Source organism: Colossoma macropomum, unplaced genomic scaffold (genome assembly GCF_904425465.1).
Source record: "Colossoma macropomum unplaced genomic scaffold, Colossoma_macropomum, whole genome shotgun sequence".
NCBI classification, from domain to species: Eukaryota; Metazoa; Chordata; class Actinopteri; order Characiformes; family Serrasalmidae; genus Colossoma; species Colossoma macropomum.
Window position 1 is genome coordinate 541,595 of NW_023494821.1, and position 61,464 is coordinate 603,058.

Sequence of the window (61,464 nt, forward strand, 5' to 3'; positions counted from 1 at the left end):
GCTCATGGAAAAGTGGGATAAGATGGACAGGAACTATTTGAAGAGACTGATGTAGTCCTTTCCTGACAGGACTGATGCATGACAAGGTTGTCATTAAACCAAAGGGACATATAACCAAGTATCAGAATAGAACTGAGGCATGCAATTAAGTTCATGACTAACATTGCGATGCTACAGTGACTCAACTGTCTGGGGCATACTACTGGCTGTAATTACGTCTACAGTGATATAATATTCATATTTGCTTTATTTATTATTACTAAAATTTATACATAAACACGCATGTGTGTGTGAAGAGTTCAATTACAAAATGCTGTATATCCATCTGTAAGGTTGTACTAATCATAATGTAGCATTTATGTAAAGCCCCCTCACAGCAATGTATATAATGGAAAAAAATAGAAAATTAATGAAAGTGGCATTTATTACATCTTGGAACTAAACAACAGTAGTATGACCAAGAATGGTCGCTTCACTAATGATGAATAAAAGCAAAGAGTTACCATTTAGCATTACACAAATGAATACTACATTAATCGGTGGCTACTGGCTCCTGTTACTGAAATGCGTGGGGCTCAACCCTTATTTTGATGATGTGTAGGTGATGTAATAAATTTATGTACAGCAGTATTTTGATCACTTATGCTAAATTTACCAATGATGAATAAATAGCTACTAGTTAGCAATATGAAAATGACAACATGCTAATCGTTGGTTATTGAAGTCCATTAACTCCTGGCAACGTCAGCATTTTCAGCTGAACTATTTGATTAAAACAGCTCAATAGTACTCTTGTCCAGCAGGTGGTGTTACAGCTGTGGAACAATGAGTCAAGTGTGTTTTTCGAAAGCTCTACTGAAACTGGGGCAAGAGGCCATTTTTTGGCCAATTAGTGCTCTAATGCTTGTTAGTGATGACATTTCGCATAGTAATTATTCTCTCCAGCAACACCAGAATAGCACAGGGCAGCTTTAATGTCTTTAACAGTACTACAGCAAGCACTGTGTTTGTCTGTTTGTTTGTTTTTGCTGTTTGTTTTTTTTGAGAAGTTGCTTGAAATGAGAAGTACAGTGGCTTTCAGACGAGTAACATCATACACTGTGATGTATGTACAGAGCTCTTTGGTTCTGTATGTCAGCATGGTGTGGGCAGGCTGGCAAGAAAGCTTGAGCAGAAATCCCTTACATTAAGTAGGTACTCCACAGCGCGGTTAGGGTCATTGAAACTGGCCCTCAGAGCGGCCACCACTCTCTCCTTCTCATAGCCCATAGACATGATCTGTGTTAACATAGACTGGTACTCCGGATCTGTCAAAGCAACACACGGACAATAAAAATAGGCTTAAAATCACACACAAAATTCCAGTAGTTTTCCTCATACAAAGATGGTCTGGAATCAAACACACTGATATACACTATAGGTCCAAAAGTAGACAGCCCATCTGATTGGTGGTCTATAAGCTTCTTTTACTGGTTAGCTACTTTAAGGTTCACCCATTGTTGAAACAGGTGTTCAACTGCACACACACAGCTTGTATAATCTCCACAGAGAAGCACTGCTAAAAGAATGGGACAAGAATGGGACCACACGTCAGCTAGAGGGGTACAAAGCCCAGCACTGGGCTGTGCAGCAGTGGAACTGTGTTCTCTGGAATGATGGAGCGCCATCTAATACCTTTGGAATGAGCTGCAGTGATCCACAACTAATCATCCATCATCAGTAACTGACCTCACTAAAGCTTTTGCAGCTGAATGCAATCAAATCCTCACAGCAATGCTCCAACATCTAGTGCAAAGCCTTTACAGAAGAGTAGAGGCTGTTACTGCAGCAAAGGAGGGGCTGTGAACTCCTTATATATTATATATATACATATATCCTCGATTTCAGGAGAAACGTTTGATGAGAAGGTGTCTACACACTTTTAGATATAGTGTATATAAAACAGAGTTTCTAATAAGACTAACATGCAACTTGGTTTACCCATGTTTTTCCCCTTTAGCTCTGCCCTTGTAGATCTATTTAGAGAATAAGTGATTACCTAATACTGAAGATGAATCCTCTTCTTCTTCACCAAGACCAGGACTGAGAGAGAGAGAGAGAGAGAGAGAGAGAGAGAGAGAGAGAGAGAGAGAGAGAGAGAGAGAGAGAGAGACTTTAAATATAAAGAACATGCTGTCAGTTGTTATTTTTGTCATTAGTGAAAGTATAATAGCAGTAGTGATGGTGAGGTGCGTACTGTTCCGGGCTGTGTGTCGGTGAGACTGTAGCAGGGGGGTCACATGGTGATGTTTCCTCATCAGAGAAGAAAGGTATAGCTGCTGGACAGGGAACAGGGGGAGTGGAAGAGGAGGACGATGGTGTTGCTGTGGAAACAGACTTTGGCGGCTCAGGTGCTGGTGGAGGCTTTGGCTGGTTGGAGATGAAGATTGTCAATAACATACAAAATGCAATAAAAAAAATGTATTAGAACAAACAAACAAAACAAACAAACAAAAGCAATAGTAATCTGTTTTACTTTTGTTTACGATACAAGTCAACAAGCATTGCTTGCCAGTGTTTCCCGCAAGGTCCACATTTTTCCTTTATCCTTGTGTGTTGGTGAGTTGGGTTAAAGCAAAAATATGCACCACCAGGTGGTCCGCTGGGAACCACTGGCTTAGACATTCTCATAAGTGATCCAATAGTAATGCAATCACAATGCGTCCTGGGGATGTTTACACCTGGCTTTTCATGCTTTCAAGCGAAATCTAAATGTGATCCAATCACCGAAAACCACATGTTGATGAAAGGTATAAACAGGCCTATAGACGTATTTGTGAGATCCTGCCTTTTTGCTCTTTCTAGTGGGGTGGGATGGGAGTTTTCACTTTCTTTAATGGAGAAGAACGTTCTGAGACGGCTCCTCCATCTGTCGTGCCATGACTGTGTGCTGTCAATGTTTACCTGCATGTCTGATTCGCTTAAAGGAGGGAGCACCTCATTTCATCAGGTTGTGAAATCAAAGTGGGATCTAAAACATATCTGGCGAAGTGCGCATCTAAAAAACAGCTGATGAAACTGCAAATTTTTTTCACTAAATTACACCGATGGCATTTTAGAGAGTCTACAGTAACGTTATCATACGTGTTTAATAACCATAGAATACCGGCACATGTCCTTATCTTAAAGCGATTGTTTAAAGAAAAAAAATAACTTAAATCAACTTTCCATAAATCGATCAGCCAGGCCTTTTTTAAGTTTCGCACTGAAGCTATGGGCCTGTTTACACCTTGCATTAACAGGCATTTCTGGTGATCAGATCACGTTCGGATTGCACTTGACAGCATTAAAAGCCAGGGGTAAACGTCCCCAGGATGCGCTGTGATCGGATTCTGAATGGATCACCTCAAGCTTGTCCACTCGTCTTGTAACAGGGATAAGAGTAAACAAAAGTAAAACGGAAATGACGTTTGTGCTGGCGTGTGTTTAACGTGGGAAAAGTCCAATTAGATCTAATCTAGTCACACTGGAAATGCTTTTTAGTGAAAAGTGTAAATGGAATTCCGTTCGAAGTTTATTCAGATATAATCTGGACACGAAACACAAGTTAATGCAAGGTGAAAAGATATTAAGTAATTTAAAATAGAACTTAAGTGGTTGCTGACATTGTAAGGGAAAGGAATAAATTGATTTCACTGAATGATAGCTTTATCAGGAATGTACTGCGATTTCTCCTCACCTCCTTTCACTGTTGAAATCAGCTAAAAATAATGTATAATAATTAAGTGCACAACTTTGTGTCTAGACGCATTGTCCATTTTATGAACTCCACTCACCATACAGGTGCACTTTGTAGTTCTACAGTTACAGACTGTAGTCCATCTGTTTCTCTGCACACTCTGTTAGCCCCCTTTTACCCTGTTCTTCAATGGTCAGGACCCTCATGGACCCTCACAGAGCAGGTACTATTTGGGTGGAGGATTATTCTCAGCACTGCAGTGACACTGACGTGGTGGTGTGTTGTTGGTCGACCTTATAGATGTACAGAAGACAGTACCTCAGAGTCAGTGGCTCATCTGTTGCTGCACAGTTTGTGTTGGTCATCCTCTAGTCCTTCATCAGTGGTCCCAAGACACTGTTGGCAGAAGTTTAAAAAACTCCAGCAGCACTGCTGTGTCTGATCCACTTGTACAAGCACAACACACACTAACACACCACCACCACGTCAGTGTCACACCAGTGCTGAGAATGATCCACCACCCAAATAATACCTGCTCTGTGGTGGTACTGTGGGGTCCTGACCACTGAAGAACAGGGTAAAAGGGGGCTAACAAAGTATGCAGAGAAACAGGTGGACTCCAGTCTGTCATTGTAGAACTACAAGGGCCACCTCTATGGTAAGAGAAGCTGAAGAAATTGGAGAATGAGTGTAGAAACAAGGAGGTGTGCTTAATGAAGTAGCAGATGATATGCATATAGAGTCTGAAAAAAACGTAAGCTCTTACCTTCGATACCATGACAACGACAAAGTTCTTCTCATCGATTTTGTACTCTTTGATCGGCGTATCGTCTTGCAGAATTTTGCCCGCATAGATCAGCTTCTGTCCTGAAACTGGAAAACTGTCCCTGCCTTTCTCTGCCTCTATCTTTTCTTTCAAGGCCTTCACCTGTAAACAGAGACAATACAGACACAACAATATTCACAAAAAGTTCCTTTTAATTTAAGTTTATTCAGCATTAATAAGTTGTGGCAAACTGAATCAAAGTTTAGCAGCACTGTCACTATAATTATCCCAAGTTGAGCCTTAAGTCTAACAGAAACATCATGAAACCAAACAAAAAAGAACTCTTGAAACTGCCTTTGTTGCCTTGTCCCACCCACTACATGTGCTATAAACAACTCTCCACCCTGTTAACACTACAGTTAACAGCTATAGGCTGAGATGGCTATGGTGAGTAGTTTAGTGTGATACAGTGAGACTTCCTTTCAAAAACAACAAAGCATCGATATCTTTTACAAAGATGAGAAGACTTGTTGTAAATACTCTGTTGATCAATGGTCAGGACCCCTACAGGACCCCCATAGAGCAGGTACTATTTGGGTGGTGGATCATTCTCAGCACTGCAGTGACACTGACGTGGTGGTGGTGTGTTAGTGTGTGTTGCGCTGGTCCGAGTGGATCAGACACAGCAGTGCTGCTGGAGTTTTTAAACACCTCAGTGTCACTGCTGGACTGAGAATAGTCCACCAACCACAAATATCCAGCCAACAGCGTCCTGTGGGCAGCTTCCTGTGACCACTGATGAAGGACTAGAGGATGACCAACACAAACTGTGCTGCAGCAGATGAGCTATCGTCTCTGACTTTACATCTACAAGGTGGACTGACAAGGTAGGAGTGTCTAACAGAGTGGACAGTGAGTGGGCACAGTGACTCCAAAGCTGAAAGATTTATTGTTTTTATAACATAATTTTATCAAATCGCATTGGTTGCAAATTTAATTACAGTCTACATTATTAACAACTCTATTTTAACTACTTTTAAATAGAGAAAAATAACGTAACACGGAGCTCATGATCTGCCCTTAAGAGAGTCAGACCAACTGTGACTCATGACAACAGAACCACAACCAGTTCGCTCTATGGTGCACTATGTTCAGTCTTCAAGCATCAAACCAAAATAAGTGGATATATAAGTCTTCTTAAACAAAAAAAAACAGGCCTGGACCTGCTGAGAATGATCCACCAGTGGTAATCCTGCTCTGTGGGGGTCCTGACCACTGATGAACAGGATAAAGGGGGTCTAACCAAGTATGCCGAGAAACAGATGGACTACAGTCTGTAAATGCAGAACTACAAAGGGCACCTATACATTATTTGTGCACATAATGATGTGGCCGGTGAGTATATATGTAAAGGTTTGAAAACCTCAAATCAACACAAGCTTTGTTGAGTTTCTAAGTGAAAAGACCCCCTCTACAGAGAACAAACTTGGCAATTTTCTGCAAAGTGTAGTACACAATTTCTATTTTTTTGCTGAATTTTATTGTACATTTAAAAAAAATAAATTATTAAATTAAATTTTTAAAATGAACCGTAAAATAACCCACAATTGTATTATAAATAAAAAAATAAATCATTATTAAATTCAAATTTAAAAATGAACCATAAAATACAAAATAAGCCATAACTTTTTTGACCTTATGTCAATGTTATACTCAGCAAATAAACAGAAAATCAACAACAGACGTAATTTGACCAGACTTTTGCTTTCAACTGTGTGTAATTAGTGATGAAAAAATCTAAATTTTCATGTGAGAACCAATTCTCAGAATTCATCATCTTATCTATAATTAGATATCCACAGAATCAAGACATTTTAACACAAAATATCGTAAATCGAATCGAGGTTTGACCTCAGAATCGACAACCGTATCGATCCTGAAAACATCGTGTATCGTCACATCCCCAGCAAACAAGCAGTGGGCGGTAACTTCAACGCTGTGAACCGGGTAAACATGTCAGCGCCACAGTAAGCAGATGACTAAGAAAGGCGTGACAGGGAGCCTCCAGAGAGGATAATAAATCACCCAAAAACAGATGAGGCGTTTTCCCAGTCCACCTTAAACGGCACAGCACTAACTGCTTTACTATTTAAGGTGGAACGGGAAGATCTGAACAAGAACCTGGCGAATAAGAAGCTGATTCGAGCTTCGGCCAAGACGGGCAGTTTAAAGCGTAAAAACGATTCTCCGCATCATCTTCCTCTCTCAGAAGCCCGCAGACGAAGCTCGCCGTGCGAGAGAAAGTTAGACTGACCGTCTGGTCGTCGTCGATGTCGATATGAATGGTTTGCTGCTGCAGGGTCTTCAGGGTGATCTGCATGGCTGCGAAGCTCCGAAACGCGCTGTCGACTGCACGTTTGTCCTAAATATGAAATCCTAGTGCCCTTAGAGGAGCGGATGTGCCTCGGAGCGGAGTAAGCAGAGTATAAGCGCTCGGCTGTGCGGTTATTTAGCTAACAAGCTAAACACGCTTCTGTCAAGTACTCTCCTTCATCTTCTCAGCTCTTCTTCTGTCTCTCCTACAGCGCAGTGCGGGGATGGAAAGCGCTCAGGGCGCCCCCTGCTGTTCGCCTTCATGAAGTAGGCTAAAGGGAAAGGGCTTTAAAACAACAACAACAACAACAACAGCGTATTTAAAGGTGCAGTGTGTAAGATTTCGGGGTCTATAAGCAGAAATGGAATATAGTCTACAAAGGTTTTAAATAGTGTAGTATACAACAGTTAGTTCCGGCCGCGCAGGCTGATTGCTTGTGCTGTTATTTCACCATGACATCACCGGTTTTTCACTAATACTGTATCACCAGAGCCGGTTTATGAGGAGCCTGGCAGCTTCCTATTCCCCCCGTTATATCAAGAACAGGACTGCTGAACAGCAGAGGGCGCCCGCGAGTGAGTCCTCAATGAATGGGAGTGAAAGGAGCTCAACGGCTAAAAACGAAAAGTTAAAATAGTTTCTAATCACTTATACAGAACGTTTCTTTAATTTTAGAAGGCAGAAGGATGTATTTCACTAAAAAAGCAAAGAAATCTCACCTACATGTTTCCTTTTTTTCTACAGCAAACGGGTTTTGGGCAGCAGGAGGCGGGCTTTACTGCTAGAGCGCGATGATTGATTGGCGAGCGGAGCAGCTCATTGGCTGTTCGCGCTCACTGACGTCATGAACGTACATAAGGTGCCGTTTTAAACTCCTATAACTCGAGTTTAAAAGCTCTTAAAACATAACAGCGGTGGTAAAATGTTTTATGCTCTTCTGTATTCAGGAAGTGATCGCATTCTTTTACATTGAAAATGTTTAAGCATTTATAAACGATGATTTCGCTCAAATGCGGCGTATCAACCCATTCATTTTGGACTCACTCGGGAGCGCCCTCTAGCGTCTGAGAGAACCGGAAGACATTGCAGAGCGGTAACTCTCCTCTCTACAAGTTCTCTGGTATCACTCCGCTAAGACGCCGTTGCTAAGCAACGACTTTGACAGTTGTAGGAGACGCTCAAGCCGTTTGAACGTTTTTACTTCTTACTTTGCGCAAAAAAACAGAAAATGGATGCTTTTAAGGTCACATTTGACCGACAGCCGATTTGGTCAGACTCTGAAGATGAGACGACACTAAATTCCCAAACTGTCATCACCGCTGAGCAGCTTTTCAGTCGGCAGCTGTGACAGAACAGCTGAACAACCTGGAATCAGCCAGAAATGAACCCAACACCATTCGCCAAACGTGCAGTCTGATCTTCAGAGTCTGACCAAATCCGACTGAGCCATAAAACTGCCGCAATAAAAAACAGAAAAGCTGCTCAGTGGTGATGTTTGGGGATTTAGTGTGAGGAGCTGGAGAACGAACTGCCGCCTGTGCAGCGAGTGAGCGGAGCTCGTCAAGCTGCTCGTTAAGGAACTATAATTTGGCGGAAGGAATTGCCTATTTATTAATTTTTAACTTTATTTATTCAGCGGTTGTATAAAAGCTATAGAACACTCGAGGTCGTGTGTTATCGCTATAACGTCACGGCTGTGATGATATTTCCGTGACACACTCCCTCTCGTGTTCTATTGTTTCATTATCACCTGTGACCACGAATCGTTGTGTTTCCTTTAGCTTAAAACGAGCCCTTCATATCTACATGGGGGTTCCAGAGTCTCATTAAGGAGAGCCTGGCCGCTTCCTATTACACTGTTATATCAAAAGCATGGCTGATAAACGCCAGAGGGCGCCCGCGAGCGAGTCCTGAATGAATGGGGGTGAATGGAGTTAAAAGGCTAAAAACGAGAAGTTGAAAGAGTTTCTAACCTTTTGTTCAGGACCGTCTTTCAAGTGTGGAAAGTAGAAGGATGTATTTCACTAAAATCAAAGAACAATTATCTGGAAATTTCCTTTTCTTTACAGCAAACAGGTTTTGAGTTTTGTAGGACGCTTATATTACTGTTACACGATTGGTTAGCGTTACTGCTACTGCTTACCTTTCTTACATCTCAACGACTGAATTATGCAGAGATTTTTATAAATCTGTGAAATTACCCTTTGACAATCATTTGGATGTGATGCTCATTATAGGTTATACAACATAACATATTCCACATCATCCCCATATTCATTTATAACTCACACAAGGTCAATGATCCAAACGATTAATTGACAGTAAACGACAGAAACTCACTTTTTACAAGCATTTCACCAAACTGGATTACAAAGTCTGTCGTGTTGATGACTCCACTCTTACACATCCAGAGGAAGCGGCGTCAGTACGAAGTTATGGGATTTGTGGTTCAACTACATTCTAGGCTTCACTGTTAAAAGGCTCAGCACAATGATTTGTTGCTATAAAATGTTTTGAACTCAGCAAGCAGATGGAATAGGTTCACAAGGAGAAGATTAAAACCACTAAAACAACATCATAGACCTGGGAAAGTTTAAACTGTCGAGCTTTGCTCAAAAATTCAAACATTAAAATAAAGCTCAAAACACCAGGATTGGCAGGAAAAGGCACAATTGTTTTATTTAAGAGTAAGGCTTTCCAACAAACAAGCGTCAATCTGAGTTGGCCCAGGCAGCAACTGACCAACCCCCAAAAGCCCATAACTTTTAGACTGTTTTCTGGGCAAGGAGGTCTCATCACCCGACTCCTCTTTGCCCCTCCCAAATATTTCAAGCCTTTTGATTTGTACACCATTATCTCATTGCAGATCTTACATTATTTCCAGTCCTTACATTGTGTCTCTGATTATCTTTCATTATTCACATCTTTATTAACATCACATTTTTTTCTTCTGAAGAATTCGTCCATTACTTCAAAACCAAGAAGTAACATTTTTAAAAAAAAATAATTACAGTAAAGGCCACAATCAGGATCAAATCAAACTTTATTACTTTAAGTAAATATGGTTATAATTCAGTCTCTCTGTGTATGTGCTTATCTCCTTCTCCTTCAGCATTTTTCATACATTTTAATGCTTATGTTGGACAACCAGGTTCTTCTCTGCATGTGTGCTTCTCCCAGATGAGGCCTACTTGGCACACACCATTGCAATATGCAACATACTCAGGATCACCCACAGACACACACACACACACACACACACACACACACACACACACACACACACACAGCACACAGACACAGACACAGACACACACACACACACGCACACACACAGACACACACACACACACACACACACACACACACAGAAATGTGCACATGCACAGACAGAGCCATACAGTATTACATATCGCTGTTGTTGGAAGAAAACCTTGTATCTCCATTTTTAACGTTTTTCAGTTTTTGACATAATTTGAAAATTTGAAAAACCCTTTACCCTTTACTTTGTATGTAAATTTCATGATGAATGGACTAAAAGAAACGACCCAAAATGACCAAGAAAAAAGTCTGGTTCCATTGACTTCTATTAAAAGTAAAGAAGGTTTTTTCCTTTTCCTGTAAACTCTGACAACAGCGATAATATGATCAGTCATTATTGAAATAATTTATTACTTTATAATTAACCTAAAGATTCTTCCATATCATCTAAAATTCTCCCTCAAAACACACTAAATAATCTGAGGTTTGAAAAAGTCCTCCCACGCTAAACTAGAGCAAGCTGTTTTAGCTTTTAACCCAAAGCTTCATGATATCAGAAATTTCATTTAGCACTAATGTTACTAGTGCAGCGTCTGGGTGAAGAGAGTGAAACACTGAGTTTTAAATGTTCAACTTATATTAAGCAAAAAGCTCAAAGAGCAGGAAAGACACTTCTTTCAAAGACTCCTTATTTCTTTTTGTTTGTTTGTTTTGTGCATTCTCACACAAATTCACAGACCCAAACAATACTTTGCAGCACACTTGGGCATGCACATCAATTCCAATGTTACACTAGTAGGCCTACTGTTAATTCCTGGTGAATTAGCCCCGCCTGTGAGACAGCATGTAAGACCTCAGCTCTCAGTAGTAAGGATTCATGGCCCTTTTTCAGCTTATTTTAACAGGAGGGACACGTTTTTGCTGGTATGCTAAACTGAGACCAGTTTGCTGTTTTAACACGTACGAATGTTTACGCGCGTTCGGTATGGAAAGCCGATCGTGGACTACATTTCCCACAATGCAGCGGAGACCCTACTTCCGTTCCAGCAGTTTGTAAACACAGCGAAAGGAGAGATGGAGTCGTCAAGAGGTCTCACCTAAAAATATTGCTCCGCTGGATAACCAGGCCACAGCGTCCGTACAGTAGATGGCAGGCATGGGGTTTTAATCTGCAAGGCTTAAAATAACCTCCGAGAGTTTTACCGCAAGGATTGTATCATCGTTTTCGGTCTTTTTTTCCGTGGAAATCCAGACGGGGGTCCGTGTGTTTTTCTCCTAACCAACGTTAACGTTAGCTGGCCAGCTGTAAAGGAAGGCAGCACAGACAGCCTGACCAGAGGCGTTCTGCTCTCCCAGTCGTCGTGGATTTTGATTAATATCGCGCAGGTGTCTCTCTTCTGAACATTTAAATGGGGAACTGCCTCTCCTCCCAAGGTGCCGATGACTTGTCTCTTCTGAACGAGTCCGAAGGGGCGAGTCTTCCAGGGGAGCCTCCGCCACCCTATCAGGTAGCCACACAAGCAGGACTTTTTAGCCTCAAACAAGAAAGATTAATATGGAAAATGTGGCTTCGGCGTAAAAGTGAACCTCCCACCTATCGATGTGTGCACGTAGATCATTTCTCAGACAAACGGTAGATTGTCAGGAGGATGAAGCTCCTCTTTTTCTGCTTCCATGAAGGCCTAACTTCTCTTCCTAACGCACCAGTGTTGAATGTGCTTTGCTACACAGCTCCACATGTTCTCTGCTCACTCGTATGAGCACAAATCAGAAGATCAGATCATATAGGTACAAAACGAGTGGTTTTATATTAATAAATGTTGCCTTACTGATTATTAACAAAACAGTAAATAATACAAATTTGGTTATGAATACAAGTATAAACGTGACATCCAATCTAATACTATTCAAAATTTCATCACTTTAGGCCGATCAGAACAAGTTCTGTGGTCATTTTTTACCTGTCATACTAAATTTAGTTGTTGAACACCAATTGTTTAGTTGACCAATGAAGCAGGTGAATGGCATCCGATTAGCTTGTAAAGTTCATGGTTGACAATTTCATGCAAATTAATTCCAAGGTGTGAAAGTTGAGACGGTTTCTTTGTTCCTCATTCTCTTGAATCTCCTCAGGCCACCTGTAGACCCTCTTGTAACAGTCAAGAGAATGCAAAAAAGCTAATGTGGGAAAGTTCCTACCATCAGCATCAGCCCTAGCAAACACAAACTAACTTTGCTTTGTGCTCTCTGGCTTACTATATGAACCAGTTTCTAGATTGACTTGTTAACAAAACAAATTCTCTATGAAATCAGGGCACAGAACAGGGCTGGCTGATACATTTTTTTTGGCTGATACATAGTTTATCCCACTACACTGCCGTATTGACGTACCGTGATCCTGTGATTCAGTTTTACCAGTAAAGATATATGACACACAACTCATGATCTAATGCCATAAAATTAGGGGTGTTCATTTTGCTTCGTTCAGTTTGTTTTTAGTGTTTTTAATAGTTTTTTGTGCACTTTACTCATGATATCCAACCTGCCATTTATTGGGTGTTTCAGATTGTTTAAAATCCATAAATATAAAAATAAAAACGAGGCTTAATTTCTGGAAATTAACTTTCTGACTGGTTAACATGTACAATACTGTGTAAGTTGCACTTTGGTGCACTTTTCACTTTTACCCTGACTATTAAGACATGTATGCTTTAAAGTAGCGTACATGTCTAATATTATTAAAACAGGATGCATAAATTAAATTGAAAGCTTGTGTTTATTATGCAAAACATGACAAACGGACAAAGTCCCTGTACTCGTAGGTCACCACTGTCACACAGGGATGGTGTCGTGTGGTTGCACTGAATTCAGTCCTACTGAAAATAAGACAATCGAGAAAGTATGTAACGCAATAAAGTGTAACGCTGCAGCTAAAGTTGGAAAAGCTGAACGATATATTTGAGTTAAATTAGATATTTAGCTCACTGTTCTTTGCTCAGTGGACAAGAGAGAGAGCAATTGTTTTATGCCACAACAAAAATGGCAACCTGCTAGCAGAGGGATTTTGTCTATTTTTACAAATAATAAAACATTTTGCTTGGTTTATACACCATATTTGAATAGTATTGGACACGTACACTACATACAGGCTTATGTGCCTCAACAGCTGGGCTTCACTTTGATAGAAGAAAATGGAACAAAACAGTCAAAACAAGCTATGTCAGGTTTATAAGGCATTCTTTTAGCATAGAGTCAGCAGCACTCTGGAAGAATTAATTTTATTAGTTCAGATTTTAATATCACCTGATATCTGATCCATGTCACCGGGCTCTAGTGCAGAGGATGCACCACTTTACCTTTACCTTGATCCGAACTCATACACCTACGAAGGCATGTGGAATTGGTGTAAGTTATTGGAGTTAAAACAGGGTTTATTTTTCTGCCCATGTAAGATGGGTTTTTCAACTCTAACACTCCCAGCCTTTGGTTCTATCCCTCATAGCAGATTAATAATACTTATAAAATCAACAAACAGCCTATTTTAGCCCAAAAGAGGTCATTTCTCTGCACTTGTGTCACTCCTGTTTTTACTAGTCATAGTATTTATAATCCTACTACTGATAATAATAATAATAATAATAATAAAAACAATAACAACAACAATAATAATAACTAATAATTTAGTTTTGTATATCAGATCAGTTGTTGATGACCTTGCTCTACTGTAAACTGTAGTAGGACCAAAATACAAATTGTCTGGAAAGTCCTGGATGTCTAGATTGGGAACCACTGCTTTTCTTATTCATTCTAATATTAATTAATTATAATGAATGTTATGTGTAAGGCACACATTCATGACGACGTCGTCACGTTGTCAAAGCAAGCTGATTTTATTCAGCGAAGTCAACTCGTTTTGTACAGTGTGCTTTAATCCAGCTGTATTTGACCTGGCTCAGATTACAGTACAGGTGTATAAAGCGACTGGGTGTGGTTTTGGCCACTGCACTGCTGTATTTAAATCAGTATCACGTTAGGCAAAGCACAAAGAGCAATATTGTCATAAGCCTTCAGACTTTTTTATGAGATTAACTGATAACCTGTATTTCCTTCAACTTGAACAGACTGCCCTGTTATATCATAAACAGATAAGACAAAAAGAGAGTGAGACTATAACCGTGTGTCCTTGTCAGTGAAGTTAAGTACAAGTTCTAATGTCAGTAAGCTTTTAAAGCTTTCAACTCTGTTTCTTGTGTGTGTATATATATATATATAATAATGCTCAAAAAATAGTAGCATTCTTGTTGTAAAGTGTTTTTTTTTTGTCCAGGACTTCACAATTTACTGTAAAATATATTTTAATCTATAAAAATTAAATAAGTACTAATCTCCTTTTTGGAAATGTACCTTCAGTCTGGTAATCATTTACAGCACTGTGTAAGGTCCCCTATGGTGTCATTTACAGAGAATAAAAACAGAGCAAACAGTCTGTGTTGGGTTTGTAAGACATTATTTTAGCATACATTTTGTGGAACAAACAGTCTCATTAACTTTATTAACGCTAACTTAAATATACTGTAACATTTTGGTATATTTGGAAAATATCATGATATTAAATGTTCTCAGTATTGCTCAGCCCTGCCTGTTTGTGAATATTGTAAGATACTGTAAGCTTTTCTGTTTAATTTTATGTGTTTTAAAAAGACTATAGACTGCATTTAGATCTTCCTTTCATTGACCAAAAGTCCCCCCCGCTCCCTCCCCCCCAAAGTTGGACATCGCAGGCTCAAACTGGTTTGTACTGCAAACTGTGACCTAATTGGTGTGGAATTTTTCTTATGACATAATTTGTTTAGGGTCACATGCTTCACCCAGCTGGCTTCAGCCAGATGTTATCAGACATTACTGTTTCTTTTTTAAAGGTTCATATTTGATTTGAGATATCAGTCATGCTTTGGCTCAGATTTTCCAGACACAGATTAATGCTTTCGTAACCTATTTCCACAGACAGAACAGTTTAAAGCCTCAGTCAGTGTTTTTTACGAACTCAGCTGCCTGTAAACTGATCAGTGTTAACCTACTCAGTAAAACCAGGCCTAATGTAAAAACATTCTGATTTAGGCTTGTCACAGCTGTTACATAATTGTCTAAAAGCAGTTATTTGAGGTGATCAACATTATTTTATCTAACTGCAGTCATTTTCCACAGTCGTTACATTTCACAATTGTTATGCTGCAACAAACAGAATGTGAATTGGGTGTGTTGGGGTGAGGCAGACACATGTAAATAAAAGTAAGCAGTGATTGTATTCATTAAAACATCATGGGGTTTATGAAAACAGAAAAAGTTGCAACTTCTAACTTGGTGCTGTAACATCTTTAGAGAGCAGTGCTGTGTAGCATTTGTTTATTTTTTAGCTTTGTAGCTAATTCTGATGTTTTTAACGTGTACCCAGGCTTATATTTTCACTCTCAAGAAGAACATGTAGACATTTTAATTACTTTAGGCTTACATTTTAATAGATGCGAACATTGGACAAGAAAAGATAAATCATTAATCACAATTATTTAAGTGACAATTAATCTTCAGATACAATTGCATGATCATGACAGCCCTACATAACATTTAGCTGACAATTTCAATAAAGTAATTGTGATTAAAAGCTGCATACAATAAAAAAAGACAATTAAATTGTGAAAGTACAAGTCTATCATGGCCAGATTGGCTAATAAGCTATCTTGCTTACAGATGACGAACAACTTGGGCTCAAATAAACAAACATTACTCACTGCTGCCCTCTAAAGGTGTTATATATAGAACTTTTAGTTTTTTCCTAATACTCATGACCAACGATGGCTGGGCATAATCATTAAATGGGAGGGCTAAAAAATAACACCCATCAAAAGCTCACACATTGTAGCTCCACATTTAAGGGCTCCTTCCAGCGACAGCAATAAATCAATGAAACAAGCTGTCTATCTAACTACAGGTTGAACTTATATACCTAAGTGTTGGTGTACCCCACTCCCTAATACTATAGCAGGCTAACAGAATCAGTGTTTTACAGCATTGCACTTTTCAACTACAGCATGAACAGAACATGACAAGGATTAAGTTCATATCATTACTGAGGGGCTCTAAAACAAGCAAAATACAAAGTAAGATATATATCTGTCTGTTACAAGCAGTTAAATGCTTTAAATGTCCGTAGTGTAATCTCCAAATGTCTGTGTAGAGGCGCTATAACCCATTAGCATGGCACTAATATAATATTGCAAATTTTTATTTTTTTTTTTATTATAATGACTGCGATCATGTCTCTATCAATCACATGTTAGAACAGGACATGGCCGCCACAAACAAGAACTGACTGTGTACTGTGGGAAGGCAGAGCAGGGCAACGTGGGCTTTAAAAAATTGGCCCAAATGGATAAACTACCCTAGGGGAGGTTTGGCTCTGTGTAATATCTCACAACACATTTGACACAGAATTACAGGCTGGCTGAGTGAATTTACAGCTTGTGCCAGAAGCAAATCAGCCCATCTTACCATTCCATATTTCTCTTATGATGCTTTGGTAGTGCTGTTGTTCATGGGTTCACAGATGTTCAAAACAACAGCAAGTAAAATTACGTGGATGCCAGAAATTAAACCTTATTTTGATCTCTTTTTTCTTTGAAAGAGAGACCCCATTATACGTCTCTCAGTACATGTGTTTCTGCTTTCTTTTATTTACATTTATTTACTTCAACAACTAAAAACACTCAGTTTTTGGTGACCTTAGCGTACGCTTGTAAATACTAATAACAGTGGAAAACAAATGCAGTCAATATAAATATTGCCATTAGGTGATTATGCAATAATTGTGATTGGCTTATATTGGATGAATAATAATAAGTAGACATTACAGACAATTCTGTGAACAAATGTATGAAATATGTGCCTGTATAATGCAAATTTGAAACAGATGACATTCTCTCCTGTACCAAATGCTGTAACACACAAAAAAGCATTATGCTTACAACAGCTTTAAAAGACCTCCATTGCAACCCACTGAGATTCATATCATCCTCATTTTGGTCTTTAATCCAGCTCTAGGCTTAATTTGTGTCTGGAAACTTTTAATCTTGTAGGGTGTTAATACATTCACACAGAGCTTCATGTAAGCTGTACTAATCTGACAGTTATATTAGCTCAAGCATGACCAGAAATGAATTACCTGCCCAAAAGAAGCTGTTCTAGTTTTACTGATGATTGAAATTCTAAACTGGCCTGTCAACAGTTTGTAAACATTTCAGTTCACTAAGCCTGTGGGAGACTTTGTCTGATCAGTTCCACAGTGGAATTCATCTGAACGCACTCGACAGCTCCACACACACAGCTTGGAATTTGCTAAGACTAAAACTGATCAGACTCTGTGAGAAACCAAATCCGACCGAGTTATGTCGATGTTTTGTAGCCTCCCTAACTGGGCAGCTAGAACACCTGGGCAGAAAATAACACTGCAGTGGAATTTGAGGAAGAGAGACAGTGGTGTTTTTGATTGATTGATTGATTCCTTCCTTCCTTCCTTCCTTCCTTCCTTCCTTCCTTCCTACCTACTTACCTACCTACCTACCTACCTTTCTTCCTGCCTCCCTTCCTTCCTGTCTTCCTTCCTTTCTGCCTTCCTTACTGCCTTACACTATTTAGTTCTGTAGTGAATGTGGACCAGATCCAGGCATCATCATGGCACTCATGTCATCAGCTACATTAATTGATGCAGCCCATGTTTTTGTTGTTTTTTTTTTTGTCGGGGCTTTTTACTTTTAAAGTTAATGTCTCAGTAATGTAATTGTTTTATTCCAGGTGATTTTCGAGCACTTCTTTTGGCCCATTTTGACACAATGTGAAGGGCTGGCGAGCTCAAATGATGTAGAAAAATGAAAATCGATAAAAATGAGAGATACTTGTTTTTTTGTTGTTGTTTTTTGGACAGCGACAGTCGGTACACTAAACTCTGTAATCGTACAACTGCACAGTGCATCTCTATGATAAATGGACCTGATAAAATTGTATATATAATGCCCATAAAACAGCAGTGTCCCTGTTGGGGTTTGTTTTTCATTCTGTTTTATGCTATACACATGGTATCCAGGACCCAACAGTAGTGTTGTGCTGATGCTGTTGAATATTTTCACATTTGAAAATATTTAATAGTTGTCGCACTATATTTAAAAATAAACCATGCCTAAGATCACAGCGACTTTTTGCTGTGAACCGTTTTCTGGAACCTTTCAAGGGTGAAGTTATCAACTAGTGCATGACATTCATTCAAGTTTTTTATTTATTTATTTATTTTTGTAAGATTTGCAAGAACAGTAATAAAATGCTAGTTTGTGTATTCATGTACTCTGCAGGAACGTGTACAGGTTCCCGTGTACCACCCCACACCCAGTCAGCCTCGGCTGGCCACCCAGCTGACGGAGGAGGAGCAGGTGCGGATTGCTCAGCGTATCGGCCTCATCCAGCACCTCCCCCGCGGGATCTTTGACCCAGGCTCCGAACCCTCCGACAAGAAGATCAAAGAGTGAGTACTGGGGGTCTTTCACAGCTGCGAAACTTGAAACATAAACATGTAGACTGATTTGTATAAAGGGATAGCATTGGGTTATTAAGTAATCTCAAATCTGTTTCTTTTCCTGTTATCTATGAAGATTGAAGTATGGACTAAATGTGGGATCACTACAAGTGTTTTTAGCTATTTAACACACTTTTGGTCAAAGTGTGATGACTTTGTTTGCATAAGGCTAATTAGTGGGATCTAAACATCCATTTCTTGTTAGCTTCTAATGTTAATTGAAGGACACTGTGTCTCACAAGCAAGTAATCCAAATACTTCATCTGGAAATCAACCAAAAATTAAGCTTTTGAGTGCTGTGCTTTGGTGGTACACTATAGTCAAAAATACTCAACTGACCAATAACATCATCCATCCATCCATCTTCTAAACTGCTTATCCTTCTGGGTCGCTGGAGCCTATCCCAGCTGTCATTGGGCGGAAGGCAGGATACACCCTGGACAGATCGCCAGTCCATCGCAGGGCAGACAGACAGACATACACATTCACTCACACCTAGGGGCAATTTAGCACGTCCAATTGGCCTGACTGCATGTTTTTGGACTGTGGGAGGAAACCGGAGTACCCGGAGGAAACCCACGCAGACACAGGGAGAACATGCAAACTCCACACAGAAATGACCCTGGTCACCTGGCCGGGAATCGAACCCAGGCCCTTCTTGCTGTGAGGCGACAGCGCTACCCACTGCGCCACCGTGCCGCCCACCAATAACATCATTATTCATAAAATTAAGCTACTTAGCAAGCCAAAAAACAAGAATATACACTGAGAGACAGTATACAAAATGTAATGTTTTACATCTACAAATTAGGTCGTAAACAAATACACTAAACAAAATACACTTAATTTAATTCTTTTGGCTCCAACATTGAATTATTGGTCATCTGAATTTTTACCTCCATAAAAACGGTATCAGTGACAAAATCGTCATATCTGTTAGATACTAATTAGCAACTTGTGACTGTTTGTGATGTCTCGTCGCAGGTGTGTGATCTGCATGCTGGATTTCGAGTACGGCGACCCCATCCGATTCCTGCCCTGCATGCACATCTACCACGTGGACTGCATCGACACGTGGCTCATGCGCTCCTTCACCTGCCCGTCCTGCATGGAGCCTGTGGATGCAGCACTGCTGTCCACCTACGAGACCAACTGAGAAATACGCCGACACTCACAGGGGAAATGCGCCTGAAACGACATGCCAGTGCAGTCGGCCAAGAGATGTGTGCTACACTGGGGAATAGCAGGTGGCAGCAGTATGAGTGCCCATACAAAAATGTAATATTGAAAATATGTTCCAATTAATTTTACTTATCATTTGGAATATATTGACAAAACATGGCAGTATGTTCCATTTTCCTATGGGAATATGTTAGCACAGGGTGTAGATGAGATGCATCCAAAGGAGACAGGGAGGCGTGCCCTTGATCAGAGATGCGATTTTAACCCATTTTCATGAAGTTAATGTAGCTCAAATGCGGCATATTGGAGCGTAGAACCAGACCAGATCGGCTTTAAAGGAGATTAAATATATTTGAAGGATGTGTTAGTTGAAGATTGTTACAATTAGGTGTGGATGGGGTGATTATTTTCACTGCACCACTTTTTTCATTTTTCCAATTGTGCAATACAAAGAAGAAAAAGAAGGAAGAAGAAGAGGAAGCCAGCCTTTTTTAATTGGGCTCTAATGGGTTTGCTGGGTGCGGGTCTTTATATATTAAGGCTGTGAAAATCCTGAAGCACAGCACGCTTTGATGAAAGCCAATAGTCAGAGCTGTTTAGTTAGTGACAAAATGAAAATGTGAGACGCTGAAGTGCCATGGCTGACATGTTTGTCTCATCTATGTATACATATATTGCACTCCACACTTGAGTCTGCTGCATTGCATTTCTTGATAAGGCACATTAGACGTGGATAGTTCCAGCGCTGCACAGTGCTGTGTTTTCTTGGCTCTAACTAGGGCTGAACAATGTTGGGGGTAAAGACACGTTGCACTATTTTGCGATAAATATTATGTGGATACAAATATAATTGCCAGCCAAACTATTCAAAATGATGCTAATTAGCATTCTAGCAGTTGAAGGGGTTTGTTTAGATGGAGAATTACGTCAGTAGTTCTGTATTCTGATTAAATGGACAAAACACAATTACATTGGTACATATTGCAATTACAATATACTTTCCAATGAGTTTAAAACACATTACTGAACCCTTAATGACCAATTTCCCATGATTGGTTAGAGTAGTGGTCTCCCACCTGCCTCCTGGACATCTGCTTTCCGGCAAGTTTCACCTCCCAAATGTTACTCAATCAGCTAATGAAGGACTTTTAGATGGATCAGGTGGAGTCTTATTAGAGTTGATGCTAAAGTCTGCATTCAAGGCAGATCTCCAGGAGCAGGGTTGATGACCACTAGGTTAGAGGCTCAGTTACAGATTGCAGCCTTCTGTGATATCCTTATGAAGGCTGATGTCACGATAACGATTAAGGAAAGATGTATTGTCTAATTCAACATGTCAGCCCATTATCAAACCCTCAGTGCTTTCTAATATGTTAAAGAGCAGGAAACACTAAATTGTGCGGTTCACAGAAGTGCTTCTCTAGTGAACACCAACATGTACTTTGCACCAGACATGGAAGGCCACCACCATTTTGAAGGACAGTGTTCCTTAGTCTTTTTTTTTTTTTAATTGTGTTTTGTTTTCTTTGGTGGATTGTGGATTCCTTTGCTGCTGTTTCTTGGCTCTCGGAGTAGAAGATGCTCTCTTTGTGCTGATCTAGGACCAGCGTAAAGGGTCTCTGAAGGATATTCCAGCATTTTTTAACCTAATCTCAACTTGACATGTCTGTGTAGGACATCAGTAATTTGAATGAATTTCCCTGCACTTTAAAAAACAAACAAAAAACAACAGAAAATCTGTTGGCTTAAAACTCGCTTACAGTGGGCAGTTGCTGAATTCCGTGAATAAACGTATGAAATGTGACTGTATAAAGCAAATTTGAAACTTTTAACTGTTACAGCTCTCAGGATGAGTCAGACATGAGAGGATGTCTTAATAAACTGTTCTTATGAAGTTCTATCCAACTTTCGAACGCTTGAGTGGAAAATAAAGTTACTTTCACTTTCACTTTTCTGCTGTGCATTGGTTCTGTGAAAACTCCATTACACCACTACGCTGGTAACAAATGAACACAAATTCTGGACGAATAGTGCCAGTGATGGATATCTGCACCTTAACTTACAATTACTTTTGACTGAAGAATTCATGAAAGTGAAAGTCATGATCAAGTTCAGCTCACTGCCCATTGTCCTCTGTTATGGGTGAGTTTTCAGTCCACTGTTTTTCTGCACAGTTTAATTAACATTATTATCCGTGGTAATTAACAGATACATAATCTACAAATGCAGCAAACTGAGATGATGTTGAAAACCACTGGAGTATTCCAAACCGCTGAAACTGACCTCAGATCAGCGTTAAAGAGTATTTTCCCTCCAAAGCTGTTTTCTCATGTTTTTGCCTTTACATATATACCGTACTGTATGTCTCTTTATCCAATCCGCTTTGCCTTGACCTTGTGCGCTGTTGAAGTAGAACATTGGGGCGTAGTGTTGTTTTTGTTTTTTGTTTTTTTTCCATGTTATCATATGTGATCTTAAAGGAGAATTCCATTGAATTTTCTAGGTTTCTGCATAGTTCAATTGTTGAGATACAAACAAACTAGTTCAGAGTGGTTTCATGTGAAAAGGTGCGTTTGTAGAGATGCTTACCAGCTTGTTTTTGTTATAATGGTCATGATAGGAACCAGGTGTCCAATAAAGCCACGATTCAAATACAGGCATTTCATTTACTGTCTAAAATGACTAGCAAGCCTACAAGTGTCTATTACGTTTTATATTTAAATTTGAAAATGGTAAAATAGTGGTAGATCATTAAAATACAAGGTCTTTTCTTAGAGTACTATGTTGCCTGTAAGTCCCCTTCTGCCATGAACTGATTCAAAATATATATGTTTTAAGCCAAAACTTTAATCTTGAAGCTATGGTAAAACCGTGTGTCACCATACAGGCAACCGTTTTTTTAAATGTGTTTGACATCTGCCTAATACAGAGAATTTCACACCAAACCACTCTGAATTACTTATTTAATTTGCCAATGATTCAATTATGGAGAAATCTTTTAAAAAATCAGTGGAATTTCCCTTTGATTTACCTTGAGAGACGTTATGATGATTCAGTCGTCTTTGTGCACCTTTTCTGAATTTCCTTGGCCAACCAAAAGCTGACGTTGAGAGTTAAAGCTTTAAAGTAATTCTCCTTCCTTTTTTGTAATGTTTTTTGAGAAAGAAAAAGAAAGACTGACCAGTGTCATATGCGCTTTAGTTCCTGTGTTCTGTTTTTGATACTGCTTGTTGTAATGTCTTTTTCTATGTGTTGGCAAAACAAAAGAGGAAAAAAAAGCAAAAAAAAAGAAATGCAAATTTTCTGTCATTTGTCACTCTATCAGACATCTATGCTGAGAGCGGAAGAATTGTGATTTTTCTTTTTAAGTATAGGGCTGAATTAATCAGGTTAATCTTATTGAACTGTGTCAAATAAGCACTAATGTACAGAAGCTGAGAATGTGAAGGCCTGTATTCATAAACCTCGTAGAGCTGATCCAGGGTCAGTTACTTTCCTGCATGTATTGCCTTTGGCCACAACAATGTGAAAGAGCAAACCTGATGCAGAAACGGCGCCCCCCTGAGGAGGTTTTTATGAACACAGTGCCTCAATTCAGCCTAAGAATGCTGGGTTTAGATAAGGCCACGCTTAGACAGCAGGAAAAGATATATGACGAATGGATATGTGTAAAAAATCTGTCTAAACGTGGCCTGAACATTTGTAGGATGTGTAAATTACTTTTGTTTGACAGTCATTTAAGGTTGAATATGTTTAGAAATGTAGCTCTAGACTTTTGTTTTTTCCTTTTTTTTCAATGCAAAATGACAAAATAGTGATTCAGTGAACTCCTGTGAAGTACAATCATCCTTCGTGACTTTGTCTTTTTCTTTCCATCTGAATATTGACATGGTTTGTTTGGTGCCACCTGCCAGCGGTCAGTTCGCTGCAGTTACGTAGTGCTGATTATGGCCGGCGTTCCTCGGAATGTCGGTTAGGAGTTTAAATTAGTGTGCGTTTTGTACGTGTGCAAGGATGGCACAGCTTTTAGGACTATTGCAGACTGCATAATAAAAAAAAGTAAGTAAATAAATGAATTAATAAATGCCAAACTCTTCCAGATTTCAGTTTGTGTGTGTGTTCTTTGTTACAGATGTACTGGTTTATTTAAATTCCACACCCTCCAGATCTCTAGAGTGTACCATAAACCAGTGTTTATTCCTCATAGACCATGATGCTACCACTGTGTTGTATATGGTCAAGTACAGAACCCATCAGGGAACTGTTATAGGCATCAATGCTTTTTATTTACACTTGTGTCATCCAGCAGACAGTAAGCTACACATGGTCCAGATAAGGGGTGCTGCATTTGCACCAAGTCTCATCATTGCTGAAAATATTTAAAGGGTGATTCCACTGATTTTCATTTCTGTGTTACTCAGTCACTGAGATGTAATCAAAGTCATTTAGGGTGTTTTGATATGAAATGGATATTCTTTGATTAAAGGAGCCAGGGGTCACAATGACTTCAACACTATTTACTATCCAAAATCCTAAACCTACTAATTAATGATTAGTTAATTATAGTGAAAAACTGGTTTAAAAACAGTTTTTGAGTGCCTGTATTTTTTTTGTAACACCCTACATGTTCACTCTCAGGAAAAAAGGATATAAAACTGTCACTGGGGCAGTGCCCCTCTTGTCACTGGGGTGGAACCCTCAAGGGTCCATCTCAGTACCTTTAGTCAGGGAACATAATTGTACCATAATCCATTGAAATTATATTTTCTAAGTTGTATCGACTCCACAATCTCGTCTCGTCTCCAGGCTTTTATTTTATTGGTCTGTTTTAAAACATTCGGTTATATGAAGGTACAAATACGTACTGTTCACCTGGAAAAACGTAAGTAAAATTGGACCTTAAAACCACTGTTGCTGATGAATGAAAAATGTACCAGTACAGAACCTTTAATCCTAACAGTACTTCTCCACAATGAACAGATTAATGTATATAAAACACACAATATAGTATAATAATATAATAAACAATATAATATAAAATTTATATACAGACTTTGCAGCTACAGATGAACTATTGTTTCTGACTACGTCAACAAGTGGACAGTGAGTGGACACTGTTTTTCACTGTCACCGCAGTGCTGAGAATGATCCACCACCTAAATAATACCTGCTCTGTGGTGGTCTTGTATGGGGTCCTGACCACTGAAGAACAGGGTAAAAGGGGGCTAACAAAGTATGCAGAGAAACAGATGGACTACAGTCTGTAATTGTAGAACTACAAAGTGCACCTATATAGTAAGTGGAGCTGATAAACGGACTGTGAGTGTAGAAACGAGGAGGTGGTTTTATTGAATGGTCGGTATCTCTCTCTCTCTCTCTCTCTCTCTCTCTCTCTCTCTCTCTATATATATATATATATATGTGTGTGTGTGTGTGTGTGTGTGTGTGTGTGTGTGTGTATGTATGTATGTATGTATATATATATATATATATATATATAGAGAGAGAGAGAGAGAGAGAGAGAGAGAGAGAGAGAGAGAGAGAGAGAGATAGCTATAGACATAAATGCTGATTGTGGCTTTAAATCTTCTCACAATACATATTTTACATACATCTGAAAAAGCAGGAAAGTGATAGCAGCAGGAATAAAAACACACAGGGCTCGTCCTGCGAGTGCAGCGGGATAAAGTACAGAGCAGAACTGAACCGCACCGCGCTGTGACTGTCTAGCACCGGTTGTAATGACTGTCATGGACCGCAGAGCGGCGCTCATGTTACCACCCCGCCGCCTCAACACGACCCCCTCCCACCTCGACTCAGCGATAAGCAAACAGAAAAAGAAAACGGTGCGCAGGAAGGTAGAGGTAAAGAAGGTAGCCATGAGGACCAGCTTTATTTTCTTTATTTATCTCCTTCGTGGAGTTCATAGTGGATCCTACACGGGTGAGTGTTTATCTGTATTTCACTGACAGGTCTGTAACTGACAGTGTCGACACTTCCTTCCTTTCTAGTTAGCAGTTTCTCAGACTCCTCGGCCCGGACTGAGATGGTTTTAACTGGTGAATTTCCGTTGTTGCAGTTTAGTTCATAACTTTATGAAATCATGGGGTAATCCCCCCCCCAAAAAAAAATGTCGAGAATGCAAAACAAATTTTTTAAGAAGCACCTGAGGAGGAGATGCAGCGACCAGGCCCCAAAACATGAGCAGGTGCTGACAGGAACTCCAGACAGCATCAGTTTGTAGCTCTTATTTCATTTCACCTTTAAACCCTTCCTCCTGATTTCACTTTATCGCCGACGGGTCAGCTCGGTCATCTTATTTATCAAATAAGTAAGAGCAGGATGAAGAATATGATGAGTCAGTTTTAGAAAAGTTGTTTGTTAACCCAGTGTAAACAGTGGTTAACTACACACTTTAAAAAGATGGCCCTTCAGGGGTTCTTTAGTGTGCTTAAATGGTTCTTTGCATGGTGAAATGGTTCTTCAGATTGATAGAGAATGTGTTGTGTATGGTTCTTTTTGAAAAGGGTTCTATAAAGCACCAAAAGGGTTCTTCTGTTGTTACAAGCTTGCCATTGTAGCAATATCAGAACCCTTTCTGGTGCTGGATAGAACCATTCTCAGAAGGGTTCTATATAGAACCACATACAACAATCTGAAGAGCCTTCTGACCGTGCATATGGAACTCATGGTCATAAATAGAACAGCTGACTTTACTGAAGAACCCTTGAAGAACCATCTTTTTAAGTATGTGGGTAGGTTAATGAGTTTCTCTGCTAAGTTAGCAGTTAGTTAACTAGTAATTAGACACTGAAGTTATTAGCAACATTATGTGCTAAAAAAGGCAACGGCTTAGCATATTTAACAGTCTGAAACTAGAGTAATGTACTTTGCATAGCGCTGTTGTCGGAATAAAACCTTGTAACTTTACAGGAAAAGGAAAAAACCTACTTTACTATTAATGTAAGTCAATGGAACCAGAATTTTTTCCAAGTGATTTTGGACCATTTCTGTTGGTCCATTCATTATTAAATTTACTTACAAAGTAAAGAGCAAGAGCAGGTATTTTCAAATTATGTCAAAAATGGAAAAACACAAAAATGGAGATATGAGGTTTTGTTCCGACAGAAGCGACATTAAGCTCAGTGTGGAATGAGTACATGCATTTATTTATTATCAAAAATATTTGACACAAGGATTTTGTAAGACCTTTCTTTTTCTCCTGCAGATCCTGAGTCTCTAAACCTATGTGTCCACATGATTGTGTCCCGTGGTTTTAACCTCCCTGAGTTTGTACAGAGGACCACCCTGGATGACGTGACCATCTTCTACCATGACAGTAACATGGCTTCTAAAATGCCCCGTCCTGACTGGCTAAACAGTATTGCAGGACAGTGGCACTGGAAACATATACAGAACTGGGCAGATCGCAACAGACGTGTAATTTCTCAAGGATTCACTTCAGCTCTTCAGCAGTTTAACAGGACAGGTACTGTGCTAAATCTGTCTGCTCTGTGAACATAAATGGTCACTGTTGAGGCTGATCTGTTGAACTTGAACACCAAAAATCTATCATGCTTGAAAAAACAAAATGTGATAGGTCAGTCTCCATCTGTCACGGGCAGGAGCCCTGTCACCCATCCTGTGGTCAGGCTCAGTGCCGCCACTAGATGGGAGCAGAGAGCCACCTCTAGGAAATTAGAGACAACAGGTCACACCAGTGTTGGGCTCTACCAAACAGTGGCTCTTTGGTTGTTCTGTGCTCAGTCATGAGTTTATATGCCATGTGCACGTATCTCTTGATCAAGCCGGCATTTGGGTAATTGCTCTAAAGTCTCTTGGAGTTTGCTCCTGATCCCTCTAAGCTTTGCACTCAGGTCACTTGTAACAGCAGTGTGAGTATGGGCCACCATTTCTACACTTTGTTCAGTTACACTATTCATTTTGTGTTTTACTGCCACCTGCCTGTGCTCTGCCATTGAGGTCCCCCTCTGTCCACAGCCAGTGGGGTAAATCAACAACTCTTTGGCCTCCCCTACCTGGAGGCCTGGATTTAATTCCACTTTTGGGTGAACCTTGTTACACAAAAACCTGTAAAATAAGGGGGAAATGAGAAAAAAAAACGCAAAAAAATCCCATTAAAAATTCTGGTTAGCTCCGGCCCAGTGCTACAATATTTTTGTTATTTAAGGGGCCCCTGTCATGGACATTTGAATTTTCCTTGTCTTTTTGAAATGGGAGTTTGATGTGCCTTTGGCAAACATTGTTACAGTTTCAAAGCATACCATTCACTCCCCAGTCCATACACTACCTATTTGGAAGCTAAACATATATCTGCCTATTCAGCCTACAGCAGTTTAGGCCCGCCCACTCACATTTAAGTTATGAAAAGTAGAAAAATGCTTTGATGATGCAACGATGTTCTACTTGCTGAATAATTAAGAACTTTTGAACTTCTGCTGCATTTTTCCTATATATTAAATGTAGTTGTTGGATGTGAATAGATTAAATATCCAACCCAAATCAAATCAAATCATGTTTATTGTCACATCACATATACACAGGTGGAAGGTGAGTGAAAATCTTAGGTGCATAGCCCCCTTATAGAATTTAAATACAAAAAATATATAAATAAATGAGTTGCAGGTACACAGAGGATAGAATATTGATATAGGAATCTTCCAGATTAATCAGGAATTATACAACCATAGAATTATACAAGAATTATACGAGTAATGATGCGTTTTCTACATTCTCTACAGCTAATTTTGTGTAACAGAGCGCTTCAGCCTGTATAACCCTTCTGTATTTGATCAGTGTGATTGCATCATTTCCAAAGGTAAACACACTGTAAATGTAGCATGACTGCAGACTGCGCAGGACTTCAGTTAAATAATGTTGGAATGACATGAGCTGTGGTGGATTGTTGTCATTTAATGTTTTTAAAATCAATTTATTAGGTTTACAAAGATTTTACAGTTATGATTAAATGACTTTAACACAAACAGTTTACATGTAAGTACTTCTATTAGACACTGATGAGTAAACTGAGTATTTCGTCTGTACATCTCATCCACCGCTACATGTAGATACAATAGTCCTCACTGTGTTTTACTCTTTTTAGGCTCCTTGGCTGACAGTAACATATACGAGGGCTGGGGCTGCTGTACTCTCTATCCAAATGGAACCTACAGGTCATCACTAACACACAAATTCAATGGAAAAGACTTTATAAGTCTTGATTTGGACAGAAGGGTGTTCGTTGCTGCAGTTTCTGAAGCAGTTCTGTATAAAAATCAGAGATGCAGAGATGAAAGGGACATGAATGACATAACAGATTTCTACAGAAAAGTGATTGTAGATCGACTGAACATATTCAAGAATGCTCCTCCAGTCCGCATCAGAAAAGGTCAGTATAACATCTGAATAAAGTTCCTTTAGGATTGCAGCAGCTACATTCGGTCCAAAATGATTCATTTGTAGCTGTGAAGGAGATAAAGCAGCCTATATTTTTAACCCACTCCATCGTACACTTAGGGACCTTAATTTTTATTTATTATTTATTTATTATTAATTTAACCTGACTGATGATAGGACCAAAAATTCTCATTGTACCTGTTATTAAGTTTTTAAATGTGTTCCAGTTCCAGAAGTCAGCATCTTTGAGAAACAGATGACCGGCTCCATCACAATCACATGTCATGTGACGGGGTTTTACCCCCGGGCGGTTCAGGTGGACTGGCTTGGTCCAGATCAGCCTGTGGATGAAGCGTTCACTGATGTCCTGCCCAACGAGGACGGCACATACCAGACCAGAAAGAGTGTGACAGTTCCAGAGGAGGATGTAGGAAAACACACCTACAGCTGTGTAGTGCTTCATAGCAGCGTAGCACACAACATCACCAAAGTCTGGGGTAGGATGACTAGTCTGACATGAGCTCATTTTCTTTAATGTTTAAGAACGTGATTTGGAATGATAATAATAATGAATATCTTTTGTGTAGTTGGGGAGTTTCAGTATCACCGCAGGGCTGGTGTTTGGATATCTCTCGCCATTTTCCTGTTAGCCACTGGATTTGTTTTCTGGAGACGCTGTAGATCTAATAGTAAAGTAAATGAATGAAGTAAGTGAATCAACAGGCTTTTGCAATCAGTGATAAATGTGTCATTGTGAAAACCAACACTTTACTATAGAGGAAACCATTATTACCAGTGAACATCTGTAATAAAACAGCATTGCATACTCACTGTGTGAGACACATCATTAAATTCTTTTATAGCAAGGCTCATTAACACGGCTGTCAGATTTGCTTATTGAACTGCATTTTAATGTGCCTTGTTTAATCAGTCTTATTACTGTTCTATCCTGTAGATGCTGTGAGCTGAAGTGAACCTTCAAGAACCTTTTACTGCAACTTGCTCTGATTCCAGAAGAGGAGCTTACAGCATGTCTGTCATCTTTCAGCCTTCTTAAGTCTTACCTTACACCCATCTTACCATGCATTTTACTACCTTTTACTGAAACCAACTCTGGGTCATGTTTGAAAGTTTGATTTCCATATATACAGCAGTATGAGAGTAAAGTAAAGGAAGCTACTACAATATGGGAGAAAAGAAGAGTCTGCAGAGGCAGCAAATGAAAAAGGGAGGCAGACAAAAGCCTTGTTTGAGCTGGATTAGTTTTACCAGAGGAGGTCCAGTAAATTGATTTATGTGTGATATGACTGGCCAATTCGTACGGGATAAAGGATCAGTGTAATTTCACCAAATTACTCCGACTACCCCGGATCGAAACATCATCAAGCAGACATTTACCTCAGCATTATGCAGCAGGTGCCACACTTTTGAACAACACAACAGGCTGTGCAGCTAAAAAGCAAATATGGCACCAAAAAAGGTGAGAGGGAGACTTTACATCTAATTTCAGTGTGAGGTGACGACTACTATCAATGGTAATTCGAGATGATGGTGCATAGTCATAGTGTGTGGCAGGGAGTATACAGCAAATTAGTGTGGATTTCAGTAGTCTTGTCATGAACTTGAGGATTAAGGATTTGGGACAAATCAAGCTTCATTTTAGCTGTTAGCTTTGTCGCAAAAAAACAAAAAAAAAGCCATTTTATTATGTTACTGTGATGTGGATTTGAACAAGAAAGTTCGAATTCGAACAAGACTGCTGTTACTGGGGGAACTCAAAGTTCAGCAAATTATAGAAGGTAGTTCACTGCTGACTTATTACTTTACTCAAATTACAGCACTTCCCCAGATGAAACTAATCCAGCTTGAATAGGGTTTAAGTTTATCTACCTGCTGTCATAACTGTGTTATGTCTCTGTGTTAATATCTCTGTGTTAACTATGATAATGATTTCTAAATGTGAAATGTTGTTTTTACACTCATTGTCCATTTTTATCAGCTCCACTGATTATATAGGAGCACTTTGTTGTGCTACAGTTACCGACTGCCGTCCATCTGTTTCTTTGCATACTTTGTTAGCCCCCTTTTACCCTGTTCATCAATGGTCAGGACCCCCACAGGACCACCACAGAGCAGGTATTATTTGGGTGGTGGATCATTCTCAGCACTGCAGTAACACTGATGTGGTGGTGGTGGCGTGTTGGTGTGTGTTGTGCTTGTACGAGTGTATCAGACACAGCAGTCTCAGGTTTAGAACTGCCTTTGTCAGTATTGACAAATTAGATATTTTTAGAAGGGATTTTTTTCACATACTGAGCTGTTTTGTAATGATAGTGGTGATTTCTTCTTCTTTTGGTTAATTACAATGAACTTGAAATTCATTGGCTACCGAAGCTCATAATTTCAGCAGAAAGCACTTCCTGAGTCTTCATTAATAAGCTTTTTATCTTTGTAAGTTATAAGCTTTATGTTTTTTGAAGTTGTGTGTTTGCACATCCTGTTTACATAGACACTTTCATGTCAGGTATCAAAAGACTTTTTTTATAGTTTGTGAATGCAAAATTTTAATAAATGGTTTATTTTTTACAGTTTGTGTACTGTTGTGTTTTAATGTATCTGGCTCATGTAGCGGATTATTGGAGTTATTATAGCTGTCACTGTAGCTAGCATAACGTTACATTTATCTACATTGAAAACGGTGGTTTGAGTTTTTTCTAACAGCTTTTTAAAACCCTGGACGCTGCAGACTTGATCTCCGCCGTCCCATCTCATTACCTTCATGTATTAATGTTGATTAAAAACTGTCAGATACAATATGACAGTGGTGTTGGTGAATAATGAGGAGACAGAGCTCATGTCTCATCGTCGTGGTAGGTTTTATTTTAAAAGTTTCCATATTTAATTACCTTATTATCAGTATGGCAACGTTAATGTACATTCAGTTTAACTCAGTGTAACGTGGTTCGCTGTTTTTACTCATAAAACCGACAAAAACACTGTCGTGGCAGAGCGCGCACTGACGTCATCCATAGAAATATGCAAAAATAAACACTGCATAAGTGCAGTACAGAGCTTTAATGCAGGGGTGCACAACTCCGGTCCTGGAGGGCTGGTGTCCAGCACAGTTTGGTGATTTACCTGCTCCAACACACCTGATTAACTTATCTGATAATAGCCAGATTTAGTGGGTGTCTTTTAGGGGGGAACCTCCAAACTGTGCTGGATACCGGCCCTCCAGGACCGGGGTTGTGCACCCCTGGTTTAATGGAATTCCCCTTTAAGTTGTTGCTAGATGGAACTTCCGGCCTTTTAAACAAATACACAGTAAAAAAAAATTTTGCTTGCACACCAACTTTGTACAGAATTTCCCCCGAACTTTTTTTGTCCACTCAATTTTTGTAAGTTATTAGTTATACTAACTGACATTTTTGTCAACACTAAAAGAAATATTCAGTTGAGCTAACATGAGAACATTTGTTGCACTATGAAGTACAACTAGTCTTGAGCAAAGCTCTTCTTTTCACCTCATTCATCAGTGATTAGCACCCCCACAGGACCACCACAGAGCAGGTAATATAATTATTTTGTTCTCAGCACTGCCACTGCAGTGACACTGGCGTGGTAGTATGTGTGGTGCTGGTACTAGTGTATCAGATATAGCAATGCTTTAAACACCTCAGCGTCACTGCTGGAGTGAGAATACCACAAAAAAAGCCAACAGCGTCCTGTGGCCACTGATGAAGGACTAAAAGATGACCAACACAAACTGTGCAGCAACAGATGGGCTATTATCTTTAACTCTACATCTAAAAGGTGGACCAACAAGGTGGGAGTGTCTAATAAAGTGGACAGTGAGCAGCACAGCTGTGTCCAATACACCACCCAAATAATACAGCCTGCTCTGTGATGGTCCTGGGGGGTGGGTCTGACCACTAAAGAACAAGATGAAACAGACTGCAATCTTTAAGTTAGGAGTACCTTAAAATGGCCAGAGAGTGTATACGTATGTGTGGGAGAGAGAGACAGCAAGAGAATGAATCTGAAGCCTACCTCACTGTGCTAAATACACTCGTGCCTTAACAGATGTGGAGGTCTCTGGTCAATTTCTTTATCACTTGCAGCTTGGATTCTTCATGACTAATCAAAAATGAAGAAAAAGTAAACAAAATTTGTAATAAACACTCACTGGACCAAACATATGGATGAGAATAATCCACAAAGTACACAGTATGAAGAATAAATATGCAAAACAACAGCAAGAAAAGGTAATAGCATACAAGTAGAAGAATGTTATTGTTAGTAATAGTTCTTAATAGTTGATTGTGACAACGCTAATCAAAAAGCCCGGTGAATGGAGTGAGGTTTGGTTATTTTAAATGAATCACAAAAAACCCTCAAGACTAAAGAGGCATCTCGAGACCGAACAATTACTCTTTTGGGAAAACCAGTGGAGTATTTTCAAACACAAGATGGACTGCAACAGTCCTAATCACAGTCCACATGTACCTTGTACATTTTAAACCCATCAATGTGTTCAGAGTATTAACATTTTTAATGAGTTGTACATGATAGAATGTCTGATCACGTGCCATCACAAAAGCAAATGAATAGCATAATATTGCAAGCATAACTATTCAACATACACATTTTTAATGCTTACTTTTATAGTCTATGCTGAACAGATCATGAGCCATTCCAGTTTCCTACTACTGCAGAGCTCTGTACTGTCAGTAATGCAGAGTGAACTGGACAATCTGTGCTGTGCTAGGCCTGGACACACATCCATTACATCAGTAATAAACTGGGTGCTTTAATCTCTGATGTTGATCGCAAATGATGCAGGGGGCGGGGCAACCTCTCAACAGGAGTGACTAAAATGTATGTCACTCACAGTTTTGATAACTTATTGGGTGTGAAGTGAAGTTAGGCCAATTCAAACTCAAATTATTAAGTAATGCAGTTTATTATATTTTTATATACTTTTTTAAAATCCTCAAAAATAACGACGAACCCGCCCAATCTGGCAACACTGCCCTCACTCTGGTCCTGAAAAGAGTGTAATGTACTTTTTTATAGTAAACTCACTGTGGAATGAGTACACTTATATATTTGTTAGCATATTTGTTTTATTGATGGGAGGACTTTGTAAGACCCGTCTTTTTTCTCCTGCAGATCCTGAGTCTCTAAGTCTATGCGTCCACGCAATTGTGTCCAGTGGTTTTAACCTCCCTGAGTTTGTACAGAGGACCACCCTGAATGACGTGACCATCTTCTACCATGACAGTAACATGTATTCAAAAATACCCTGTCCTGACTGGATCAATAGTACTGAAGGACAGTGGCACTGGAAACATATACAGAACTGGGCGGATATCAACAGACATTTAATCACCCAGGGCTTTAAATCAGCTACTCAGCAGTTTAACAAGACAGGTACTGTGCTTTTTTTTCATGCATTTTTCAAGCGTACAAAAAGAGTACAAAATGTTTTCATTTCTTTTTCTATCAGCACATATAGAATCACTTTCTCTTGTTAATGTCCCTCCACAAGACTGAATTGGTAGCAATATTGTCTTAAAACTTGCTATGTTTGCGTTAAAAACATTGCTATGCCACTCTAGCAGCAAAACTCCCTGTGGTTTGGATAAACACCTGTAAGCATGTCTGTCGGCAGACTGTCCAGTGAAATTGTTTTGTACAGCATCTTGGTAGCCAGATTCAAAAATGCTACCAAAGATAAGCTCTCAAATAATCATATACACAGCTGTCCCTACAATAAACATCTTATTTTAATAAACAGAGCTCTACCAATGTATAGTTGCCTGATAATATCAGTCAATATTGTCAACCTACAGTTTTTTGAGGTGCTGGAGAAAATATAGCAAATAAGGCACTGATAATTGCTGCTTTTTTCATCTTTTGGGATGAAACCTTAAACAGTTGTACCACTTCAAGAAGCACAATATGAGTCACCCCTTGTTTAACTATAATGACTTTAACTAATAGACTGTAATGAAGGCTGATCTGTTGAATCTGAACACAATACACCATTGTTGGATGCGTGTAAATTGTATCCAAACCTTAAATTGTGTGAGGAAAATGTTGAAACACCAAAATAAAACATGGATGAAAAGAAATGAAAAATTTGAAAAATAAGAGATAATTAGCAAAAACGAGACTGTGAAGAATTCTGCCTAGCTCCACCCCGGTGCTTTTTTTGCCCATTGCTTTTTTTGAATAATAGTTTGATGTATTATGCAAACATTTACAGTTTCTACATGTTCCATTCCTTCCCCAGTCATACAGTACAATATGAACTACTAAGCCTATTTCCAAACCATTGTTTTTGTGATGTCACGAAAACCAGAACATTTACATTTATTTGCCTATTCAGCCTACAGCAGCTTAGCTCTGCCCGCTCATATTGAAGTTATAAGGAGTGTTTCAGCCCAGACTGCTTTTTGTATAAGGGACAATAAAGGACAGCTACTGAGAACAGAACTCATTGGTGTATATCAGTCTTAAAGGGACAGTAACAGAAATGGTCTGTTTCTGTTTTATTCTAATGCAGTGAACCCCAACCTCCTATTGGAGATCTACTTTACTGAATGTTTTGCCTAAAGCTCAAAACTAACACACCTCATATGGCTGATCAAAGACTTCTGAAGGGAATAATTAGATAGGTCAGCAGGAGTCGATGAAGGATAGAGCGAATGTCTTCAGAAATATGTGCCCACTGTTCTAAGGCACAGGTGTCCAGCACAGTTTGGTTGATTTCTCAGCTCTAAACACACCCACTAAATCTAGCAATCAGGTGCTGAGTTGACTCAGGTATGTTTGTGTAGGAATATCATCAAACTGTTCTGGGCTCCGGCTCTTCAAGGCTGGAGTTCGATACCCTTGTTCTAAGGGATAAAGAGGGGCTGGAAAACAGTTTGTTTTTGGTACATTAGGCAACATACACCACATAAGTAGGTGGTCTTAAAAGGGAAAAATGAAATACACAAAAAACGTAGAATAAGAGGCCTTCGAGTTGTGAAACAGTGTGTTTCTGTGGTTTAATTTAAAGTTTGAGAAGAGTGACAGCTGCTGCAAACTAATAATCATATTAATCAGTAAAGCACAGCTTAACCAAGAGTATTAAAATCCAAAATATAACTGTAAATTTTTTATTGGAATTTTTTACTCTTTAAAGTCAGAATCAGTATCGGTCACAACATTTTCATATTGGTCAGGCTCTATAAAATAATTAGCATGCATTATCATCTGAAGTGGCTGTAATTCAAATAGAAAAAAGCTTTGATGCTTTGATGATGTAAAGATGTTTTACTTGCTGCATTTTTAAGAACTTCTGTTGCATTTTTCCTAAATATTATGTTTGGTTGTCATACAAAATTTAGTTGTTGGATGTGAATAGATTAAATATCCAGCCCATAGAAGTATACAAGTAATGGTGCTTCGCTACGGAATAATGTTGGAATGTTGGAATAATGTTGAAATAGTTGAGCTGTGGTGGGAATTTTATCAGTATATCTTACCCACTGCTACACATAGTAACAATGGACATATGTTAACATTAAAATATACCCCTCACTGTTTTTTTTACTCTTTTTAGACTCCTTGACTGACCATAACATATACCAGGGCTGGGGCTGCTGTACACTCTATTGAAATGGAACCTATACGACATCAGTAACACACAAATTCAATGGAAAAGACTAAGTTTTGATTCTGACAGAAGGGTATTCGTTGCTGATGTTTCTGAAGCAGTTGTGTATAAAATTCAGAGGGAAAGAGATGAAAGGGACAAGAAAGAATTAACAGATTTCTATGACAACGTGACTAGAAAGAGAATGAACATATTCAAGCATGTTCCTTCAGTCCGCAACAGAAAAGGTCAGTATAACATCTGTGTAAAGTTCCTTTATCATTGCAGCAGCTTTATTCAGTACAAAATTATTTACTTATAATAACCTAGATGTTTGCTCCACTCAATCTTACACCAAAGGTCTCAATTTTATTATTTTGTGTACATAATCTTAACCAGGCAAGTCATTAAGAATGTGTTCTTATTAACAATTTACAGTTTTTAATCCTTCTGACATGGCCGATCCAGACTGAATTAAAATCACAGACTAGCACTTGTAAATGAGAAATTTACCCTTATGCTAGCCTGACTGATGATAGGACCAAAAATTCACATTGTACCTGTTATTAAGTTTTAAATTGTGTTCCAGTTCCAAAAATCAGGATCTTTGAGAAACAGAAGGCCGGCTCTATTACAGTCACATGTCATGTGACAGGGTTTTACCCCCGGGCGGTTCAGGTGGACTGGCTTGGTCCAGATCTGCAGCCTGTAGATGGAGCGGTCACTGATGTGCTGCTCAACGAGGACGGCACATACCAGACCAGAAAGAGTGTGACAGTTCCAGAGGAAGATGTAGGAAAACACACCTACAGCTGTGTAGTGCTTCATAGCAGCGTAGCACACATCATCACCACAGTCTGGGGTAGGATGACTAGTCTGACATGAGCTCATTTTGTGTAATGTTTAAGAACGTGATTTAGAATGATAATAATATGAATATCTTTTGTGTAGTTGGGGAATCTCAGAATCACCGCAGGGCTGGTGTTTGGATATCTCTCACCATTTTCCTGTTGGCCATTGGATTTGTTTTCTGGAGATGCTGTAAATCTACCTGTAAGTAAATCAACGGACTTTTGCAGTCAGTGATGAATGTGTCATTGTGAAAACCACCACTTAGCTATAGAACATGAGTCGGCAACCCAAATGTTGAGAAGAGCCATTTTGTTCCGTTTCAACAAAAATCACTCCACCACTTCATCAAAATCACTTACTGAAGTAATGATTTACCAATCTGGCAGTAAATATGTCTCAGTATATGCTAATGTACCAGAATAGGCTAAAAATATAAACAAAAATCCAAACTTACTTTGCTCTGCTTTAAGCTTTAACTCAGCTATAGCCGCTTTTCTCACATCTCCGGCAGGACAGTTTTCCACAAAAGTAGAATAGCTTTTTGTTTGAATTTTCCCGTTCCACCTTAAGTGGCTACTTTTCTGAATTTTCCTGTTCCACCTTAAATAGTGCAGCAGTTAGATTCTGGCACCTCAGGCATGTTGCCTGAGGTGCCAGAATCTAACTGCTGCACTATTTAAGGTGGAACAGGAAAGTTCAGAAAAGTAGCCGCTTGCTACAGATTAAACATAGCAGTAAACCAATTTAATTTAGATAATTTAGATAATTTATATCTAAATTATCAATGTTCATCTTAAATCCATTTTGTTATCTACTAGCTATGCGAGATTGTTATCTGCGTTGCTGTGTGACCACCAGTCTGCGCGCCAATCTTCAGGGTTAAAGGGTGAATCAGCAGTTCTACATTAACTCCAATGGTTAAGACAATTTACTGTTAAAACTTTGTTAGAACGATCAGCAGAGCTTTATTTTACTGCAAAGGAGAATTATTTTATTATTGTCTAAAAATCAAATTCTACTGTGGAGCTGCAACAGGACAGTGAAAAAGCTGCATGTGGATCGAGAGCCGCATGTTGCCGACCCCTGCTCTAGAGGAATCCATCAGTAACAGCAAACATTCGAATGGCAGGGCTCATTAACAGGGCTATCAGATTTGCTTATTGAACTGCATTTTAATGTGCCTTGTCTAATCAATCTTAATACTGTGTTATCCTGTAGGTGCTGTGAGCTGAACTGAACTTTTACTGCAACTTGCTCTGATTCCAGAAGAGGAGCTTTCAGCCTGTCTGTCATCTTTCAGCCTTCTTAAGTCTTACCTTACATTCATCTTACCGTGTGTTTTACATTTACTTTATCTATACTGATCAGGGTTATTATAGTTTTAAATTTTGATTCGTTTTTAATTTTAGTTAGTTTTACATTTTGATTAGTTCTTATTTTTAGTTATTTTTAAATTTTGGTTTTTGACTTCAGTTTAGTTTCAGTTAGGTTTAAGGGTGCGCTAATAGTTTTAGGATTTATTTTCTGAAAAGTAAAGTACTTTAAGTAAAGTAAAGTAAAGTTTTAGCGTAGTTTTTATTTAGTTTCAGTCTTCGTTTTAGTTTGTAGTATTATGGTGAACGCTGTGATAGCAGGTATTTAAAGAGGGTGTAATAAAATTGTCACTTAAACATTGTAACACTTAAACACTTAAAACTGCTAGTTTGGGTCAATTATAATAATGCTGATACTGATATCTACTCTGGGTCATGTTTTAAAAGTTTGGTATCCATATATACAGAAATATGTGAGTTAAATGAAGAAAGCCATTGCATCGGGGAGATGAGACAGGTCTGCTGAGGCAGCAAATGTTCATCTACCTGCTGTCATAACTTCTAGATTCTGTTCTCTCTGTTAACCATGACACTGAATTCACCAATTATATATAATTATATAATATATACGTATTTTGTAAATGTCGTAGTAAACATGGCTGGTTTTATATAAGACATATGCAGGATTGGGATGTATGAATACAAGTATTCAGAATATACATTAAGAAAATAAAATTAAGTCTCTGTATTCAGTCCAAGTTACATTTTGTAAAGGCAGCATTCAGCATACAGTTACAGTTAAATTATTAGGAGAATGCTTTTAAAATACTTACACACTAAATTAAAAAACATACAGTCTTCGAAAGAAACACTATCATTCATTCATTCATTCATTCATCATCTAAACCGCTTATCCTTCTGGGTCGCGGTGGGGTGCTGGAGCCTATCCCAGCTGTCATTGTGCGGAAGGCAGGATACACCCTGGACAGATCGCCAGTCCATCGCAGGGCAGAAACACTATCAGTGCTTGTTAATTAACTATTTAAAAATCAGCACACAGCATGTAGTGAACCTGATCATTAGATGAACTCTGATGAGGACCTTAATTAACCCCTTCTTTGCACACACTGAAGCTCCTGCTAAAGCCTGAGTTGATATATTTATCTCAGCATTACTGAGCTCATTTGAGGGATTATCAAACTAATGATCTTCTCAGTAGTGGGCATGTTTGCGAGTGATAAGTTTAGGATTGTGGAAGCAGCAGTGGACACTTTTTTAAAGGCACACTTTTTAAAAGTATTTTGCCCAACCCTGGACATAAGTACAAACTATAAAGTAGAAAGTCATCTCAGATTAGAATTGCTTTTGTCAGGATTGACAGATGAGCCATTTTTATAAGGGATTTTTCACATATTTAGCTATTTTTATATTGACAGTGTATGATTCTTTTTCTTCTTATTCTTCTTCTTTTACCCAGTTACGATGCACCTGAAATCCATTGGCTACCTAAACGTTGTGTACTCACATTCAGACCAATGTGTTAAATATTTATATTATTTATACCTGTGTTTTATGTTTAAGCATCTTCTGACTTTCTTTTTCAAGCTCATGATTTCAACAGAAAGGAATTCTTGAGTTGGAACAGTTGAATCTTCAGTTATAAGCTTTATATATTTATGCATTATAAGCTTTCTGTCTTTAAGTTACATTTTGTACATTTGCACATCCTGTTTACAAAGACATCCAGGCATTAAAACTTGTTTTAATAGTTTGTTAATGCAAAATTTGAATAAATAGTTTATTTTTTAAAGTTTGTGTACGGTTGTATTTTAATGTGTCTGGCTTATTTATCAGGCTATTAGAGTTAATGATGACTGTAGTAGGTCATGTACTAAACACATTTGACCTCTGTGTATACATCTAACCATAGACAGTCTTTCAAACATGTTCTGTTACACGTTTAGAGTATCTCATTACAAGACACTATGTTGTAAAAGCATAATATAGAAACCAACTTTATCTTGTTTTCCAGTTCTGGAAGTCAGGCTTTTTGAGCAGAAGAAGGCTGGGCGTTGCAGGTGGACTAGTTCGGTCCAGATCTGCAGCCTGTACACAAATATATAATCTATTATTCAAATTACTGTCCATTTTTTTATTTTTATTTTTACTTTTAACATTTTAAAAATACACCATGATATTTCTGCTTTTACTTTATTGCGCCCTGCTGCCATTAACAGTAAACTGTTAGTTCTATGTGGATGTTTCGTGCTAGATGTAATGACTATCAAAAAACACCAGGAGGTGTCCAGCACACTGCCTCTTAAAGGGGAATTCCACCAATTTTTCAAAATATTTGCATAATTCAATGGTTGAGATGTAGACAAAGTCAACAAGAGTGTTAAACTTACTGACTTGGATTTCTTTACAGTGGTGGTGATGGAAACCAGGCGATTTACTTTGGGATGTAGGTAATCTATTCAGCAGTTTGACCAGACAAGTGGGCCTTCGTTAAATTTACTTTTATTAAATTTACTCTGATGACCAGATGAACTAATCTACAGTACATAACATTAACCCCTAAAATGACCAGTCCCTGTAGTTCCTGAGTAATAAGTCTTGGTATGTAATAAGTCTGGGATTTTAAGGGGTTAGGCAAGTCCCAGAGATGTAAACTCAAGTGGTGGCGAGGCCAAATTGTTTCATGCACGGCAGCTTGGGATGTTGAAATGGTACTGGGAAATGGGCATGTGGTGGGATCACAGGCCAAAACACAAACAGACTTTTCATTCTGGAATGGAAATTTCAAAGGAGAACATCCTAGCTGTAGCGTTGTTTTCAGAGAAGCCAGTATTTCAACTTAGCATGTTTCCTTAATCTCTGATGACATATCATGGTCATTTTATGATTTAGTGCAGTAAATATATTACTTATTGATCCTTTTAGGGCGGTTCTACTACTTTGTTAGCTTAAGTGAAGGGTGTCCGATGAGTCCTTATAGGGGTGAATAATTAGATGAATTAGGCAAAGTGTCAAATTTGGTAGCAGAACTTGGCACATTTCCCTTTTCAAACCTGAAAATAATGACGGACAAAGCTGTTTATAAGCTAAAGGAATAAACAACTGTAAAATGCTTAAACTATAACAATCAATTTGCTGGGTTTTAGGTTGCAAACTAGTCCCTCTCTGACATGAATGCTGATTTCTTCCCTTTACACTTTACAACTTCACTTTACTCTGCTAGCTTGCTAGTTAACATTCTAATGGCTACAGCTACACAGCTAACACCAACAAAATGAACATCATTACACCGAAGTTTATAACCAGACGTAGCAAATACTCAAAGTTTTATCTACATTATCTTCAAACCTTACAAAAAAAAGTTTTGCATTGTATAGTTTGCATGGATAGCTGATTAGGGTAGCTGAGGCTGACCTAGCTGAGGGCAATTGCTCCATGCTGTCCACTCCTCCCCTTCTTCTGCTGCAAGTGGCCACTTGTTGTGTAATGTAGGTGTGATGCTCATATTAAGTCAAAGCGGCTGAGGGCATGTTAAAAAAAGAACAGTACTAGGTTGAAACACTGAACACCAACAATGACTCGGACTTTGACTTGGACTCGAGCCTTTTGACTTGAGTCCAGACACAAAGTGAAAGAAACATTTAAGAGGCCTCTGGCTGCAGACAGGACTCTCTACACTCAGTTACTTTTTATGTGAATGTAGTCATTTACTTGTTTTGGCATGCCAGAAGTGCATCAAATATTAATTCCAAAAAAAAACCCAGAAAAAAACAGAAAATTACACATAAGTCCCAAAAGCTAAATATATATTTTTTTCAGTATTTATTATATTTATATAATAAATACGAACTAATCAGAAAAGGCGATTTGCTTTCAGTTTATCTGCAGGGATAAACTGCACCTGTAAAGTGTGCATTTTCTGCTACTCATGATCCAAGTAATCTGCAAATATTGGCTCAATTTTTTTTAGTCTAATTTTCTTATTTTAGTCTATTTCTTTTTCTCAGTACCTTTTAGTCATTTTTTGAAGTTTTAGAAACTCACTTATTGTCCTTCAACATCCCCCCTCCTTATGCAAGTGGATTGCCTTATATCTAATCTCAGAAATTTCTCCTTCAGCCGATGTAGATGCACTTGGGAAAGAAATGGCAGCTGAGGTGAGTTTGGGTAGTTCAGGGATGGGGAACCGAGGGTTGGTGTCTATCACATTTTGGTGTTTTCCCCACTGTGACACTCCAGCTAAACCTAGCAATTGTGTGTTTGAGCAGGAAAATCACCAAACTGTGCAGCAATCTGGCCCCTCCATTACTGGAGTCCCCTACCCATGATGTAGGTGTTTGTGTGAATGTTAGTGTCTCTTTGAAGGGGAACATGATGTCAGTAAGATCTTTAGGAGCAGCTTTTGTTGGGAGGACCCCAACTGGTTGAGTGGAAGAATAGAAGTGTTACAGGGGCAGTAGGCGCACAGACATCAGGAGTGGACAAAAGAAATACTGACAGATTTGATATTATACTTAGTGTTAGAGGCTTTTGTGTAATTCCTGTTAAATAAATGTTTCCTGCTTTTTTCTGAAAAATAAATCATTTTTATATAACAAACATTTTTTACTAGAACCTGCTAAACGAAAGGTGCTATCTGAGTTTTGCACAGTACTGTAGGTATAAACAGTCATACAACATATCGTCTCACTATATAGTAGTATGGAGTGTATAACCACCAAAAGAATATCTATAGATGTAGGTGTCACTTAATTGATTCTCAGCTGTGTTAAGATTAGAGTCAGGACCAGGGTGAGAGTTAGGTTTAGGTTTTGGGTTGAGGTTAAGGTTAGGGTCAGGTTTAGGCTCTAACGGAAAATGAAGGTGAATATAATAGATATTCAGTTATGTACGTTAAAAATAAGTCAAATATTTACAAAACCTCTAACGTGTACTATTTAAATGAAGTGTTACCTAACAATATTAACATATCATCTCTGTCTTCTACTGTTTTTAGGCTCTTTGCCTGACAGTAACATATACCAGGGCAGTGCCTGCGGTTACCTCTCTCTCCAAAAGGAATCCACAAGTCATCACTAACCCACTCATTCAATGTAAAGGACTTTTTTTTTTTCATACATGACTGTAGAGTGACTGAACATATTCAAGCATGCTCCTGGAGTCAAAATCAAAAAAAGGTTGGATAAATGTCTGTATAAATTTCCTTTATGATTGCTCTAGAATTACCCCAATTACTGCAAAATGATTCCTTTATAACTGTTTAAGAGCTGCTCTGTCTCACATCAAGATTCCTATATTCTTTTGTGCTTTGGTAGCTGAGAGAACGCTACACCTTTGCAGTTGGCTATACTGATTTTATTTGATCTTGTAACCTCTTAATGTCCCAAGCTTCTTGCATTCTGAAGTTATTTATTTAGAAACTATTCAGAAACAATATATTAAAGGAGAATTCCACCAGTGTCTGCATAATTCAGTCGTTCACATGTAAACAGTGTCATTCAGAGTGGACTGATGTGAAATGTTTAATTGTAGAGAAATTTACCGACTCTGACTTTCTTTACAGTGGTGGTGATAAGAACCAGGGTCTCAATGTCTACAATGCAAATATAGCCACTTTATTTATTTATTTCTAAACCCACCTGTGAACCTACATGTGTCTTCTGAGTTTTTATACATAATGTTAATGATGAAATAATCAACATTAATCAACAATTTGTATATTTTCCTTGGGGACTATTTTGCCTTATCACATCTTGCATGTACCTCTCTGTCATGAGCAGATTTAAAAAATATTTTTTAGGCCAAAATCTTATCCTAAAACTATCATACTGCAATGTCTCAGGCATCATCCAATGTATTTGTAACCATTTCATGTTTGGAGGCTTTTAGGGGCAATAAAATCTTCAGATGTCTGGTCACCAGCACTTTGAACAATTCTGAACAATTCTTTGAACAATTTGCTAAGTTTCTCTAGAGTAGAGCATTTCACATCACATCAAACCACTCTGAATGACCTTGTTTACATTTGAATGATTTAATTATGCAGCGATCATGGAACCAAGAGCCCCATCACATATGTACTCTTTTGTCTTTATGGAATAATGAATAGTTTTTAATTGTTTTCCAGTTCCAGAAGCAAGATCTTTGAGAAACAGAAGGCCGGCTCCATTACAGTCACGTGTCAAGGGACTGGGTTTTACCCCCGGGCGCTTCAGGTGAACTGGCTCGGTCCAGACCCTGGACTGTTTTCTGTTAGACACCAATTAAGTGCACGTAAAGTGAGTTTCTTCTTTTCTTTATATCTTACTCTGCTGCCTCCCGCCTGCAGGTCCTGATCATCCAGTCAGCCACTAGTCGGCACTTTACTAGCAGCACAGCGGTAAAAATGAACCAATCAGTCATTGTATTACGACTGATCATAATCCTGATGCTCTCCATGTCTTTTTTCTAAAGGTCCTCTTCATTTTCTCCTCCAATCACTGCTCAGCAACCCTTACACTATCGACCATCACCTCAGTCAAGCTTTCAGCTTTTAGCAGTGAGCTAGTGTTCCTTTCAATGTACTTTGAATTTAAAACATGTGTCAGGGGGTCTGTAAAATTGAGGCCTGAGACCTCCACAGAGTAGAGAATGCCCTTTTCCAACACCAAAGTGCAAGCCCCCTATTTACGTGTGTTCTCTGACTAAAAGAATATGTTTAGACCATCCTCGTCGCCAGTGATCTGCAAACTATCACTGGAAAATCATATCATAAAAAAACAAAGGTAGCCAGGTAGGAGCCCAAAAAATATTAGGGACCGAATATTGGTCCCAACAGACAAAAGAACAGTAAGCTGGGAAACGCACCCCCTCCTAAAGACCACTCTGTAAAACAGAGGTCTCATTCACAGTTCCTGATTTTCAGGTCAAAGTAACTAAAAGATGGACTAACTCTGCCCTTGAAACAGAAGATGTACATGTGCACGCTCCAGAGAGACAGAGGGGCAGAGCCCGGAACAACACCGGGGAGCACTGCACGAGTCATTGGCGCCCAGGAGACGGGTGCCTGCCACAGCCGGGCAATCTCCACAGATACAGTCTACAACATTAAACAGAAGAAGAGGAGTTATTAACCCAGTTTAGAAGTAAAGAGACCAGCCATGAAGAGCAGCTTCACTCTCCTCTTTCTCTTCCAGCTCCTTCATCAAACGCATAGCGAGTCCCACCAAGGTATGCAGGCTTTTACTTTCATTTCTGGAGTCTTACAGGCAAACAGTAGCAGATCATATCAGTTACATGTGATAATATATAATAAGTAAGCCTAAGGACTTCAGCACTTACTGAATAACACATATCGTCGGAGATGAAGATGGAGATTAAGCCTAAAACTAGATAGAAATATTTTCCTGGTGAATCATAATTGACATTGCAACTTAATACAAAACTAGACTAGCAGAAAACAGTCCTATAACATCCTAATACAGCCCCTTTGTTTATCTTCATAACCTGAAATTGATTTGATTCCAGCAGATTATAAAGACAATAAAAAATGAAAGACACAAGATATTTGAATCTGGATTAAATATTTCAAATTCAAACCTTTGTGTAAAAATGGAACAATAGAGTAATGGTGTAAAAAATAAACATGAATATTTATTAATGCAAATGTTCTGTTTGTGTGTGTGTGTGTTGTGTGTGTGTGTGTGTGTGTGTGTGTGTGTGTGTGTGTGTGTGTTTTCTGCAGACACTGAGTGTGTAAACATATGTTCCCATGGGATTTTCTCTCGTGGTTTTAACCTCCCTGAGTATATAGAGAGGAACACTGTGAATGACATCATTCTCTTCTACTATGACAGTAATATGGACTCTAAAATGCCCCGTCCAGACTGGATCAGCAGTACCGCTGGGCAATATTACTGGAACCATATAAATCTTTGGACAGAACGCAACAGACTTTTTCTTACTCTGGGATTTGAGTCGGCTTTTAATCAGTTCAACAAGACAGGTAAAGTGTTTTTAATCTATTTACACTGTGAATGATAATAATGGGTCTCATTCACCAATAGGAGTTTTTTCATTAATTTGTTTGAGAAAGGTCCAATGAAAAAGTCTGTGTGAAATGTCAGATTCATGATGTTCTTAAACTGCAGAATTATTCACACCTTTGTGCTCTTGAGTGTGTGTAGATTCTGTTCTTACCCAAGAACAAATCCCAAATAAGAACACACTGGTGAATCCCAGAATCCCGTAAGTGGGTACCGTGACTTCAGTTTAATCATTCTGAAATGTACAACATGTTTGTTGGTTCCTCTCAATTAACCCTTTCCAGCCCACTGATACCAAATGGTATTATGATTTTCAGTAGTAATTTCCAAAACTACAGTTCCTAAAATGATTAAAAGATGTCTCAAGAAAGAGATCTACTCTATATTCCTCTTTAGCAATTAAAGAGCAACATCTAATCTACATAATTGTCCTCTGGATACAGAAAAAATGGTACTCTTAACCGCAAGAGACCACAAAAATGGTCCCCATCAGATAAACAGCACAGAGAGAAGAAAATCAAGCTGATTCAGATCTGAAAACATCCACAGGTGTTTCTGTCCATCCTTCCACTGTGAGAAGACAACTCAGCATTATGAGTCTAAAGGATGTGTAGCTGTCAAGAAGCTCTTACTGAGAAAAAGAAAACAGATAAAAAAAGAAAAATCAAACAAAGAAGCTGCTGAATGAACTGACCACCCCAGAGTCCAGACCTCAACATCACTGAATGTGTTTGGGATTTTTTTGGATCATGAGAAGCAGAAAACGCAACCAGCTTCTAAGATTGAACTTTGTCAGGCTAATATGATTCAGTCAGGCTGTGTTCTTTAGTAAAACGTAAAAGTGGATTGAATGGGCCATTAATATTCACACTTGTGCTTTAAGTTGTAGAAAAACTGCAACATAAAAAGAAATAAACGTTCTTTGAATGTCAAACAAACTTAAACTGTCTGTTCTTAAAGCAGAGCTCCCACACATCGATCAGGCATAACATTATGACCACCTCCTTGTTTCTACGCTCACTGTCCATTTTATCAGCTCCACTTACTATATAGGTGCACTTTGTAGTTCTACAGTTACAGACTGTAGTCCATCTGTTTCTCTGCATACTTTGTTAGCCCCCTTTTACCCTGTTCTTCAGTGGTCAGGACCCCCATGGACCCTCACAGAGCAGGTACTATTTGGGTGGTGGATCATTCTCAGCACTGGAGTAACACTGACGTGGTGGTGGTGTGTTAGTGTGTGTTGTGTTGGTCTGAGTGGATCAGACACAGCAGTGCTGCTGGAGTTTTTAAACACTGTGTCCACTCACTGTCCACTCTATTAAACGCACCTGCGTTGTTGGTCCACCTTGTAGATGTAAAGTCAGAGGCGATAGCTCATATTATCAGTCCAGCAGTGACACTGGTGAGGTGTTTAAAAACTCCAGCAGCACTGCTGTGTCTGTGCTCTATGAGGGTCCATGGAGGTCCTGACCACTGAAGAACAGGGTAAAAGGGGGCTAACAAAGTATGCAGAGAAACAGATGGACTACAGTCTGTAATAGTAGAACTACAAAGTGCACCTATATAGTAAGTGGAGCTGATAAAATGGACAATGAGTGTAGAAACAAGGAGGTGGTCATAATGTTATGTACATTAAACTCAGTGTGGGAAAGTGAATGTACACCATTCTTAGCAATGCAAAGTGAAGACCTGGCAGAGAAAGACACATAGCAAACAGTGTTCAAACCCAAACTGTATTCCTCTCTGTCTGCTACTGTTTTAGGTTCCTTGTCTGACCAAAACGTGTACCAGGCCAGTGGCTGCTGTTACCTCTATCCAAATGGAACCTACAGGACATCCCTAACTCACATATTCAATGGAAAGGACTTCTTAAGCTTAGATGTTGACAGAAAGACGTTCGTTGCTGCTGTTCATCAGGCGGTATATTATAAACGTCTGAGAGACAGAGATGAAGTCGATCTACAGGTCTTAACAAATTCTATAAAACAGTGTGCCTGGATGGAATTAACATCTTCAAGAATGCTCCTAAAGTTCGTCTCAGAAAAGGTAAGATAATTCTTATGGATGTACTGTAATTTCCGCCCTGCTAGATCTGCCCTGGTCAACTGTAAGTGCTATTATTGTGAAATGGAAGCGTGTAGGAGCAACAACAGCACTGCCCCAATGCGGTAGACCACAAAAACTCAGTGCTGAAGAGCGTAGCAAGTAAAATCACCTATCCTTTGTTGCATGACTCCCTACAGTCTGCCTGTGATAGGAACATCAGTGCAATAACTGTGCACTGGGAGCTTAATGGGTTTCCATGGCCAAGCAAGTGCACATCTGAGATCACTATATGCTGTGACAAGCATTGACTGGAGTAGTGTAAAGCTCACCGCCAATGGACTGATTTCTTTAAAGTGATTCACTATCTGGCCGTCTGCTGGAGGAGGGATAACGATCTAGGGCTGTTCTTCAGGGTTTGGGCTCAGCCCCTTAGATCCAGTGAAGGGTTATATAAACACTAAAGTATACAAAGACATTTTAGATAATTATCTGCTTCCAACTTTTTGGCAACAGTTTGGTAAAGGCCAGGGACGTTGGCTGGGAATGTAAAGGATCCAGTTCACTGTAGTATTGTTTTGGGGTTTTCTCCCCCAAATGAGGCTGGTCAAAAAATATTTGAGGCTGTGGGCCCTGGGGTTCAGCCTGACTGTGTGCACAACAAGGCCCATTTGATGTGGATGAACGCCAGTTGTCTGCACAGAGTCCTGACCTTAACCCCACTGAACACCTTTAGGATGTATTGGAACCTTAATTGTGAACCAGGTCTTTTCGTTCTCACAAATGCTTTTTTTGACTGAATGGGCACAAATTCACACAGAAACACCCAAAACTTCGTGGAAAGCCTAATCATCTAAACCATGAGACCAAAATTCTCATTGTAGATTTATTCTTTTATTTTTTATTCTTATGGAAGATGAAGTAGTTTTAAATTGTGTTCCAGTTCCAGAAGTCAGGATCTTTGAGACACAGAAGTCCGGCTTCATTACAGTCACGTGTCACGTGACAGGGTTTTACCCCCGGGCGGTTCAGGTGGACTGGCTCGGTCCAGATCTGCAGCCTGTGGATGGAGGGGTCACTGATGTGCTGCCCAACGAAGATGGCACATACCAGACCAGAAAGAGTGTGACAGTTCCAGAGGAGTAGGTAGGAAAACACACCTACAGCTGTGTAGTGCTTCATAGCAGCGTAGCACACAACATCACCACAGTCTGGGGTAGGATGACTCCTGCACATTATTTAAGCTGTTATTTAATCTATCAGTACTAAAGACTTATTTTATTTGCTCTATCAAACCAACACGTGCCTTAAACTTTCCACTATTTTATTACATTGATCCACGTATTGAACAATAATCTTTAAGAACAGTGCTGAATGATAATATGAATATCCTTTGTGTAGCTGTGGAGAAACGCAACAGGTTTGCTGTTTGGACTTCTCTGGTCTGCAGTTGCTTGCTGGTTATTGGATTTGGTTTCTGCAGGTGCTGTAGATGTAATGGTGAGTTAATGATCAATGTGTTATTATGAATATCAATACTGCACCTTAGAGCAGTGGTTCACAGTTCTGGTCCTAGAGCGCCACCATCCTGCACATTTTAGGGTTTCCCATGCTCTAATGAACTATTAACAAGCCATTCCTGAGATGAGCTGAGGGTGTTAGAGCAGAGAGAGCACTACAGCATGCAGGACAGTGGTACTCCAGGACCATTTCTGTTGTTTATATACAGTAATAACAATGACAATACAATAATAATAATACAATAGCAATGACAATACAATGCAGATTCACTAAAACTAGACAACAAATGTTACTTTTAAATATTATATACAACATTTAAAATATTTTGGCAGCAAAAAAGTTATTTGAGGATGTTTTTTATCTGCCTTGAGCTTTGTAATGGTCACTTTTGAAATATGAGATATTTTGGATATTTATTTTATTATAATTTTATTCAGTCATTTTAGAATCATCTATATCTCTGTACATCATTCTGGGCATTTGATGGGAGGCTGTGATGTTTCCTCCTCTTCTTTTTCCTTACAAATGTGTTCCCATCTTCCTAGCTTACTTAAGAAATCATTTGTATGTCTCACTCACAGCTTTCAGATTTTATATATAAGTTCTTAATTAACTGTATTCATCATGTCAGGTTGAATCAAATTCATTATATTTCCTCGTGTTTTGTGCTGTTTATCCTGTAGGTGCTGTGAGCTGAACTGACGCTCTTCAGGAACTCTTTACTGCAGTTTGCTCTGGGACAGAACAGTGGAGCTTACAGCTCTGCCATCTTTCAGTCTTCTCAAGTCTTTTCTTGCATTCATCCTCTCATTCATTTAGCTTGATGTCTGACACCATTTCTGGATCATAGATACAGCAATATGTAAACAAACTGGACAAATAGGAAGACAAACAACTGTGAACTGATCTTTGTGGAATGAAGTTCAGTAGTTGTGATGCACAGAGTTGGTCTGTCATTAGATGCATACAGAAAAGCAATGGCACATTTCCACCAGAGGGGTCTCCAAATCCCCAAAACACACAAAGTGCAGCTTTAAATACACCCTCAAAGACTCCATAGCTAAATATTAAAAAGTGTGGGCCCTTTTCAGCACATCTAGATAAAATAGAGCTCCAGTATCTGTCAGACACCAATTCAGTGCATTTAAAGTGACTTTCTTCTTTTCTTTATATCTTACTCTGTCGCCTCCTGCCTGCAGGACTTGATCATCCAGTCAGCCACTAGTAGGCACTTTACTAGAGGCACAGTGATAAAAATGAACTAATCTGCCATTGTCTTTTGGCTGATCATAATCCTGATGCTCTCCACGTCTATTATCTAATTATGCCCTTCATTTTCTCCTCCAATCACTGCTCAGCAACCTTTACACTATCCACCATTACTTCAGTCAAGCTGTCAGCTTTTTAGCAGTGAGCTAGTGTTCCTTTCAATGTACATTGAATTTGAAGCTCCAATTATTAAAAAAAATGTGTTGGGGGGTCTGTAAAAGTGAGGCCTGAGACCTCCACAGAGTAGAGAATGACCCTTTTCCAAAGCCAAGTAAAAAAAATGCAAGCACCCTATTTAAGTGTGTTCTCTGACTAAATGATTAACTGTTGATCGTCCTTTTCAGCAGTGATCTGTAAGCTGTCATTAGAGGTAAGATATAATAAAAAAATAATAATAAAACATGTCTCCCATGGCAGGATGCTTTAGCTAAGATGCTCAGTGATTTGGGTTTTTAAGTTTGCTGCTTTTTCCGTCTTTCTATACATTCCAATTGTCTGATTATAATCAATGTCATTTTCATTGGGGTAAATGTGCTGTTTGTAAAGAGTGGATGCTTTAAAATGAAGTGTTGCACTGCTTGTTGGGATGGGGTTAAACTGTGTTCTCATTAATTTGTGCGTTTTATCTTGCTAACGTGTTTTAAATGCGACTGTAACCAAAAACCTGGGTTTATAAGTTTGTTTTTTATACATGGCATTTGAACTTTGATCTGGAATTGTAAAACTAGTCAGATGCTTGTGGATAAAAATGACAGCGTGACCTTTGATAATAGTCAGCTTAGCCAAAGACGTGATTCAAAAATAGTCTAAGGTCGAAACTGAGATAGACAGTCCATAACACATGGACCAAAGCACCAAAGAGGGACGTCTGAAGATAAAGTGGAATAGAACAGTTCAGGTGCACGCAGGGAGAAAACAGACAGGTAAAGGACGCTCAGTTCACAGAGACAATACTTCACCAAGACCAAGCATAACAAACAGGTATTTATACAGAGACAGGAAATGAGAAACAGGTGTAAACAGGAATCAGGTGACTTGGAGCGAGGAAGTGGATTATGACAGTGGAGGCAGTATGTGTAGGTGTCATGTGATCTGTAGGATCCTGGGAGATGTAGTTCATGGACTGGACAGAGCCGGCCAATGAGATAGAGTGAGGAGGACCACAGGGCGTGTCAACGGGAATAATGCCATTCATTCATAACAATGAGCCATAAACATTTTCATTCTGAACAGAACATTTTCAAAAGCTCACATTAAAAATTAAAAATGGACTGTAAACCTCACTGTAAACCTAATTGAAGCATATTGTCTGTGTTAATTTTCTATTTGTGAATTCATTAATTATCTAAATGTCTTCCTCATCTGCATCAATACACAACTTTCCTCATTCCATAAAGCTAAAATCTACCTAAAAGTTCATAAAAATATGTTCACAACACACCTGATCAACTAATCAGCACATTAATAACCCCTTACTGAGTTGAAGTGGGTGTGATAAAGCAGGAAAAACACTGAAAGTGCAGTCAGGGGGTCTCCAGGACCACCTGTTAATTAATGGATCACTGTCACTGATACATTAAACATCATTTTAATCAATAAGCCGAAATCTTCAATTATTTTACATTAAAAGTAAACTGTCTTTGTGGGATTTAAACACTTCAAAATATGCTGACTCTGCTTAGCTTTGACTATGTGTTGAAAAATCTTGCAGTTCTTGAATGAGTTACCTTCGGAACCCCAGGGCTGTGTGCTCAGTCCTGCTATTCACACCGCTGACTAACGACTGTGCTGCAAAGCTCCAATCACATCCTCAAGTTTGTATATGATGTTACAGTGGTGGGTCTTTCATCAACAATGACCAGTCAGTATACGGGGACGAGGTGGAGCAGCTTGCAGACCGGTCTCTTAATGTTTTTAAGATGAAATAGATGATAGTTGACTTCAGGAGGACTCATGGTGATCACTCTCCACTGCACATCAACTGTGGAGAGAGTCAAAGTTCGTTGGGGTGCACGTCACCGATGACCTGACCTGGAGCCTTAACATCACCACCCTTGCCAAGAAAGCGCAGCAATGACTTCACTTCCTGCAAAGGACGAAGACAGCAATCCTCCCCCTTCCATCCTCACTCTTCAGGGGGACAGTAGAAAGCAGTACTGACTAGCTTTCTCACAGTCTGGTAGGGGAGGTGCACCATCTCGGATTGCTGGGCCCTACAGTGGATTGTAAGGACAGCTCAGAAGATCATCAAGGTGTCCGTTCCACCACCACACTCTGCAACAGCTTCTGCCCTGAGGCAGACAGATCACTGAACGCATGGAGTCCCTTCAAGACACATCTGGACTAATCTAGACCTTCTCCAACATCCACTGTAAACAGATCACGCACCCCTTTAGCACCACTGCACACCTGCACTTTAAATTCTTTAACGATCTGAATCGGCTATGAGGTTTCAATATTCCTCTACGGTTTACAGCGACAATGTTTGCACTAATTCCTTTATAACAAACATGCTGCGTGGTGTCATTCCATGCGTATATACGCATATGTGTATGATGCCCAATCGCTTTTACCGTTTTCTTGTACTGTCCAGTGATAACTGTCTTGTATATTTATTGTACTGTATATTTATTACATTTATATGATAATGGCACACACTCTTTTGGCCTCACTAGATTTACTGTCTTGTGTATTTACTGTCCAGTTTATTTATTGTCTGATGTATTTATTGTTTATTGTGCACTTGTTTCACACTGTTGTGTATCTGCACTTTATGTTTAATGCACTGCTGTAGTGCGAATCAACAGAAGCTGATTTTACTGTGTAGTTTTATAGTCTAGGCCTTGTGATGAGTCTGTTTATACTGAGTGGATGAGCGACATTGACTCTGTATTCTCTCTCACTCTGAGGTAACAATCGATGACGTCACAATAGGCGAGTCCGGGCGTGTATAAATACCGCTGACCAGCTGATCAGTAGGTCATAATGATGATGAGCTGCTAAAGGTAGGCTGTGATTCTATTCCTCTGATTCTGACTCTCCTCACACCTTCACTCCACTATTACTACTATTACTACTATTACTATTATTAGTTTAGTAATCTGTTGAAATACTCGCGGTCAGAGCACACCGACCATATATTCTACAATAAAGTCTGTAGTTACATTTTTTTTCAGTTGTGTTTAAAATCAGTCCAGGAAAACAACTGACAGTCGAAAAGAACCCGAGAGAGAACAATCAGTCAAGAACAATAATTGAGGGAGAACGTTTGTCGTTTGGGGTATTGATTGGGTTTGTCCGTGTAATGGCATTTCAATAATAATGTATTAGTATAGTAGTATAGTATTAGTACTACTACTACTACTATTAATAATAATAATGCTATTCTTATTGTTATTCTTATTAATACTAGTAGCAGAAGTACAACTGCAATTGTTGTTTCTTTTTGCTGTTTATTATTATTATTATTATTATTATTATTACTATTATTATTATTATTGTTATTGTTATTGCTGTGATATGGTTTGTTTGGTCTGGACCTAATAATAATAATAATAATAATAGGAGTAGTAGGAGTACTCTTGTTTTTTATTGTTGCTGTTAATATTAGTAGTTGTCTGTGTTTTTCTGATTCCGATTCTACTGATGATTTTATTACTTTATTTTCTTCAGTGCTGAACTGAGAAACTCAGTATCGATCAGAAAACTGTTTCAGTGACATAAACAGACTGATTAAACTATTCGTTTTTAAAAGTTGTGAAAGATTAAAATTCATATTTGTTACTATAATAATAGCAATAGTCATTTACAATTTATAGACATATTAGGATAACTATTATAATACTGATACAGCACTTTCACAAAAACTATTATTATTATTATTATAGTATATAGATATTATTATTATTAATCTGAGTGCTACTTTTATTTGATCTATAGAAATCTGTGTAAATCATAAAACAATGCAGAATCAGCGAGGAAACAAACTCACTGGGGAAGAAACTGCTGGGAAGCCCCCACAGGAGCCCCCTTCTCCACAGAAACTACGATGCTTCCAAGACATCCTGGACATCGTCTTCAGCCTGAGTGATGAGTAAGTTTCTTCTCTGCGTTTCAGGTTCATTCTCTGTTATGATAATGAGAAAATTATTCAACACACTAATCATGCAATACCTGATTTTTAGGGAATGGAGGACTTTGAGCAGCGATGTTCCGAGTGCAGTAAGTACAGAAAAGATAATGATCACACATTTTTACAGTGTTCAGACTGAAGGTGCTGTAAGAAATGGAAAATCCTGAAACATGTCTTTGATTATTTCAGGGAGCAAAGCTGCAGTTTGCGTGTCTGAGCACAAAGATCGTCATATCTGTCTGTAGATCAGCGATACAGAGTTACCTGCCGACTCTTATCCGTGCAGTTGGGATGGAAACTGTTCTGATAGCAGAAGAGAAGCTGAGGAAGAAAGCTGAGTCTGCTTCCATGAGCTCTTCTACCAACACTGCACCTTCTTCAGAACACTCAGCTCAAAGGTGAGACTAAAAGCCCAAGAAGTTCACTTCTCATTCACAGTGACGTCATTTCCTCATTTCATTAGAAAAGCATACATATTAAAACACACACAAATGTATTTTGTCATATTAAGATTAAAGCACACAGACGATTCTTTAAAGACATTAATCATGAGTTCATATCAAGTGATGATCTATAATTTAAATACATGGTACTTGTCTTATTTCTGAATTTCCACAATATTAAATTAAAATGTAAAAGTTCTCACCTGCTCTGTTTCAGATCATAAAGACCGTGATATTAATATTGATATCTTTTCTTAATGACTGATTTCTTGCTGCGTTTGTCTGATTATTTTGTCTCAATCCAGATCTGCTGTGGACCCGTCTGATCAGATATGCATCATCATTGAGGATTTTGTACGTGAGGTGAAAATGGTGATGCAAAGCGCAATCAGCAAGGTCGCCTCCTATAAAGCGTCATCATGGTCCAAGGACTGGAAGACAACATGCAGCTATGTAGCCAAAGAGATGCTAAACATTCTGGAAACAAAAGCTCAGCCTTCCCACCATGAGGACACTCCTGATTTGAGAGAGGAACACGACAAAGACAGAAGACACACTGAAGATCTTACAAGGAAGGTGATCATGGTGGTGCTTGATGTCCTGGACAGCAGCAGTGCTGGGAGAGCAGATAGTAAAACCGGTGATCTGCTCATCACTGCTGCTGAAAAGCTCATAGAGATGACCTCATCTTCACAATCAGAGCGTCTCTCTAGGCATAAGAAGAAGCACAAAGCTCAGCTGTCTCATGAGGATCTCCAGGCAAAGGCCACCAGGGCTGTAGGTCAGGTGCTACTTAGCAGTGCTGGAGTTTGGGAAAGGAACAGTAGCTCCCCTGAGATGCCCAGCAGCCTGGCCAGTCAAACGGATCTGGACTCTATGTTAGAGGCAATGACTAAGGCAGGGTTCCCAACTGATCTGATTGAACACAACCTAGTCGTCAAATCTAGAGATATTGTGAGCACTATTGAAAGCAACATGGACATGTTGTCATCAGCCAGCCACTCTTCAAAAAAGATGGAAACTGAAGACTCTGGAGTTTTCTCCATCATGAACTACATGATCCAGAGAATTAAGGAGAGACTGAAGATATTCTTTAGAGTGACGAAGCAACTTGAGAAGGAAAGAGGATCAGCTGAACCTTCATCAAATGTGTCACAGGACTCAGAGACTTTGATGGCCAAATCTGTCCACAGAGCCAAATCACAGGCACCATCGGTGAACAATGATTTTCAGACAGATGATCCCACAGTGAGCTGCACAGATGAGGAGGTTGGTACTGAGTCTCTTTTCAGGACATGCTGTCAGAGCCAGACAGTTTTATCAACACAGAGTGTTCCCACCTCTGATGTGCAGCTCTCTAGAGTCCACAGTGTTTCCCAGTTAGATGATCTCACTGTAACATGCACAAATAGCATTATTAGTGAGATTGTCCACCTTTATCACTCAGATGTGCTTTCTGAGTGTCCAACATCAGTGACAGATAAAGATTCAGTGGAAATACGTGACATATTTCAGGGTTTGGGAGAACTTGTCAGGACTAGCAGATCTACTTCCAAGACTAGTTCATCAGATAAAGATTTAGGAGAGTGTGAGGATATTTCACTCCCTAAACTAGACGTTTCTAAAGTAGATCCTGCACTTGATCAAACTTCATCACACTGTTCTCTCAAGAACCTTCTCAGTGCTCAGTTCCAGAGTCAGGCAACACAGACTGTTTGTGACGTTCTTCTGAAAACAGGAGAAAAACTTTCCATCTCAGGGTCCACACAGTCATTCAAGTCCTCTTCCAGCCCAACTGTATTCCTGCCACCTGCTGCTGCCTCTTCCTTCTACACTGAAGCTCAGTCTACAGCGTCAGACATTGTCACAAGCTTTTTGAAGAAGCTGTGGAAATGTTGTTTCTCAGCCCCATCAGACAACGCTGGCACTTCAACTAAACCAGCTCCAAAGCAAAAGAAACAAGTACCCTCTGCTTCTCAAAGCATCTACAGAGGTGTACATAAGACGGTGTTTGGATTTCTGCTGGGGCTCCAAAAATCAGACAAAAGTGAAAAATCAGATCAAAGTGTGATTTTAGTACAAGAACAGCCTAAAACACAAGCAGAGCTGGAAAGTGGGAGTGTCTTATCATTCAGGTCACCTCCCCAAACAATATCTCCAAGGTTCCAGCTTAATTTAGACTCTTGTACGGATGAGGTAATTTCCAAAGTAGTGGAGTTGTATAAGAGTGAGCTGCTTCTGTGTAGCTCCTCTAAAGCATCTCTCCACATCTCTACATCCCTTCCTGAACAGCCTTCAGTCAGTCTGAAGACCATTAAGCCTAAAAGCTTCCTGACTGATGCTGCCCAGCTAGTGAGTGATGTTTTAATCAGGAGATTCTCCTCACAGACGTCAAGTGTTGAATCTGGACAACACTTTTTGGACTCTTCTAGAAAAACCTCCTCTTCACCTGTTTTCTCTCCCAGCTCAGCAGATGTACAAGATGCTGCTCTTATCATTGCTGAAACACTTGTTGACGCCTTAGACAGATATGTAGAGTCTAAGCATTCAGCAATGACCACTGTGAACAGCAGTTCTGATATGCTGAGCTGTCTTGATGTCGTCTCACAGATCTCTATCACCAGCATCCCGAAAGATTCTGACACATCGAAAATGAAAACCTACTCAAACCCTTTTTTCATTTTCAGAAAGGTAAAAGATCTACTTAGTGATCTTTTAATGGATGAACAGAGATCTGATCCCAGCCTAATATCTGCAGAGCCAGAGAGATCCACTGACCATGAGGTGGGTGCCTTTTTTGAGGAGCCTGATTCTGCTGCTGAAATTGTAGCAGTCACTCAGCCTCAGTCTCTCCAACGGCCAGCCTCTGAAATGAACCAGCCGGACCCTCTGATTTCTGATGAGACCCTGAAGAGTCACGCAGACAGATTAACAAATTTGATGACAGACATTCTTATAAATACAGCAGATCCATCACATGTTTGGAAGCATTCCTCAGACTCAGTTCTGGAAACAGCCTGGGTGAGGAGCTCTCTGCTGAGAGACCCTATCCAGGTTCTTTCATCGCTGGTCTACGTCTTTGTAGACGATTCAGTGAAAAGTTTGCTTCTGCACTTGCTGAGACTAAACCCAGCATTTTCACGTGTAGCCGATCAATCAGCTTCATTCACTTTCTCTGATCGACACCTGAAAAGAAGCAGTGCAGGTTTTGAAGGCCAGAACTCAGAGAAGTCAACTGGCTTCACTGAAGCACAAAACCATTTCACTGAGGCTCTTACAGACTCACAGAGCAAGATGGAGAATCCTCTGTCATTGCTCGTGAAGTCTGAGCACTCTGAGAGGAATCATGATGTCTCTGTATTGGATGTCAAGTCAGTTTGTGTATCACCCACAACTTCAAGCACTGCTGGCACTGCAATGGGTAGAGAAACATTGGAGAACCTCAGCATCTCCAGCCAGCAGTATGAGATCTACTCTTCCAGCTGCAGCCCAGTAAGTGAGAGCAGTCCCTATTATCCAAACCCTTTGGATATGAAAAAGAGGCGTGTATTTCGTTTTATTGTGGGTAAATTAGCTCCTCTCTTCAGCATCAGACTAAAGGTATGAATGACTTTTTATATATTAATCATTTAATGATAATAAACACACCAATCATATGACTGTCTATATTTGGAAGTACTGTGTTAAATATAAGACTGTTCTCTGAAACTTCAACATTTTGTTTGTTCATCCAGAAATCAGGTAAAGTGTGTCCTGCTGGCCTGGTGTCTGACAGCCATCAGTCTCCCTCCACCTCTGGAAATCTTCAGAAGTGTAAGTACATGAAACAATACACACAAATTCACTAATTCACAGTGAACAGTATTTCATAAGCTGTGTCTCTCAATGTTGCTCTTTTATTCTTCTAACTGGAATGTAGAGTGTAATAGAATTAACTGGACATTTACATAAGAAAACAGTTTAGTCAGTTGATGTGACTCTGATTCATCTTATCTTTTGCAGCTTCACAGAGAGAATCAAAGGTTTTGATGACACCATTTAAGAAAACCAGCAATCGTCTGTCCAGGATTTTCTCAGCCATCCGCAGAGCACTGCCCAACCCCTTCCAGTGCCTGACTCCACCATCATAAGCACTACTTTAAAAGCTTTTCGGTAACGATTCCTATGAGTCCTATTCATAATGTACTGTAAATGCATTAATACTGTGTTGTAAGGCCTACATAACACCTTATAATACCACACAAAAGCTTTTAAATTGTTATGATAGACGCATAACACTTTAGGATCCACAATGCATTTCAGAATCTCTTCAAAAGAACATTGTATACACTTATGTTGTAATGTGCTATAATATTTTATAGAGCTGTATGCCGGGATATTACAGGCTTTAAGTGATGGTAGGTTTTTTAAATGTCTTTTAAATGTTAAATTCTGCCACTGCAGGAATTGTTTAAGGCTTTTATTAACACAGTTAGCTTAAAGCCATTGCTAAAGTTTGCCATAATACTAAACAAGTCAGCTGTCATTTACTGATTGTCTCTACTGGCTAACATAACGTTCTCTGAGCTGCTACTGTTTTAATCTTAAATGCTAACAGTCTAGCACCTGTAGCCAGCTAGCCTGACATCACAGTTTCCAGATAGTTAAATATTAAATATTTATGAAGTCTATGAAATGGTGGAGGACTGTGCCTGAAACCCCTCCTCCTTCCAGTCTAACACCCTATAAACTTCCGTTTCTGGTGACAAAGCGTTCACAGTCTTTACAATCTGGTGTCGACCTGAGGAGGATGGGTTCCCCTGTTGAGTCCTGGCCAGGGAGTTTTCCTTGCCGCTGTCGCCCTCGGCTTGATCATCAGGGGTT

At 39.2% G+C, this 61,464-nt stretch overlaps 4 protein-coding genes and 2 pseudogenes across 4 annotated transcripts in view; 5 read left to right on the forward strand and 1 right to left on the reverse strand.

Moving 5' to 3' along the window:
• Positions 1 to 7,074, reverse strand: part of rad23aa (RAD23 homolog A, nucleotide excision repair protein a) — a 14,771-nt gene extending 7,697 nt beyond the window's left edge. The window contains exons 1-5 of the mRNA XM_036560331.1: positions 6,799 to 7,074; positions 4,485 to 4,646; positions 2,237 to 2,409; positions 2,039 to 2,082; positions 1,186 to 1,307 (exon numbers count right to left, since the gene is read on the reverse strand). Coding sequence (XP_036416224.1) covers positions 1,186 to 1,307; positions 2,039 to 2,082; positions 2,237 to 2,409; positions 4,485 to 4,646; positions 6,799 to 6,864 — 567 coding nt within the window. The 5' untranslated portion in view covers positions 6,865 to 7,074. The remainder of the gene's footprint in view (positions 1 to 1,185; positions 1,308 to 2,038; positions 2,083 to 2,236; positions 2,410 to 4,484; positions 4,647 to 6,798) is intronic.
• Positions 7,075 to 10,936: 3,862 nt separating this feature from the next.
• On the forward strand, positions 10,937 to 20,757 carry rnf11a (ring finger protein 11a). The gene is made up of 3 exons (XM_036560332.1): positions 10,937 to 11,627; positions 18,516 to 18,685; positions 19,721 to 20,757. The coding sequence occupies exons 1-3, from the start codon at positions 11,529 to 11,531 to the stop codon at positions 19,890 to 19,892; spliced, it is 441 nt and encodes a 146-aa protein (XP_036416225.1). The 5' UTR covers positions 10,937 to 11,528; the 3' UTR covers positions 19,893 to 20,757.
• A 4,952-nt stretch (positions 20,758 to 25,709) lies between these two features.
• Positions 25,710 to 31,923, forward strand: LOC118800174 (major histocompatibility complex class I-related gene protein-like). Its single transcript, XM_036560351.1, has 6 exons — positions 25,710 to 25,861; positions 27,147 to 27,407; positions 29,043 to 29,327; positions 29,563 to 29,832; positions 29,923 to 30,042; positions 30,291 to 31,923. The coding sequence occupies exons 1-5, from the start codon at positions 25,798 to 25,800 to the stop codon at positions 30,039 to 30,041; spliced, it is 999 nt and encodes a 332-aa protein (XP_036416244.1). The 5' UTR covers positions 25,710 to 25,797; the 3' UTR covers position 30,042; positions 30,291 to 31,923.
• Positions 31,924 to 32,150: 227 nt separating this feature from the next.
• Positions 32,151 to 46,278, forward strand: LOC118800166 (annotated as a pseudogene).
• Positions 46,279 to 46,305: 27 nt separating this feature from the next.
• Positions 46,306 to 51,889, forward strand: LOC118800167 (annotated as a pseudogene).
• Positions 51,890 to 56,449: 4,560 nt separating this feature from the next.
• LOC118800168 lies at positions 56,450 to 60,731 on the forward strand. Its single transcript, XM_036560341.1, has 4 exons — positions 56,450 to 56,556; positions 56,907 to 60,201; positions 60,336 to 60,414; positions 60,604 to 60,731. Exons 1-4 carry the CDS (start codon positions 56,450 to 56,452, stop codon positions 60,729 to 60,731), a joined length of 3,609 nt encoding a protein of 1,202 aa, XP_036416234.1.
• Positions 60,732 to 61,464: the final 733 nt, after the last annotated feature.

Bases quoted from the DNA above. Each gene is read 5' to 3' on its own strand.
- LOC118800174 (XM_036560351.1), top strand. From the start codon at position 25,798: ATGAGGACCAGCTTTATTTTCTTTATTTATCTCCTTCGTGGAGTTCAT. The intron at 25,862-27,146 runs GTGAGTGTTTAT...TTTCTCCTGCAG, and splicing joins TCATAGTGGATCCTACACGG to ATCCTGAGTCTCTAAACCTA. The intron at 27,408-29,042 runs GTACTGTGCTAA...TACTCTTTTTAG, and splicing joins TCAGCAGTTTAACAGGACAG to GCTCCTTGGCTGACAGTAAC.
- rnf11a (XM_036560332.1), top strand. From the start codon at position 11,529: ATGGGGAACTGCCTCTCCTCCCAAGGTGCCGATGACTTGTCTCTTCTG. The intron at 11,628-18,515 runs GTAGCCACACAA...TGTACTCTGCAG, and splicing joins AGCCTCCGCCACCCTATCAG to GAACGTGTACAGGTTCCCGT. The intron at 18,686-19,720 runs GTGAGTACTGGG...GTCTCGTCGCAG, and splicing joins TCCGACAAGAAGATCAAAGA to GTGTGTGATCTGCATGCTGG.
- LOC118800168 (XM_036560341.1), top strand. From the start codon at position 56,450: ATGGAAACTGTTCTGATAGCAGAAGAGAAGCTGAGGAAGAAAGCTGAG. The intron at 56,557-56,906 runs GTGAGACTAAAA...GTCTCAATCCAG, and splicing joins TCAGAACACTCAGCTCAAAG to ATCTGCTGTGGACCCGTCTG. The intron at 60,202-60,335 runs GTATGAATGACT...TTGTTCATCCAG, and splicing joins TCTTCAGCATCAGACTAAAG to AAATCAGGTAAAGTGTGTCC.